Genomic DNA, 51,929 nt, shown 5'->3' with positions numbered 1-51,929 from the left:
GGTGTATCAACATTTTTTTTCATGAAAAAATATTCATAATATGTAGGCTTTGATTAAAAAAAAAAAATTTGAGCGCAACCAAGAACCCAGATTCTGGGTTTTTAAAAATCGGCTTCAATCCGGTTTACGTGGTTCAATTCGAAACACCAAGGATGACAAACAAATAAAAGCAAGCAACGATCAAAATGACACAACACATAATTTTTCAGCAATGTGCTTACGTTCACCAAGCAGCATAAGTTTTATTAATTCAGAAGAAATTACAATCACTCAATTTCAATTCATATTCTCGAGGACTTTTTTTCCCCTCATATGCACTCAAACTTTACCTCTTTTGTTCTCACTAAACACTGTTGAAAAATGTGTAAAATAAAGTCAAAATATGACATATAAATACAAACGGCTGGAAACCCTAATTTAGCAAAAATTTGGTCCTTCGTTCAAGTGAATATTAGGGTTTGTGTCTCGTTCAAGTCTACTCACGCGAGACTCGAGCAAACTCACGGGTTGAGTTTCGCTTGAGCCCACTGTTGAGCGCAACTCGAGTTCATTGTAGAGCGCACCTCGAGTGAAATCATGAATTAAGCTTCGCTCGTGTGCTAGGTCGAGCGACAATTTAGCGAACTTTCTATTTCTCGATTTCTTGCTTACTATCAACTCTCCTCATCCAACTCAACAATCTCCATCTTAGAGACTGATTCTCCACATGCCACCCATTGTTTCCAACCAAGCCCTACCACCCCTGCAGCTTACAGCTCTTGTCTTCAAGCCAGAAGATGCATTGAAGTCGAGTCTGACTTCAGTCTCCCACGTACATCGCCCTAGTCAGCACATCCACTGGGCGACTCACAACTCCCACTACACTAAGAGTATCCAGTCTCGAATCGATCCTGGCAACCTCAGCCAACTTCCCCAAGCTTACATGAGGAACAACAAGATTAACTCCATTTTGCTTCATCATCTGTTTCGCACGATCAAGCCTGCATTTTTGCACTCCTGTATTTCCCTACACATCACTGGACTCTGATGTTAAATGCAAAGAGTTAGATCTCTTACCATGCGCCAAGACCAACGCACACTTAGTGATCTTCCACGCTCATCCAAATAACACTACTGCATAACTGTTATCATCAAGTTGTCCCATAAAGATTAAGTTTTTCTTCATATCTAAAACTTGTCTGACTTGCTCTAAATTCCACACACCCTTGTTTGAAAGTGTGATGCGCACATTACCCACTCCTACTACATACAATGTCTCTCCATCAGCCGCATACATATTTTCAAAATCATCAGTAACATAATTTTGCATGATCTCTCGATATAAGGTGCTATAGAACGAAGTCTCTGAATCTAACACACAATCATCAATCAGACTGTGCACTACAAGAATTAAGATATCATGTATTTCTTCAGCCACAACATTCACAGCGTCATTCTCAGCACTTTCTTGATTTCTACAGTCTCTCTTGATGTGGCCAAGTTTGCCACAACTCCAGCACATGATCTGCTACCTAAATCTTGTCTTGCTTTTGCCATAACTCTTAGAGCTTAACTTGTCATGTATTCTGTCTCGATTGTCAACGTTCAGGGCCGACCCCGAACCTAAGAACTCACCAAAGCCTTTTCTACGTACCTTTTCAGCAAGGGTCATGTCACGCATGTCATCGTAATTCAGTCTCATCTTGTCGGCTGAACTACTCACTGTCATTCTTATGGCCTCTCAGCTATTTGGCAATACTGCCGACAAAATCAACGCTCTGATCTAATCATCAAATTAAATCTCTACAAAATATCATTGATTTGTGATCGTATTGAATTCATTCAAGTGTTGGGTCACAGACATATCTTCTGACATCTTTAGATTGAACAATTTCTTCATTAGATGCACTTTGTTATTTGTTGATGGTTTTTCATACATACTTAACAAAGCCGCCATGAGATCCATCATGGTTCTCTCCTTAATAACATTGTGCGCCACTGTTCTAGATAGGGTTAGCTGAACAACCCCCAAAATCTGTCGATCTAACAAATGTCATTCAGAATCGTCCATGCACTCCGGCTTCTTTCCCAACAGTAGAAGATAAAGCCTCTTCCCATAAAGATTGTTCTCGATCTGCATCCTCCAATACCCAAACTCAGTGCCATCGAACTTCCCAATCTCGAGTGCTTTTAATTTGTCTCTAGCCATCGTTGTCCTTCAGATCCGACTTTGGCTCTTAATACCAATTGTGTGCAAAACACACACCAACGATGACAAACTAATAAAAGCAAGTAACGATCAAAATCACACAACACACAATTTATGTGGTTCGGCAACATGCCTACGTCCACAGAGCTGTAGAAGTTTTATTAATTCAGATGATATTACAATCACTGAATCTCAACTCACATTCTCTAGGGCTTCTCTCTCTCTCTCAATATGCACTCACACTTTGCATCTTTTGTTCTCACTGAAAATTGCTGAAAAACGTGTACAATAAAGTCAAAATATGACATATAAATAGAAACAATGCTGGAAACTTTAATCTGGAAAAAACTGGGTCATTCGTTGCATCGAGCGCGCCTCGATCGAATAGCCAATCAACATTGGCTCAAACAATGTGTCGAGCGCAGCTCGAGTGAACACTAGGGTTTGTATCTCACTCGAGCTCACTGTCGAGTGCACCTCAAATGAATTTATGGGTTGAGCTTTGCTTGAGCAGTAGGTCGAGCGACAGTCGAGCGAACTCTCTGTTTCTCGATTTCTTGATCACTGACCAGTCTCCACATACAACCTAACAAATATTTGTGAAAATATGATACATTCATACTTATGCATATGACATGTATGATTTATACAACTTTGACTTTTGTTATCTTATCTTATTTGGTTAACATGCATTAATCCTGAGGTGGTACGAGGATGATGGGTAAGAGTCGACCAGTGGTTTCCATGACTGTCCCAATGGTTTCCTATGAGTTGGGTGGCGTTGGAGACGTAATGGGTCACTGGGTATCTCAGGTTCACGCATATGGGGCTCGTCCTTGTTTTTTATTATCCTTAGCAAGGCGGGGTGTACTGTTTTGGTGGTTCCAAAGGCTGGTGCTTGTGGTTACGAGTAGGAGTTGGGCAACATAACTTTTTGGCGTGGTTGTGGTTTTGCTGGGCAATGGCACCTTCATGAATTGAGGTGTCTTTCGATTAGAGAAAAGCAAAGGAGAGAGAGAGTGAGTGAGAGGGTGGACGTTAAAAGCTTGCCTGTGTGTTAGGTGTCAACAACGTTGCTCGCCCTATTCTCTAAGGAAAACTCTTGTTGAAGGCGACTTTGTGCACCGATGCGCACCAAAAGCTGACGTGGAAGCTGGGTTTAAATTGAAAATGAAACGATGCGTGTTGATGGAAGGCGGGCCATATAAAACCCAATTTTGTGGGACTATGGTGATTGGGAATAAGGGTGTGGTTACCAGATAAAGAAGAAGACATAAATTCAAGCACGAGAAGTGAGTGGGCGAGGGTCATTTTTCTGAGTTTTTTCCTTTCGACGAGAGAGATTGAGGTTTTTAAGTTATTGATAGTTCTATTATATCTGTATTAGGTACTGAAAAATGAGTGGATTGTGATTCCACTCCATGATTCTCCAATCCTAAATGAGACGAGAGACAGGGCATTTCTTTATATATAGAGTGAAAATGGGAAAAACTGTTATTCAAAAAATGTGGATACGTTGCTTTTTGGATTTAGTTGCCCACTAAATTTATTTATTGGTGGGTTTTGTGAGATTGTTAACTGGGATGATCGATAACATTCCTATAAATAAATCCATGGAAGAAGGGATCGCATCTGAGCACCATGGAAGAATGGGAGCTGTGGCTTCTTGGCTTTGGCGAGTGCAGAATAGAGATAAGTTACCTTTCAATTTTGAAGATAGAACAATGCAACCCATATCCACTTTAGTGTACCTACGAATGAGTAACAAGTGTGGGGGGAGGTGGTTGGGACTGTGAAATTCAGAATAGGGAATGGTTTGTGGACTAGGAGCAGGACTAGACAGTAATACTAAACAAAAAGCCACACCTCTCTGCTTTTTTGCTGAATGGTGAAGGGAACGAAAATCAAAAATTGTGAAAATGGGAAGCGGAGGGGAGACGAAGACGATCCAGTCTTCTTCTTTCGTTTTCATCTTTTGCTTTTTCTCTCTTTATTTTAATAAAAAAACTAAATATTTCCACATCATCTTTGGTACACGTTTGGTACAAAATTGCTTGTACCTAGTGTTTCTCATCTATCTCAATTATGCTGCATGACAGTCAATTACGCGTACTCGTTGTGCACTCCGTCATTTCAGTGGCAATACTCGGCAGTTATTTTATATTAAAAAAAAAAACGCAGCCAATCACATCAATTTGTACTAAAAGAATACACAAAAAAATATACAAAAATAACTGTATATATAATTAAATTATTTTTAATCTTTTTTGGCTTGGTGGTTTCCAGCAGTTTGTAGCGTTCCCTTTATCTTCGACCGACTCCGAATGGTTTAATAGTTACTGACGACCATGTGAGTTGTGTGCTGGAATTTTGGAAGGAAAGGGGAAGTGAAATAAACGTGAGAAAATGACTCGATTAAGATAAATCACATTGCTACGTAAAATCTCGAGAATAATCGAGATAATCCTTCTTTTTTTTTTTTAAGCCGAGATAATCCATTTATTTAGGGAGAAAAGGATCCGATAGAATTATCTTTAAAATTAAAGAGTTACAAATTACAATGGAGTTTCCCTAAAATTTCGAAATAATAATATAATAAAAATAAAAATAAAGTCTTATAGTGTTTTTATCGGCTTTCCATCACTCAGCGGGATGGAAGCGGCTGCTTAGATTTCGTCCAACCAACAAATGTCGTGAGCCAAACCAAAGAGTTTCATAAACAACAGCAAGTTCTCCTTTCAAAAGTTGGTATACCTCGCAATCCAATTAATGGTTTAACCGATCACCCTCTTGCAGGTGGGAAATGTTGGTAAGTTTCTGGAGATGCCGACTGTCCTGGAGGAGTTCTTGGCCTCGCATATTCAGCAAAAATTACCCATCCATCAAGAAACTGCAACACCAAGCACAGCAATAAAACATTGACTAAGTTTGTGCCAAGAAGAAATCTAGTCAAATTGCACCTACAATACAATGGCAAAAAACTGGTTTGGTCTGACATTGTAGACAAAATCAAGCATCCTCGTGTGTGTGTGTGTGTGTGTGTGTGTGTGTGTGAGAGAGAGAGAGAGAGAGAGAGTGAGAGAGAATCCAACTTTGGTCCAACGAAATTCCATGGCAAAACTTCCAAGCAACTCAATTCTGTGATGTAATCAGTACTACCAAAAGGAAAGCTCTCAATCTCAATTAGTTGGTATTGCTATAACAACTTTCAAGTCAACAGACATTTCTTGTTTAAAATCCTACGGGATAATTTTCTTCCTGACTTCTAAACATCAAAACTATCCGTTAATAGCAAAAACCTAAAGGGTAAAAACAGCATAAACAACGGTCAATATGCACAAATCAGATATGTTTTCCACCAATTGCTCAAAATGGTTCAGACACCGGTACCATCTTATCCTGTTTTTTTTTTTCTTCTCTTTTTTAAATCAAGAACAGAGTCGACAGAAATTTCAAGTTAGACAGACCTGTGCATCCATCCCTTTGATTCCTTTCTCTGCATCTTCTAAGGTGGCATAATTCACAAAACCAAAGCCCTTTGAGTATCCAGAATTACGGTCCGTCACCACTCTGGCTGGAACATAGGGAATAAAAACCAAGATACGAATAACCAAGAATTCTCTATGAACAGTCAAGATCAATGATCGCAAAATGGTCATGATCAACCCAATACATGATTGAGAATTTTTTTTTTTTTTATAAGAACCCAATGCATGATTGAGAAATAACATAATAAACCTAATGGTGACTTTTATATATGTGTGTGTGTGATATTTCGGATGGGTAAAGTTGCACATGCATTAAATTTTGAACCATATTACTTAAATATTAAACAGGCTAAGTGCCAATCCAAAGACCCCAGTAAATCCCATCCAAACTCTTTTACGTTAACTACTCCAATTCCTCCACATCGAGGGCCACTTATCTGTTAAGTAACATGAGACTCATTATTTTGTAAGTGGCAAGAGACTCAATTATACTGCCCATTTGTCCTTTCCCATTTCATTATAATGCCACCATATAATTGTGTACTCAAAAGTTCCCATAAGGCCACGATGATATGTGAAGATATTTGAGACAGAAAGGAATTGTTCTGATCATTCAATTATAAGATGCCCTTATTTAACTGAATTGGAATTTCCTGGTTTGGTTAAATCATCACTCCTCCCAGACAAACTCAAGGCCTAAATCATTATGATATTCTGTAAATGGCTCAATATTGACCAAAAAACAAGGGTGAAATAGAAATCACACCTCCAAAGCAACTGACAATTTTGATATCCAAAAACTAATCGAGTTTTAGTTGTTTAGTTTGGGGTTCACGTTAACAAAATGAAAATCTTACAAAGTGAGGAATGCACTGCTTCATATACAGCAAAAAGACAGGAAAAAAAAATAATGTGGCACCAGTAAGAAACATGATATTACCGTGAACAACTTCACCAAATTTAGCAAATTCTTCCTGAAGTTTCTCTGACGTGGTTCTTTTATTAAGCCCTGAAGCACAAATGTTGAATTATTCTATGAGGCCATAATCATGCATATAACCATAATTTCCTGCTAATACTAGTATCTGCCTGGACACCAACCACGGTTAAGAATGTAATTTGGTGCACCATCCTTATAAAAAAATTGAACATGAATGAGAAAACCTACCCCTAACCCCTAACCATCCATTAGCTTTAAGCGGAAGGTATAAGGAGTCTATGAATACTAAATTTAAAAGAAGATGGAGATTTCCTCTATTACAAGACCAACTAGCTATTAGAACCCGCTTATCTTTGATTTGGGAAAAAGCTCACCATTTTACAATAACATAAAAATCCCAATTTCCAGACCTATTCAATACAACAAATCCCTTTCTTTAGAAGGCGGAATATTGGAAATCACAACTGAAATAAAAGAATCACCAGGATGAACAGAGTATCCTCTCGGCATGCAAAAAACCTCATAGAGACAAAACCCTTACCAATCAAATCAACTCATGGTAGACAGGAACACCGCCAAATAGTAATTGTGCTGAAGAAAAAAATTACCGGAGACAAATAGGGTCATCGAAGGAGCAACGGCAGGTTTATCACTAACAGTGTTAGCAACAGAGGCTGAACCAGTAGCGGTGGCGGCTGCATAGGATTGAGAAGAGAATAACGAAGTTGATAGAAACCGCCTCATGAGTCCGGGCCTGAGCGCCATTTGTAGTCGGGTTGGTCCGATGTTGTAGTAGAGCAAACAACACAGCTGTCAGGTGTAGCAGACGAAAGGGGAATGAAGTTAATGAGCCAACCAAAAACCCTAAACCCTGCTGGGTCTATGACTCTATACTCTATATATGAATTATGAATTTATTTTTATAAAAATATAAACATCAGCCGCAGCACATCGTTTGCTGGTTAAAAAAAAAAAAAATCAGGTGGGTGTGCTGCGGATATAGAATGGTTCTTTATTTTTACTTCGGGTCCGGACTGTTGGTTTGGGAGTAATGCTACCTACGACGGCAGAAAGTGCTGGGCATCTTTCTTTTTCTTTTTTTAATAAAATTTATTATTAAAAAATAATTTTTTATATAAATTTTAATTCTTTTTTAAATAAATGTGTACAACTTAAGAAGCTTAAAAGTTATAAATATAATTTATCGTTATTTTGGTAGCATAAAAACTTAGAAAACACAATAATAAGTTAAAAATGATATCTATATAATTCTTTCAAAATTTTTTATATAGTTTTTATTTAAATAAGGAATATTTTGTAAAATAACTTATAAAGTAATGTCAATTTATAGAAAGACCAATAACATAAAAAGTAATAATATAAAAAATAATTTTATTGAAAAGACTTTATACCACACATTATCATAATTTGATTACAAAAATAAAGTTTTAGATCTAAAAATTACAAATGAATTTATGCCAAAAAAAACAAAAATTGTACAATCATTAGTTTTTCTATTATGATATGCCGTATGATTCTTTATTGCAACGATTAACTTATGATTACATTTAAAGTGTGTCGAATTAGCTACCCAAAATAACATTGACATGACCTGTTTGCAATTTTCTATTAATAGACTAGTAAAATAAATAATAATACAGATATAATCTTAAAAGTTATTAAAAGTTATAATACAGATATAATCTTAAAAGTTATTAAAAGTTATTATTTTACAAAAATATCAAATATTTAAAATAAAATTACTAAAATTTGTAGATAATGTTATATCTTTATCATTTTTACGTGATGGGAGGGAAAAAGGTAACAAAAATACCTTTTATATGAAGCATAGATGATGCATATTTATTTAATTTCATCTCGAAGATCTATGAATAAGAATCCCATTATCAAAATAAGTGTAAGGAGATTTTCTCTACTTCACAAAGTCTATTGGGTCTCGGCCCAATGCCCTGCCCAAGAGTTACCAAGACCGTACAGGGAGCAATGTGTCTACCATGAAAAAGAGTTGAGTAACCAATAGTACAAGGAAAAAGAGTCTAGTAACCAATAGTATAGGTTAGCCTGACATCACATGGCCGCATTCTGAACCTGGGAACTTGCATAGGACACATCAGAAAATGCGAAAGACCCTTGATCTATTGACATCAGAACATCTACAGCTCACAAGGGGTAAAAGCAAAGTCTGGAAACCATGCCGCATTAATGGCGCTGCTGCCAAGCTACATGCCACATTGATGGTGCCATTGCAGAGTCATGCCGCATTAAAGAACTCTGACAATAGAAACAATAGGAGGGGCACGAACTCTGTGGAGACAGACACAATCTGCACCTCCCCAACCCACGGTATAAATAACAAGCTTTAAGTACGAGAAACTCTCTCTAATACCTAGACTATTTTATTTATTTACAAACTTCCAAGAATATTTACTAACTTTGACATCGGAGACTCCCTGGCCTCAAGGCTGCCCTCACCTAGCTGTCTTTCTTCATATCTTTGCAGACCCATTTCAGAATACCTGAGATGTCGCAACCTGACCCAAATGTGTGCGAAACACGACGTTAACAATAGCGCCGTCTGTGAGATCTTTATTAGGTCTTACGTATACTTCGTGCACCTGAGGCAACTCGTTCCATACAACTCGGAAGCTCACCAATATTACCAGTGGCATGGAAGCTAACCAGCAAAGGAACTAAGTTCTTAGGAGTGAAAAGGGCACAATGGAAGAAAGCTATGAACACACCTGCAAAGAGATGCCTACGAATGGCAGGGTAAGCAAGGCATATCCTGCGGAGGATGCCTGCACCTTGTCGCCAACTCCAAACTACACGAAAATCATAAGCGAAGTTTGAGATGAGCAGGGGCTCAGGAAAGTGAAACCAATGGTAAAGGGAGTTTCCCCAGTCGGTGTTTTCATTGTGACCCGATAGGCCCACAAGATGGCAGGGAGTTCTTCTGCCCACAGCCGCTTCTTGAGCATTTCCATTAGTGTTTTGTTAGTCACCTCAACTTGCCCGTTAGACTGGGAGTGTCCCAAGGATGAGTACTGAAACTCAACCCCCAATTCCCGGCACCAATTGTTGTAGTGATCAAATTCAAATTGCCTCCAATTATTCAATATGATGGTACGCAGGATGCCAAACCTGCAAACTACCATCCTCCATAGAAACCGCATGATGTTGTTCGTTGTGATCGTTGCTAAGGCCTCGGCTTCAACCCACTTGGTAAAGTAGTCCACAGCTACCACCACAAACTTAACTCCTCCTTTGCCCAAGGGAAGTGGGCCTACCAAGTCGATTCTCTATTGGGCGAAACGTCAAGGCGACGTGATCCACGTTAATTCCCCCGTTGGGCAATGGGGCATCCTGGTATATTCTTGGCACTTCCGACACTTTCGTGCATAGTACTTGGCGTCCGTAGGGCCTGAGGCCAGTAATAACCCACTTTCATTACCTTTTCGGCCAGCTCCTGTCCTCCTGAGTGATTCCCACAAATCTCTTCGTGTATTTCTATCAACATGTATTATGCTTCTTCCGAGGAGATGCACCTCAAAAGAGGCGCCGAGTGACCCCTCCGATACAAAACTCCCTCGATTAGAGTGTAGCGCGCTACTTTATTTATGATCTTGCTAGCCTCCTATCTGTCCTTTGGTACCTCATTGGTTTCCAAATATCTAATTATGTCCTCCGCCCGGTCTGGGGCTCCGGGCAGTATTTCCATTACCTCGATCCCCACAGCAGGTACTTCCACAGTTCGGATCACTGTTTGCTCTGGCAAGTCCTGTCCAAACGCCACACATGCCAACTTGTCCACTTTCTGATTTTCTGCTCTTGGCACTTGCTGAATTTGAAAATACTTGAAATGGGTGAGCACGACCTCTACTAGCGCTAAATATTTTTTCAAATTTTTGCTTTTAACGACAAACTCTCCTCGCACTTGATTTACCATTACTTGAGAATTGGCTCGTACTTCAATCTCGGTGGCACCTAGAAACGTGGCTACCATTAGCTCTGAAAGTAGCGCTTCATACTCCACATCGTTGTTTGTGGTTTTGAACGCCAATTTGATGGCGTAGTTGTACTCCTCTCCCTCGGATGTGACGATTTGCACTATCACTCCCCCTCCAGGCTGGCAAGATGAGCCATCAACGAAAACTTGCCAGGATTTCACAGAAGGTGCATCATTGTTCTCTGCCGAGAAACCAGTAAACTCAGTAACAAAGTTGCTAGCACTTGCTCTTTGATGGTGTTCCACGGTGCATAGTCGATGTCAAACTCACTCAACTCTACTGCCCAATACATGAGCCGGCCTAAGGCGTCCGGACGTTATAACACCTTTTTTAGGGGGATTTCTATGAGGACTCTTACTGGGTGAGCTTGAAAGTATGGGCGTAGCTTGCGTGTTGTTACTACCAGCGCAAAGGCTAGTTGCTCTATACGGGGGTACCTATCTTCGACCCTGCGATATGCCCGACTGGTGTAGTAGACCAGCCTTTGGACCCCATCCTCCTCGTGCAATAACGCCGATGAGGCAATTTGAAGGGAGACCGCCAAGTATAGGGTCCTTGTTTCTCCACACCGGGGTTGGCTGAGGAGTAGTGTGCTCGTGAGATACTTCTTGAGGGTTTCGAAGGCCTGGTCGCACTCGTCATCCCATGCATGTGCTTTCTGCAAGACTTTTAAGAAAATTAGACACTTGTCGGTGGATCTTGATATAAACTTGTTGAGAGCGGCCACTCACCCAGCCAGCCTTTGTACCTCGTTTATGTTTTGGGGTGGGGCCATGCTGAGGATGACCTCCACCTTCTCGGGGTTGGCTTCGATTCTGCGTTTGGACACCATGAATTCTAAGAACTTTCCTGATCCGACACCAAAAACTCATTTTGGTGGGTTCAGCTTCATTTGATACTGTCGTAGTATCGTGAAAGCTTCCCTTAAGTCGTTCAAGTGCTATGCTATGGTCCCGCTTAACCAGCAGGTCATTCACGTAGACATCCATGTTTCTTCCTATTTGGTTTTTGAATATACGATTAACCAATTGCTAGTAGGTGGCGCCCGTGTTCCTAAACTAGAAAGGCATCGTATTGTAACAATATAAGCCTCATTCAGTGATAAACGAAGTCTTCTGTTCGTCTTCAGGGTTCATACGAATTTGGTTATACCCAGAGTAGGCATTCATAAAACTGAGCATACGGTGACCCGTCGTGGAGTCGACAATCAGGTCAATGCGAGAAATGGGAAGCTGTCATTCGGGTGGGCTTTGTTGAGGTCGGTGAAGTCAATACACATTCTCCACTTGCTGCTCGGCTTCTTTACGAGCACTAGGGGTGTGCAAAATTCTGAGAATTCCGACTCCGTCCGACCTCCGCTCCGACGCCGACTCCGACGGAGTTGGAGTTGTCGGAATTCGGAGTCGGAATTCAGAACTACTCCAACTAGTGATTCGGAAGCGGAGTCGGAGTCGGAGCTCCAGGTAGCTCCGACTCCGACTCCGAAATTTTTTTTTAAACCCAGCGGTAAAACGACGTCGTTTTACAGCTGGGTTTAAAAAAAAAATATTGAACGACACCGTTCCACTTAATATGGAACGGCGTCATTTTATATGGCTTCCTAAGGAAGCCTTCTCCCCTTCTTCTTCCTTCTCCAGTTCTTCTTCTTCTTCCTTCTCCCTTCTCTCTCGCGTCTCCCGTCCCAAACTCCCAGTGACTGAACCATCCATTCTCTCTCGCGTATTCCGTCCTAGTGCCAGCGTGCCGCCGTTCGTCGTTGCTCCTCCGTGCCGCCGTTCCTCGTTGCTCCTCTACTCATCTTCCACCTACGGTGAGCCCTAAATTTATGAGCCCTAAATTTAATTCAAGCACGTCTCTTATGAATTGGAGCCTGCAGTTGTGATTCTTGTGAATTGGTTGTATTGAATATTCAATATAGTCCCAACACGGCGCTCAAAACCCTGAATTTTACATTGTATTGCAGACTTGCGCTCGAGCGAGGTGTCGAGCGCAAGTCGAGCGCACGTTGTATTGAACATTGGCTCGAGCGCCATGTCGAGCGCGCGTCGAGCGAACCTCTCTGGATGGGTTTTGCTCGAGCGTTACGTCGAGCGCACGTCGAGCGAACCTCTCTGGATGGATTCTGCTCGAGCGCCATGTCGAGCGCACGTCGAGCGAACCTCTCTGGAGTCTGGAATCCAGACTCTGGATGGATTCTGCTCGAGCGCCATGTCGAGCGCACGTCGAGCGAACCTCTCTGGATGGGTTTTGCTCGAGTGTCAAGTCGAGCGCACGTCGAGCGAACCTCTCTGGATGGATTCTGCTCAAGCGCTATGTCGAGCGCACGTCGAGCGAACCTCTCTGGATGGATTCTGCTCGAGCGCCATGTCGAGCGCATTTCGAGCGAACCTCTTTGGATGGGTTCCGCTCGAGCGCACGTCGAGCGCATGTCGAGCGAACCTCTCTGGATGGTTTCCGCTCGAGCGCACGTCGAGCGCACGTCGAACGAATATCTCTGGATGGGTTCCGCTGAGTCGAGCGCAAGTCAACCGAACCTCGATGTAATAATACATCGATACAATAATATATTATGATACAATAATACATGTCCTATTGTATAATACAATAGCCTAGTTTATTTTTAAACTAATTTTTTGCTTCTAATTTAATTTTTTCAGCTTCATTGATTGTGATATGGATCCTAGACATAGTGGAGATGATCGTCCACAAAGGAATGTGGCGGATGCCAATGCTACAACTCCTACACCGGTGGGTACTTCCACCCCTAGAGCCACATCTAGGGCAGCTACATCTAGAGCAGCTACATCTAGAGCAGCTACATCTTGTGCGAGTAGTCGACTCCCACTCCCAGTTGATATAGAGGATGAGGATATGTTCAACGAAGAGGAGGAGATGCCCATTGAGCAAGATCAACCACCACGACCTTCTAAAAAGAGGTCGTGGACATGGGAGCATTTCACCAAAATTCCTGGTGAAATTGCGAACCCAGTAGCAAGATGCCATTACTGTGGATCACTTTGTAGATGCCATTCGAAGAAGCAAGGTACCAGTGTGTTAATAGCACATCTAAATGGTTGTCAATGATATAAGATAGCGAAGGGATTGCAAGCCACTGATCAGACCAACCTCAGTTACCAAACTTCGACAGCCACTGATGGTACACAGACTAAGAAATTGGTCATCCCTCAATACAGTGAGAAGATGTTGAGGGACATGCTTGCAGAGATGATAATTACTGATGAGATGCCATTTACCACAGTCGAGAAAAGAGGCTTTCGAAAGTTTCTAAATTTTGTTGAGCCACGATTTCCCATTCCATCACGGTATACAGTGATGCGAGATTGTATGAAGAGGCATGCGAAGGACAAGGAGGAGATGAGGAAGATGTTTATTACCACTGGCCAGAGAGTGTCTTTTACGACTGACACATGGACTTCCATACAGAACGTCTGCTACATGTGTATCACAGCACACTACATTGACAGTAAGTGGATTTTGCATAAAAAAATATTGGTTTTAAAGAAATTGTGGATCATAAAGGTGCATCCATTGGGGAGAAGATGGATGATTGTTTAAAGGACTGGGGAATTCGAAAAGTGCTGTGTATTACAGTTGACAATGCCAGTGCGAATGAAACAGCAATTGATTGGTTTAAGCGGAACACGACGGTGAGAGATGATGTCATTCGGGCCCACGAGTTTATTCACGTTCGATGTTGTGCTCATATCATTAACCTCATAGTTGTTGAGGGATTAAAAGAGGTTCATGATTCCATAACCCGAGTCCGCAACATTGTACGATATGTGAGGGGTTCCCCTCAAAGGCTTGCCAAGTTTAAGGCAATAGCAGAAGATCTGAAGATTGAATGTTCTAGTATGTTGTGCTTGGACGTTTCGACTCGATGGAATTCTACATACATGATGTTGGATGTGGCACAGAAGTACCAAAAAGCATTCGAGAGGATGGAGGTCGAGGATGGGGGTCTGAGGTATGCTTTGTTGGAGCCAGCAGGACAGGGGCTTGGTGCGCCGGACGCACATGATTAGACCAGTGTGAGTTATTTTGTTGAATTTTTAAGAACTTTTTATGAGATAACCATGCGGCTATCTGGATCCAAATATACGACTGCGAACTCATTTTTCAACGAGCTCTCGGAGCTTCACTTCCAGTTGGAAAATAGTTGTACTGACTCTGCTGGATTGTTATCTGCTATGGCTATGAGGATGAAGATCAAATATGATAAATATTGGGGGAATATTGAGAAGATAAATAGATTGCTATTTGTGGCTGTGATCCTTGATCCCCGAGTTAAGTTTGCCGTTCTAGAATTTTGGATAAATTCCGTCCTCGGGGCAGTGAAGGCTGCAGAGTTTATTAAATTGCTAAAAAGTGATGTTGATGACTTATATCATCACTACAGTACTAGTGCTCAGCCTTCATCCGCAGTTGGTAGCTCCTCACATTCGAGGCCGACAGGATTGACAGTTTCCTCAGGTGATACTGACCCATCTGTAGGGGTTAGAGGCAATCGTATTATACAGCAGTATCATCAACTCATGTCAACAAGGAATATTATACATTGTATATCTGAGGTTGAACGATATTTTATGGAAGCTGTCGAGGCACCTAGTGATGTATTTCAGTTATTAACTTGGTGGAAAGTTAATTCCACCAAGTATCCAGTCCTTTCCCGTGTGGCCCGAGATGTGCTAGCCATTCCTGTCACTACAGTTGCCTCAGAGTCGGCATTTAGCACTGGAGGTCGCGTGTTGGATGCTTATCGGAGTTCATTGTCACCGTCAACCATGGAGGCCCTCGTTTGCACACAGAATTGGATAAGTGAAACGCCTATTGGACTAGATACCGTTGGCGTTGATGCCGAGAGCTATAGGCTTGAATCGGGTAAGTTTATATGCTTTTAAATGATGATTTAATTATTTTTAATGTTTCTAACTTCTAATTTTTATGATTTTATAGATCTAATTGTGAACCCTAACATAATTACCGATGATTGAGAGTCTGGAACGGACGCTACTTGAGAGTTGGGATGGAGTTGGGAGAGCCTCCTTTCTTGGTAAGAATAAAATTATTCTTTTACCGTATTCAATTTTTTATTATCAATTTTTTTTCATCTATTGATTGCTACTTTCTATCTTCATTTCAGGCATGACCAATGGAACAAAAAGTATTTGACTGAAATCCGTGTTTAATCGAATTGTAGTTATATTTTAAATTATAGTCATATTGTTATTACGTTATAAATGAGACTGTTATAACTTATGGCTACATCATACATGTTATTTACTTTTTAAACTATTTATATAGTTATATTTATGTAGTTATATCCCGAGCAAAGACGTGAGATAAGTACTCTTTATTCTATAATTTCTATTAGTACTTATTCATCCTCTCTCAAACGTTTAGAATTTATTATCCAACTGAAATTAATCGAATTATAGAAATTCGTACCATCATTCTTTTTTATAAAATTTTAAATTTATGTAATTTTCAACTCATGAGTCATGAGCACTTTTAATGCTAAATTTCAGGCGGACATAAAACAATTAAAGATATAATCAAAATTCAGTAACAAAATCAGAACGAATATTTAAATTATTGAGAACTCTTGAATAAACCAAATATTTGTAGATCGTTTCACTTTTTAAAAAAATATATATGTTGCTCACTATCTGAAACGAAATTGAACAATAAAATTTAAATAATAATAAAAAAAAGAACAAAATTTTGTTTGGAGTTCGGAAATTTTATTCGGAGTCGGAGCTCCGATCGGAGTTCGGGGCTCCGACCTCCGTTCGGAGTTCCGATCGGAGTTCGGGGCTCCGACCTCCGATCGGAGTTCGGAGCTCCGACCTCCGATCGGAATCGGACTCCGACTACGTTCGGAGTCGGAGTCGGAGGGAAAATTCGACTCCGACTTTTGTCGGAGTCGGAGGTCGGAAATGCCAACTCCGACTCCGTCGGAGTTGGAGCCCACCCCTAACGAGCACTACGTTGGACAACCACTTCGGGTTATGGCCTTCTCGGATGAATCTCGAGCTCAACAGACAGTCCACTTCCTAGGCTATGGTGATGTTCTTTTTTGCACTGATGCTTCGACGCTTTTACGTCACTCCTTTGGCCTTTGGATCTATACTAAGGTTGTACTATATGACTTTGAGCGCTATTCAAGGTATATCTCGCGGCTCTAGGCAAATACGTCTTGGTGCTCGGCAAGAAGTTGCAGTATGGCACTATGGGTTTCATATGTCATTTTGCTGCTAATCCTTGCCTAGACTTCTAGTCAATCTGGGTTGAGAAGGATGAACTCCAATGGCGGGCGGGAGCGGGTCCAAACTACTCAAACAACCAACCTCCCCACAAAGAATGATTGGTGTGCAGGTGGCTCAACCTCTTCGTCTGGGAGAGTGGGACCAGCCTCCTCGGCAGCTCGAATAATTTACTCCAACCCCCATCATGACAAAGGAGCGGATCAACCTACCTCCCCACAAAGAATAATTAGGGTTATAAGACTATCGATTTGGTCTGGTCTAGATGGTTCGGGTCGATAGTCTTATAACCCTAATTATAATTCTGATTTATAATTATGGTTTTGATATATGAACTATCATTTTTTTTACCCTACATTCCAAATTATTAAAAAAATTAATTTACACTTTAAATTACATGTATCTTTAATTTATATCATTGAATAAGACATGCCCTGTAAAATGAAAAGTATTTTTATTCCGCCTCATCTTTTAAATCCATTGATAGGATATTGCATTTTGATACTCATCACTACAAGAAATCATGTGTTTTTTTAGCGATTTTAAGATTGCAGTAAAAAAAAATTACCACAAATAGTCCTTATTTGCAATGATTTTTGGGTCGTCGCTGAAATCCAACGCAATGTATAGGAAATGTTGATGCTGAATTTACTGTTCACTTATTTACAGTGACTTTTCTACTTTTTTCAGCAATTTTTTATCGTCACAAATGAAATTTATGATCATCATTTCAGATTTTCAACCTTCGATCATATTGATCATATTTCAATAAAAAGTTATTAAAAAATTTTAAAATATAAGTAATATGAAAAATATTAATTATATTTTAAAAAAACTTATTTACCTACGTGTTAATTATTAATATTTTAAAAATTATAAAACTTTCAATTTAAAACTTGAGTTTAAAAAAGAAAATAACAAAATAATCTTTTATAAATTTTTTATAAATTAAAAATTATAAAAGTTTCAATTTAAAACTTGAGTTTAAAAAAGAAAATAACAAAATAATCTTTTACAAATTTTTTATAAATAAAATTATAAATAGTACTATTTAAATAATATTACACTCTAAAATTATTAAATAAATAATCTATTCCAAATTTCTAATAATTGAACTCGAGATCAAAACCAAATCGATCTACTAAGATGAATCGAACCGAGTGTGGGCCGAATCGAGCACCCATAGCGATCCCAAAGACATTTCGGTCTGGTGTAAGGCTGCGTGTGAATGTTGAATTGAATTGAATTGAGTTGAGTTGAGTTGAGATAAAAGTTAAAAATTTAATAAAATATTATTAAAATATTTAATTTTAATATCATTATTATTTTATAATTAAAAAAATTAAATTATTTATTTTATTTTGTGTTAAAATTTAAAAAAATTGTAACGATTAAATAAGATAAATTAAGATAAGTTGAGATGAATTTGAAATCTAAATTTCCCTTAAATTATAGATAAAATAAGAGAAATTGAGATGATTTATAAATAATAATTAGATTTAAGAATTAAAATATGTAAATAATAATTCAATCCAAACCATTTCTTATCTGACGGCCCGTATTCCCGCTCTTCCTTGAAGAAGTCGAGAAACACGAAACAAGCCATCCTCAAAAGTGCTTATAACAGTAGCGCCACATCAGCGACTGGAGAGAAAACACAATCCTCCCAAAACACTCTCTGACAACAATCATCCGTTGATTGAAACGTTATCGACGACTCAAACTCATCAACAGTGGATGACGCGGATCGACTTTATGAACCGTTCATAACTTCCCAAATCCAACAGTTGAAAACGCATCCCACTGCTCATACAGAAAACACAAATCTCACCCGCCACCGGTGTTCCCTATATATATCCAATCCTCCTCTGTCAACCGCATACAGCGAAATTTCACCGAAGCAAAAGAAAAAGTATTCCCAATTCAAAACCCTAGATCTGTCTGAGTGTGGAAATGTCGGGTCGTGGAAAGGGAGGCAAGGGTCTGGGTAAGGGAGGAGCCAAGAGGCACAGGAAGGTTCTCCGCGATAACATCCAGGGCATCACCAAGCCTGCTATTCGCCGTCTGGCTCGGAGAGGCGGCGTCAAGAGGATCAGCGGCCTCATCTACGAGGAGACGCGTGGTGTACTGAAGATATTTCTCGAGAACGTTATCCGCGACGCGGTGACATATACGGAGCATGCTCGTAGGAAGACGGTGACCGCCATGGATGTGGTTTATGCGCTCAAGAGGCAAGGGAGGACCTTGTATGGTTTCGGTGGTTGATTTGGTTTGCTATTATGCTCTTGTAGAGCTGTAAATCAGTTAATTGCCATTGCTGTAGTCGTAGTTTCTGGTCTAGAGTTCTTGGTTATGTAGGTTGGATTGCTTCTAGCGAAAACTTCTTAGCCCTTGGTTCAACTTATGCTGAATTTCTCTCGAACTATTATTTGAACTTTCTATGTTACGTCCTATGATTTCCAGGTAATTTCCCAGATAGCACAAGGTTTTTGTGTAGCTTGAGTTCTTTTTACTGTTAATGTTATCCTTAATTGTTCTTGGAACGAGTAATTTGTTTTCGTTTAATTTTTTGTGGGGCCTGGGTATGGGCGGATTAGAAGCGTTTGGGAAAAGCTGGTCCAGATTTTAGCTGTTCAATTTCAGATCTATGGAGATAGTTCTTACTTCGTTACCATTTGTGCAATTTGGTAGCTTTTTAAGGAAGGAAAAATGATTGTCTCGAGGTTTCGATGACAATAAGGCATCGGGCAAATTCAGCCAAGCTAATTCAACAAGTTGGATTAGCCGGTTGGTACTCTTTTATAAATTTCTTTTTAAGCTTTTCAAAGCAAATTTCAAACTTTATATAATTGAGATGGCTCGACAATTCAGCAAATTTCAAATTTCATAGCCTCGGGTCGTGGTCCCTTCTGTAATGGTGGTGTGCAGCTAAGTCGGTGTGAAAATACTCCATTCCCAGTTGTGCTCGTCATGGGCGGTTCGAGCATTCAGATGTTTGGATTCAAAGTGATCTTATTTTTACGGCGTAATGGTGCACGTATAATTTATTTTTATGTTTAAAGAAATGAAAGATATTTATTTAAATAATGTTCGAGGGTTATACGTTTGTATTTACCTTTTAACTTTTATTCTAATTATATAAAATGTTATAAAAATTGTATGTTTTTATGTTTTCCGTCTACTTATATTTCAGTAAATGTAATAGGTTCTGTTTCAAGTTTTCAACACTAACAGCTTTGTCCCGAGCGAGGGTAAAGAATACGGTTCCTTGGGTCGGAAGGTATTCGGTATTTGTGTATGGAATTGAAAAAAGAATTATAGAATAAATGATATTGAAAAAATAAATACGGAATATTAAATAGTAATAAAATGTATTTTGAAATATGTAAATGTTACGTAATTATAATTGTAGAGTGGATAAATATTATGTAATTATTTTAAAAGAAAATGAGGTTTATTATTAAAAATTATATTATTTTTTTATATAAATTTTAGTTTTTAATTATTTTTTTTAAAATAATTACGTAATGGTTGTAAATATTTTTTTTTATGTAAATTATGTTATGTGAGGTAATGAGCAAGGCATTGGGCTTCCGCGTAGGGCCACTGCCATTCTCTCCTGTCAGGAATGGGGGAGAGATCGAAATCGTAATCGAAGTCGAAGTGATGTCGCAAAATAAAAAAATTAATGAACAATAACAGAAAGCAACAAAACAAAGTAAGCAACACAAAAATCATCAAAAAGGGAGAGGAACAAGCAGACGCATCTTAAGGGGATGTTTGGAAAGTCTTTCGTATCATTTTATTTATTTATTTATTTTTTTAAACAATACTAAAATATAAATATTTTTAAATTAATAATTAATTTTGTTTTAAATTTTTAAATAAAATGTAAAAAATAATTGAATCTTTTAAAATATTAAAAAATTATATTTTAATAATATTTTAATTTTATAATATTTTTTATTTAATTTTTTCTTTTTTTTAATATTAAATAACATTAAAATTTAAATTATTTTACTATTATTTATAAATTTTTTTATCTCATCTTATTCTTCATGTATCCTGTCAAGGACATATCTCAATCACACTTTCGGGCATTCAGGGGATGAGAAGTTTATATATATATAAAAATATATAAACATAAATATATATTTATATTTTATAAATTGTATATATATGTATTGATAAATTTAAAAATTAATACATTACAATTTATATAAAATATGTATTAGTAAATTTAAAAATTATATAATTTTTAAATTAAATTTGTACTTAAAAATAATTTTTAAATCAAATAAAATTTATTATTTTTTTTATTAAGTAAATGGAGGGTGGAGGTTTTTAATTGAACCTCAATTCTTGTTGTATCAAGTATTTAAAGCCAAATATTTTCATAATTTGGATTTTCTGCATTCAAGTTTAACTTGTAAACCATATGTTTAGAGAAGTATTTTTGTAGCTAAGGAGTTTTTTTTTTTTCTTTTTCTTTTCTTGGTTGCATTTGGCAAATAGGGAAGGGTGATAATGTTCATATAATGCAAGATAAGTGGCTTCCATTTGATTGTCAGATCTAATCTATTTCTCATCATCATTTCATTCAACCTTCCTTTACTGTCGATTGCTTGCTATTATAGAATTTATCTTTGTGAAATCGAGAGTTGGTGTATTCCATTTTCCCCCCTTATGTGGCTTCTAATATATGTTCACTTCTTGTGCTGTCTAGATGGGAAGATGATAGAATTGTATAACAGGGTAACAAAAATGGTTATTACTCTGTTAAATGTGGTTACCGTACAACTTTGCAATTGTTACTTCGATCCGACGCAATTGAGGAAGATGTTTAGTGATCTTTATAGCTGTCTGGTATTTCAACATGTTTGGGCTATCCATTATCCATAGATTTTATCTTATTTGAGGCAAGTTGGAAGTTTTTCAGATTTGGTGTGGGTATTGCTGAAATTCAATTCCAAGTTAGTTCCTATTTTCCTTACCATTTTATTGGGTATTTGAAAATATAGGAACCTTAAGTTGTTTCAGAATTTTGATTACTTTCTTTTAGAGATGGTTGATAACCGTCTTGCGTATGTTGAGAGTTATCTTCACGTGAAGAGTCAACATGTGGTGGTGTATAAAGAACATTTGCTCTCATGGAAAGCCCCCTCCTCAAGGTATGGTGAAGCTTAATTTTATTTTTCTGAGCCGGCCGGTATTGGAGTCATTTTAAGAGACGCTCATGGGACTGTTATGATGTCTTCCAACTATAACGAACATGGTCTTTTTGAAGTTGATATTGAAGCTTTAGCAGTTTTGAGGGCTTTACAATTAATTTTGCATATGGGTGTGAGTAATCTGAATTTAGAAGGAGATTCTTTAACTATTGTTGAATCTATTCATTCAAAAAAACCTAATCTATCTAGACAGGGGTCTGTGATTGTAGAAATTCAAGATCTTCTTCTTCTATTTATAATGTCTGATCTACTCCATATTTTTCGTCAAGGAAATGAAACTGCTTACCTACTTTCAAGACATGCTAATTTTGCGGATGACGTTACAATGGTGACATCGTTGTCTAGAATTTATTCATTCTAGAATTTTTTTAATTGTAATTGATCGGTTATGGATTATGTAATTATCTTCATTACGAATGAATGACTACTGTTTCTTTAAGAAAAAAAATAGGTTATCTCCATTCCATTATAAATGACTAAGACTGTTCATCCGGGCTGAGTTTTTTCCCGACCTGGTCCGGAATTGGATAACTGGGTTCCAGCTCGGATTTAATCCTGGCTGGTACTCGGATGACTAAACCTGGATATAGCCGGGCCGGGTACTGGATTTAAAACTCGGAACTCGGGTTAAAAAAAAAATTCGTAGGATCAAAAGGGTCGAAACCCTTATGGACTTCATCTTCTGGCCGCAGCCTCTCTCTCTCTCTCTCTCTCTTCGAGTTTCTCACTTGTGGCTCTGTCATCTTCTTCTCTCTCTCTTTCTCTCTCATGCTGAAACCCTAGCTCCTGTCATTCTTCTTCTGTCGATCGAAGATTTGTTCCTCGTGGCCATCGTCTTCTACGTTTTCGCTCCGTCGTTGACTTCTACAACCCAATGTTACTTTTTCCCCATTTCAGATACTCTTTCTCTGTGTTGGTGCTATTATTTTGATTTTGGTTGTGAAATATTGTCTTTAGGTTAATTCTTCTTGACAAATTGAAGGTTCGTATTTCCTTCTTTGGGAAATATCCCCGAAACCCATGCTTTACACTTTCAAATCTGTGTTTTTTGGCAGTGTTTTAGATCTGTAAGCATGTGGGAATGGATTAGGGTTTGTTTTTAAACGTGGGGTTTTTTTTTTAATTTATTTGGGTCTGTTATATGCTGTTATTTTTGCTAGATCTGCTATTTTTTCTGGTCTTGGCTTGCTTTCTGCGACTGGGTTTTTGTTCTCTCAGTTGATTTTGGGTTTATTTTGATGTGAATGTTTGAATAAGTAATCTTTGTGTAGTTTTTTTAATGGGTTAGATCTGGATTTATGAGACCTAGAAAGGAGACGACTGAAAATATCCATAACCACAGAGTCTCCTAAATTCCTTATAAGATCTGGACTGGGTTTGTGAGATCTGGATCATGGGTATATAACTTCTATTTTGCTTTATGCTTTATGCTTGATACTCATTGCTTTATGCTCTAATAAGCTCAAAAATTTCCTTGGAACTCCATTGCTTTATGCCTTCTTTTACGATAATGTCATTTATGTGATGCATTGAGCCTCCCTGCTCACTAATATGCATTACTCATAAGCCATTATTATGCTGCCACATTTAGTAACTAATTAATTTTCTTCTTTGGTTCAATTTTGCATTGCCTCATCATAGCTCGGATTGTTGGGTGAGAATGATGTGGTCTGTATCCCACAAGTCTTGTAAAAGCAGTTAGGTGAGGTTGTCGGTGTCATGGGTCTGAATTGTGACATTTTTCCTTCTGTGAATTGTCACTATTTTTCAGCTAACATTAGCTTCTTTTTGTTCCAGTTAGTGGTAAATCTGATTCGATTTTCTTTACTTCAGTGTCATGGGTCTTACTTTCAATTGTTTTCTTTATATGATATGGAATGCAACAACACCTTAAACATGAAGGGGAAACTTTGTTTAATTGGCATAAACATGTCCAAGTGTGGTGACTTGGATTTCCTTTTTAAGTATGCTGTGAGAGATCAAATGTAAGACTGTTCATCCGGGCCAGGTTTTTTACCGGCCTGGTCTGAAACCCGGATACACAATTCTAAACGCTAATATTTTTCAGCTAGCAGCAGTTGATATTTGTTTGTCTTTTCTGAGTAGGGGACAAGTCATCCTGCAATAACCAATTCTAAAGATGTGTAGGGCGTAGAAGTTTTATAGAATCCTACTTATAAAGGTATTCCCAGAAATCTGTAGATGTTAATTTCTGTTAAATATGGTGATAATTAAAGTTATACAAAGTTGTTTAATTTTGTACTAATTTTGTGATTTTATAATTGCATTGCACATTTTAGTATTTTTATTTTTTCTCTATTAGCCCATTGTCTAGTAATTTTGTACTGACATTTTTTGCTTACAGAATGTGCAAGATCTCTGTGTCAGATCACTTGAAGTTGCTACTTGCTGGAATTATTTTGTAATTCATATCTTGTAGTTTTGTATTTTGCAATATAATGTAATGTGTAAATAACAAAATAGTGTAATATGTAATGGATTGCATGCATTTTAGTTTTTCATTTTTATATATTTTCATTATTATGGAAAATTTTAGTATTATGCCTTTTAATGATGACTCAAATTTTTTTTTTCATAAAATATATGCTTTTATAAAAAATTATAATTTTCAACACTTCTTTTAAATTTTTTTAATAAATATAGAAGAGTTATGGTTTTCAATATTTTAATTATAGGCTTTTATAAAAAAAAAATAAAGAAGCTTCTAAACGCTTTATATGGACTTAAAAAAAAAAAATCTGGGTACAACTTGAAACCTGAATTTCTGGGTTTAAAAAACTTGGATCCACCCGGGTTCCGGCCTGGATTTGAAACTTTGGTTCCGATTCGAGTATACCATGGTTCCCGGATCGGAACTTAGATGAACACCCCTATAAATGACACAAGAACTTCTAGATAATCAATTTTTTACGCTAAATTTTAGACATTATATCGCCCTATTTAAATTAGAATGTTATTTACAGGTAATTCTATTATAAATATCACGAATCAATTTTTGTACTTTCGAATGAAATTAACTTTACTACAATTTGTAACTGTGTCCAAGTGACATCTACTTTTATATTCTCAGATCACTGGTATTGGCCTAGTGGCTAGTCAAAATTTGGCTAGGTAGCTTAAAAGTGGGCTGCATCCAAACTTCCACTTTTGAGCTACAATAAGAAGGGAGATGAGGTGGGGATAATTCTATATCTTTTTCCAAATTTGACTAGTAACTGTTTATCTCCAAACTATTATTTTACTCTACAATTATTCCCAACAAACATCTTCCTTCCCTCGTTTTTCAGTTTTTCAGTTCTTCACTTTCTTTTTTTTTTCCTATGTGATTTCAGCTGTGCTTTTTCTTTTTCTTTTTCTTTTTTATCATGAATACGAAAGCTGGAGTCTTGAAACTTCTGTTGAAGTAGAAAAGTCCAGCTAAGGAAGACTTGTATGTTTGCAAATGCTCGTGGACATACTCATGAAAATTATAAATAAAGTTATGAGATATAATATAAATAATTTATTTTGTTAAAATTTATTTGCAAAATAAAAAAAAAGTTAAAAAAAATTATTAAAACATATAATATTATATTATTATTTTGACTTAGTCCAGTGTAGATTAACCTCTTCAAAAGTTTTGGCTTTAGCCAAAACCTCAAGTTTAATCAAAATTTAGATTTGACAAAATTTGGCAATGCTCTTAGAATCACTATAAAAATACAAAAAATTTTCTATCACAAACAATAAATTATTTATTGGATTGAGAAACACTATCAACCCATCTCATCTCATCATGGCAATTTTAACAAACTCCTACATAATATACAATAAAATATGAGTTGAGATAAGTTGTGGAAGAGATAAAATAAACACGGCCAAAGTAAGCCTACTAGACTCAGTTCAAGGGGAATGTCCCACTACAAGAAGATAAAGGAGGAGAGAGGAAGGGGAGACAAGGGAAATGAAGATGTCAGGATAAAGGGACATAAAGAAAAAAAAAATAGAAAGTGGAGAGAAGAAAGGATATCAAAGACGAAAAAGAAACGCGGCCAATCTTCACCTCTCCCTACATCACGCGAAAATTGGGGGCGTATAAAAAGATACGACTAGACGATTTAAAAGGAAATGAATAGACGATTTAGAGATGAAAGTTAAAAAGTTGAATAAAATATTGTAAGAATATTATTTTTTAATATTATTATTATTTTGAAATTTGAAAAAATTAAATTTATTATTATATTTTGTGTAGAAATTTGAAAAAATTGTAATGATGAGATAAGACGAGTTGAGATAAGACGAGTTGAGATAAAATGTGGAAGGGATAAAAGGGGTGGTCTCACCACTAGAAGACAAATGAAGATGGAGGAAGAGGAGATAAGGAGGGAACAAGCAACATAAGGGTGTCAGGAGAAGAAATGAGAAGAAAGGGAGACAAGGAAAATGAAGATGTCAGGAGAAATGGACAAAAAAGAAAAAAAAGGAGAAAATGGAGAGAAGGGAGGATGTCAGACATGCAAAGTAAAGACGAACAATCTTCACCACTCCCTATGGGCACACGAAAAGATGGGGAATATAAAAGCAAACGACTAGACGCTTTAAAAGGAAACGGCTATACAATTTAGAGATGAAAGTTAAAAGTTGAATAAAATATTATTAGAATATTATTTTGTATTATTATTATTGTTTTGGAATTTGAAAAAGTAGAATTGTTTATTATAGTTTGTGTAGAAATTTAAAAAAGTTGTAATGATGAGATAAGATGAGTTGAGATAAGTTGTGAAATGTATAAAATATAAACGGCCCAAAATAAGCCTTCTAGGTTGAGCCCAAGGGGATGTTGCACCACTGGAAGACAAAGCAAGAGAGAGAAATATGAGACAAGGAGGGAACAAACAACAGGAGGGTGTCAGGATAAGAAGAGAGAGGAATGAGAGATTAGGAGGGGACAAAGGAAAGCAAGATATGAGGACAAAGTGACGGGAAGGAAAAAAAGGAGAAAGTTGAGAGAAGAGAGAATGCCAAACACGTAAAGGAAATGCGATCAATCTTCATCACTTCCTAGGAGAACGTGAAAACATGGGGCATATAAAAAGAAATGAATAGACGAATTTGATATGAAAGTTAAAGGTTAAATAAAATATTGTTAGATATTATTTTTCAATATTATTATTGTTTTCTAATTCGAAAAAGTTAAATTGTTTATTATATTTTATGTAGAAATTTGAAAAAGTTGTAATGATAAGATAAAAGAAGTTGAGATAAGTTGTGTATAGGATAATGTATACACGGCCCAATGTAAGGCTACTATGCTCATCCCAAGGGGGAGGTCCTACAAATAGAAGACAAAGGAAGAGAGTGGAAGGGGAGACACTGAGAGAACAAGCAACAATAGGGTGTCAGGATAAGAAGGGAGATGAATGAGAGATAAGGAGTGGACAAATGAAAGTAAGATGTTAGGAGAAATGGACGAGAAGGAAAGAAAGGAGAAATTGAGGATGTCAGACAAGCAAAGAAAATGCGGACAATTTTCAGCACTCCTTAAGGGCACCCGAAAAGATGGGTTATATAAAAGTAAACGACTAGACGATTTAGAGATTAAAGTTAAAAGTTGAATGAAATATTATTTGAATATTATTGTTGTTTTGGAATTTGAAAAATTGAATTGTTTATTATATTTTGTGTAGAAATTTGAAAAAGTTGTAATGACGAGATCGATGAGTTGAGATAAGTTGTGGAAGAGATAAAACATACACGACTCAAAGTAAGCCTAGTAGGCCCAACCCAGGCAGGAGATCCCACCATTAGAAGACAAAGGAAGAGAGAGGAATAAGAGACAATGAGAGAACCAACAATATGATGGTGTCATGATAAGAAGAGAGAGGAAGGGGAGACAAGGAGGGGACAAGGGAAATGAAGATGTCCGGACAAATGGATGGGAAGGAAAAACTGAAGAAAGTTGAGAGAATAGAGGATGTCAGACATAGAAAATAAATGCAGATAATCTTCATCACTCTTTAGGGGCACATGAAAAAAAAGGGCATATAAAAGAAAAGGACTAAACCATTTAAAGATGAAAGTTAAAAGTTGAATAAAATATTGTTAGAATATTATTTTGTAATATTATTATTGTTTTGGAATTTGGAAAAGTTGAATTGTTTAATATATTTTGTGTTGAAATTTGAAAAAGTTGTAATGATGAGATAAGATGAGTTGAGATAAGTTGTGTTGATGCGGTAAAAATCGCTCAACAGGCCGGAAGGGGAGAAAGAGTCATTCCCGGCCTACTGGGGCGACTTGGACCTTGTTTGGTGCTGTTTGGAGCGCCCGGTAGTGTTTCGATGCGGTTGTACGGTGGAGGTACGTACGTCCATGGCGGTGAATGGAAAACATAAGTGTAGAGAAATAAAGAGATGAACACATAAATTTACGTGATTCGGCATAATGCCTACCTCCACGAGCATTTGGGGAGGAGAAATCCACTATATCATTCTTGTTTACAGTCTCTCATGGTCTCTCATATATTTCTGTAAAATGGTGATGTTGAATGTAAATTTACTGGAGAAAGGCATTCGCTAGAGCTCTATTTCTTCTCTGGTTGCGTGCGCCCCCCCTCCCTGACATCCCATGCGCCCTTGTACCCCATGACCCTTCTGACCCCCTTGGCGTGCTGTCCCCCGTGGCCCTTCTGACCCCCCTTGGCGTGCTGTCCCCCCTAACTCACCTGACTCCCATGACTCCCCTGACCGCCATGTCCCATTGTCTTTAATCTTGGTGGGCTAGGCCTAGTGGTTGGGCCTGTATGGGCTTATTTATTTTCCTCCCTCACAAAGTATGAAAGGAATAAAATATACATGGCCAAAAGTAAGCCTACTCGGCCTAGCCTAAGGGGAGGTCCCACCACTAGAAGATAAAGGAAGAGAGATGAAGAAGAGATAAGGAGGGAACAAGCAACATGGTGTCAGGATAAGAAGGGAGAGGAGGAGGAGACAAGGAGGGGACAAAGGAAAGGAAGATGATAGGAGAAAGGGACGAGAAGGAAAAAAAAGGAGAAAATGGAGATAAGAGGGGATGTCAGATACGTAAAGGAAAGACACACAGCTTTCACCACTCCCTAGGACCACCCGAAAAGAGTGGGCATATAAAAGCAAACGATTAGATAATTTAAAAGGAAACAGCTAGCCGATTTAGAAATGAAAGTTAAAAGTTGAATAAAATATTATGAAAATATTATTTTTTAATATTATTATTGTTTTGAAATTTGAAAAAATTGAATTGCTTATTATATTTTCTTTAGAAATTTGAAAATTTATAATGATGAGATAAGATAACTTGAAATAAGTTGTGAAAGTAATAAGATATAAATGGTCCAAAGTAAGCCTACTAGGCTCAGCACAAGGGGGAGGTTCCACCACTAGAAGATAAATCAAAAGAGAGAAATGGGAGACAATGAGGGAACAAACAACAATAGGGTCATGATAAGAAGGGAGATGAAGTGGAGACAAGGAGGGGACAAGGGAAAGGAAGTTGTCAGGGACGGGAAAGAAAAAAAAGAGAAAGTGGAGAGAATAAAGGATGTCAGACACACAAAGTGAAGGCGGAGAATCTTTATCACTCCTTAGGGGAACCCGAAAAAAGGTGGCATATAAAAGGAAACGACTAAACGATTTAGAGATGAAAGTAAAAAATTGAATAAAATATTATTTTGTAATATTATTATTGTTTTGAAATTTGAAAAAATTGAATTGTTTAATATATTTTGTGTAGAAATTTAGAAAAGTTGTAATAATGAGATAAAATGAGTTGACATAAGTTGTGGAAGGAATAAAATATACATGATCCAAAGTAAGCCTACTAGGCCAAGCCCAAGGGGGAAATCCCACCACTAGAAGACAATGGAAGAGAAAGGAAGAGGAGATAAAAAGAGAAAAAGTAACAGGAGAGTGTCAGGATAAGAACGGAGAGGAATGAGAGACAATGAAGGGACAAAGGGAAATGAAGATGTTAAGAGAAATGGACGAGATGGAAAAAAAAGAAGAAATTGGAGAGAAGAAAGGATGTCAGACATGCAAAGGGATGGCTGCCAATTTTCACTACTCCCTAAGAACACGCGAAAAGAACGGGCATATAAAAGAAAACAACTAGACGATTAACAAGGAAACAACTAGAAGATTTAGAGATAAAAGTTAAAAGTTAAATAAAACATTTCTATATTATTATTTTTTAATATTATTATTGTTTTGAAATTTAAAATAGTTGAATTTTTTATTATATTTTGTGTAGAAATTTGAAAAAATTGTAATGATGAGATAAGATGATTTGAGATAAGTTGTGGAATGAATAAAATACACACGGCGCAAAGCAAGCCCATTAGAAGACAAAGGAAGAGGGAGGAAAATGAGATAAGGATGGAACAAGTAAAATGAGGGTGTTAGGAGAAGAAATGGAGATAAGGAGGGGAGAAGGAAAAGGAAGATGTCGAGAGAAAGGGACGAGCAGGAAAAAAATGAGAAAGTTGAGAGAAATGAGGATGTCAGACAAGCAAAACAAAGGCGGATAATTTTCATTACTCCTTGAGGGCACAAGAAACGATGGGGCATAAAGAAGCAAATGACTAGACGTTTGAAAAGGAAACGGCTAAACGATTTGGAGATGAAAGTTAAAAGTTAAATAAAATATTATTAGAATACTATTTTGTAATATTATTATTGTTTTGAAATTTGAAAAAGTAGATTCGTTTATTATAGTTTTTGTAGAAACTTGAAAAAGTTGTAATGCTGAGATAAGATAAGTTGAGATAAGTTGTGGAAGAGATAAAATATAAACGGCCCAAAGTAAGCCTTCTAGGTTCAGCCCAAGGGAAGGTCCCACCACTGGAAGACAAAGCAAGAGAGAAATGGGAGACAAGGAAGGAACAACCAACAGGAGGGTGTCAGGATAAGAATGGAGTGAAGGGGGACAAGAGAGAGTAAGATGTGAGGAGAAAGGGACGGGAAGGAAAAAAGGAGAAAGTGGAGAGAAGAGAGAATGTCAAACACGTAAAGGAAAGGCGACCAATCTTTACCATTCCTTAGGGGCATGCGAAAACAGGGAGCATATAAAAGGAAAGGAATATACGATTTTGAAATGAAAGTTAAAGGTTGAATAAAATACTGTCAGATCTTATTTTTCCAAATTATTATTGTTTTAGAATTTGAAAAAATTGAATTGTTTATTATATTTTGTGTAGAAATTTGAAAAAGTTGTAATGCTGGGATAAAATGAGTTGAGATAAGTTATAGATAGAATAAATTAAACACGGCCCAAAGTAACTAGGCACAGCCCAAGGTGGAGGTCCCACCACTAGAAGACAAAGGAAGAGAGAGGAATGTGAGATAAGGAGGGAACAAGCAACATGTGGATGTCAGGATAAGAAGGGAGAGGAATGAGAGACAAAGAGAGAACAAGAGAAAGTAAGATGTTAGGAGAAATGGACGAGAAGGAAAAAAAGGAGAAAGTGGAGAGAAGAGAAGATGTCAAACATGCAAAAAAAAATGCGGACAATCTTCAGCACTCCCTAGAGGCACGAGAAAAGAGAGGGGATAAAAAAGAAATCGACTATACGATTTAGAGATGACATTTAAAAGTTGAATGAAATATTATGAGAATATTAGTTTTTAATATTATTATTATTTTGAAATTTGAAAAAACTGAATTGCTTATTATATTTTGTATAGAAATTTGAAAAAGTTGTAATAATGAGATAAGATGAGTTGAGATAAGTTGTGGAAGAGATAAAACTTACATGGCCCAAAGTAAGCCTAGTAGGCATAGCCCATTTGGGAGGTCCCACCATTAGAAGGCAAAGAAAGAGAGAGGAATGATAGACAATGAGGGGGATAAATAACATGAGGGTGTCATGATAAGAAGGGAGAGGAAGAGGAGATAAGGACGGGACAAGGGAAAGGAAGATGTTAGATACACAAAATAAAGGCGGACAATCTTCATCGCAACCTAGTGGCACGCAAAAAGAGGGGACATGTAAAAGGAAATGACTAAACGATTTAGAGATGAAAGTTAAAAGTTAAATAATGTATTATTATAATATTATTTTGTAATATTATTATTGTTTTGGAATTTGAAAAAATTGAATTATCTAATATATTTTATGTTGAAATTTAAAAAAGTTATAATGATGAGATAAGATAAGTTGACATAAGTTGTGGAAGAACTAAAATATACACGACCTAAATTAAGCCTACAAGGTCTAGCGCAAGGGGGTGGTCCCACCACTAGAAGACAAAGGAAGAGAGAGGGAGATGAGATAAGAATGGAACAAATAACAGGAGGGTGTCATGATAAGAAGGAAGAGGAAGGGGAGACAATAATGGGACAAAGGGAAAGAAAGATGTCATGAGAAAGAGACAAGAAATAAAAAAAAGAAGAAAGTGGAGAGAATAGAGGATGCTAGACACGCAGAGGAAAGGCGGCCAATTTTCACCAATCCCTTGGGGCACGCAAAAAGAAGGGGCATATAAAAGTAAACAACTAGACGATTTAAAAGGAAACGGCTAGGCGATTTAGAGATGAAAGTTAAAAATTGAATAAAATTTTGTTACAATATTATTTCTTAATATTACTATTGTGAATTTGAAAAAATTGAATTGTTTATTATATTTTGTTTAGAAATTTTAAATAGTTGTAACAATGAGATAAAATGAGTAAAGATAAGTTGTGAAAAAAATAAAATATACACGTCGCAAAATAAGCCTACTAGGCTCAGCCCAAGGTGAAGTCCCACTACTAGAAGATAAAAGAAGAGGGAGGAAGATGAGATATAGAGTGAACAAGTAAAATAAGGGTGTTAGGAGAATAAGGGAGAAGAAAGTGAGACAAGGATGAAAGAAGGAAAATGAAGATTTCAGGAGAAAAGGACGAGAAGAAAAAAATTAAGAAAGTGAAGAGAAGGAAGGATGTCAAATACGCAAAGTAAAGGCGGACAATTTTCACCATTCCCTAAGGGCACACGAAACGATGGGACATATAAAAGGAAACGATTAGACATTTGAAAAGGAAACGGCTAAACAATTTAGAGATGAATGTTAAAAGTTACATAAAATATTATTAGAATATTATTTTGTAATATTATTATTGTTTTGGAATTTGAAAACGTAGAATTGTTTATTATAGTTTTCGTAAAAATTTTAAAAAGTTGTAATGATTAGATAATATGAGTTTAGATAAGTTGTGGAAGGAATAAAATATAAACAGAAATTCTTTGGGTCCAGAATTCGGGACCCAAATAGTGTCCCGAATGGTTTTTTTTTAAAAGAAGTGTTTTTTAATGATGTTGTGATTTTTTTATTTTTTCTAAATGTTTATGATGATTAAAAAAATACATGAAAAAAAGGAAAAAAAAAAAAAAAAAAGAAAGATGAAATGCACTATTCAGTAGACTTATCCGGGCTACTTTGTCGTTAGCCGTAGCACTGTTCAAATATAAATGGTGCAAAATAAGCTTACTAGGCTCAGCCCAAGGGGGAGGACCCACCACTAGAAGACGAAGCAAGAGGGAGAAATGGGAGACAAGGAGGGAACAAACAACATGAGGGTGTTAGGATAAGAAATGAGAGGAATAAGGGACAAATGAAAGCAAGATGTGAGGAAAAGGGACGAGAAGGAAAAAAAATAAGAGAAAGTTGAGAGAAGAGAGAATGTCAAACACGTAAAGGAAAAGCTACCAATATTCACGACTCCCTAGGGTCATGCGAAAATATGGGGCATATAAAATGAAAGGAATAGACAATTTAGAAATGAAAGTTAAAAGTTGAATTGTTTATTATATTTTGTGTTCAAATTTGAAAAAGTTATAATGATGAGATAATATGGTTGAGATATGTTATAAATATGATAAAATATACACGTACCAAAGTGAGCCTTCTAGGCCTAAACCAATGGGAAGGTCCCTCCATTAGAAGACAAACGAAGAGAGAGGAAGGGGGACAATGAGAGAACTAGCAACAAGAGAGTGTCAGGATAAAAAAGGGAGATGAATGAGAGATAAAAATTGGAGAAAGGAAAATAAGATGTAGGTGAAAGGAATGAGAACGAAAAAAAGGAGAAAGTGGAGAGAAGATAGGATGTCAGACACGCAAAGAAAATGCGGACAATCTTCACCACTCCCTAGAGACACGTGAAAAGAGGTGGGATATAAAAGTAATCGACTAGACGATTTAAACGGAAACGACTAGACGATTTTGAGATGAAAGTTAAAAGTTGAATGTAATATTATTTGAATATTATTTTCTAATATTACTGTTGTTTTGAAATTTAAAAAAATTGAATTGTTTATTATATTTGTGTAGAAATTTGAAAAATTTATAATGATAAGATAAGATAGGTTGAGATAAGTTATGGAGGTATAAAATATACATGGCCCAAAGTAAGTCTTGTTGGCCCAGCCCAAGGGCGATGTCCCACCATTAGAAGAGAGAGGAAGGGGAGACAATGAGGGAACAAACAACTTGAGGATGTCATGATAAGAATAGAGATGAATGGGCGACAAGGAAGGGACAAGGGAAAAAAGATGTCAGGAGAAAGAGACGAGAAGGAAAAAAAGGAGAAAGTTGAGAGAAGAGAGGATGTCAGACACACAAAGTAGAGGCAGACAATCTTCATCACTCCCTAGGGACATGCGAAAAGAGGGGCATATAAACGGAAACGACTAAACGATTTAGAGATGAAAGTTAAAAGTTGAATAAACTATTGTTAAAATATTATTTTGCAATATTGTTATAAAAAACGCTAGCTGCAGTCTCCCCGTGCAGTCGTTGCGCAAACAGGGCTGAAGTGGCATAAAAACCAAAACGCACCGTATTGATATTAACGACGAGAACGCACCGTTTCGGATGGGATGAGATCTGTCCTACCTCCTTCGATTTCTCCCTCGACCTCCGAATCCCTCCCTCTCTCTATTCGTATTCTCTCTCCTCTGTGTGTTCTCCCTCGAAGACTCCTTCCCTCTCTTCCTTTCTCTCCCTCGAAGACAACCTCCCTTTGAATCCCTCCCTCTCTATGTTCTCCCTCGAAGACGACCTCCCTTCCATTTCCCTCCCTCTCTGCCTTTCTCTCCCTCGGAGACGACCTCCCTTTGAAATCCCTCCCTCTCTGTGTTCTCGTCGAAATGCCTTCCTCTCTGTGTTCTCCCTCGAAATCCCTCCCTTCCATTTCCCTCCCTCTCTGCCTTTCCCTTCATCTCAAAACCCTAACCCTAACCCTAACCAGAAAGCCCATTTCCCTTCATCCTAAAACCCTAACCTTAACTCTAACCCTAACCCAGCCCCTTTCCCTTCATCCGAAAACCCTAACCCTAACCCTAACTCAGCCCATTTGCCTTCATCCGAAAACCCTAACCCTAACCCCTTCATCCCAAAATCCTAATCCTAGAAGACGGTGATCAAGGAAGCAGCCAATTAGTCCCCTGTTCTGTCCTAGAAGACGGTAAAAAATGGATTGTTTGGTACCGTTGGTCGATTATTTTTTTACAACTTTGCCTGATGATGTAGAGTAGAGCTGTATTTGTGAAAAAAAAATGGATTCTTTGGTGCTGTTGGTTGGTTGATTATTTTGTTACAAGTTTGCCGTATGATGTAGAGTAGAGCTGTATTTGTGAAAAAAAAATGGATTCTTTGGTGCTGTTGGTTGGTTGATTATTTTGTTACAATTGCAAGCTCTAGAAGTGAAGCAAGCATGACATTATTGCACTCACTTCTTGGATGTGCCTTATCTGATATGTTACAAGTTTGTCTTAAGGTATACATTTTTTTCTTTCCTTTTCATTTATTCATGATAAGACTGATGGATAAATCAATTTGATTTGTCACAACATCCAAAAAGTATTTTGTTTCTATTTTAATATTTAGTTCTTCTAAGTTTTATTTGGTGTACCCCTATCAATTTCAACTGCCACGATGCTTAAAAACAGTGTACCCCTCTCAGTTTTACTACTGTCAAATGGATTAAATTGTGCTTTTGATATGTGTGCCTTTCCACTGTGATTCTAGTTCATGTTAGAATGTCGTCGTCATCATTGTCTACTTCATCCTTTGTCAAACGTACTTTGGCTCAACCATTGTGCTTTTGTGGGGTTGAAGCTACATTGAGATACTTAAATACGAAAAGAAATCCTGGACGCCCCTTCTTTGGGTGTCCAAAGTACAACACAGTGAGTAAATACATAACTTGTAATGTAACATTTTTTATGTAACATTCTTTGGGTGCCGTTCATCTAACCTTTTTTATGTGTGTGCAAAATATGAGGGATTACCAAACTGCAAGTATTTCAACTGGGCTATTACTTGTAATCAATACATAGAGCCGGATGTAGAAGAAAGACAAAATGGACTGTTTAGAAAGGAGAAAGAGCTCGAGAAGAGACTCAGCGATGTCGAAAAGATGGAGATTGAGCTCCGTAAGATAGCGGCTGAGATCGAGAAGAGAGAGTTGGTGCTTCTTGAGACAGAAGCTGTCGTAAGGCGTTCACGCACGCTATCTCGGATTTATTGGGGTTTTGTAATTCTCCTTTGTTGTTAATTAATGAAATGGTAGTGATATACGTTACATCTTAGTCTAAATTTGTAGTTGTAAATGTTATAAGTTATTTTTGTGTTAGATTTGTATAATTAAGTGTTATAAGTTATGTAGAGAACTGATTTGTACTTTAGTCTGAATGGGTAGTGGTTTATGTAAACAAAATAGACAGCATATGACTGTGTAAAATGTATGTAGAACCAACTTTGATGAGAACTGACCAAAGTTTTGTAGTTGATCTTTAATTGTTGCACAGGTTATTTGTTTGAGTTGACTACCAATGTAAATTCATGTAATTTTTCGGAACCAGTAAAAGTAGATTCATGTAAATTTGTGTTCACAGATCCACATTGTAATCTATTAAGATGAGCGGTTGAATGTGAACAAAGTTGAGGAAAGAATTGTAATTCACTGGAATTCCACTGAAAGCATTGTCAATACAGCTGAACAAATCTAACAAGTTGTCAATACATCTGAACCTCGAATGTTATCCTCCAAACACAAGTCTAAATGTCCAAGTAAAAATCAGCCAATCAGTATTTTGCGCAACTTTTTCGTGTGGGAATATTGGTTCACGTGCGGCATCACAACATAACCATAAAAAAAAGCATTCATACTCTTGTTGCACTGGGTTGTACTCATTCCAGCCCAAAAGTGCTCTCTTAGGTATACCGGTACCCAATGCTCACGCTCCACATATAAACTTTTCAACCACACATTCTCATGTAAGTCATATGTGTTAATAAACCCAGCCCAACATTTCTCAAACTCCTCAATTGTTTGTGTGTCGTACACACATTTCATCAGTTGAGTTTTCAGCCCACTTCTATAGGCAGCATATGACCCAAGTTTCTCAAGGACTTTTTTCAGTATATGCCACAGGCATAATCTATGTCTAGTTTCAGGAAAGACAATAGCAATTGCGTTTTTCATTGCTCTGTCTTGATCAGTAATAATAGCCTTTGGAGCTATACCCTCCATACATTGCAACCAGGTTTGAAATAGCCATGTAAAGGTCTCTGTGTCCTCACTGAAAATCAACCCAGCTCCCAAAAGAATTGACTGCCCGTGGTGGTTTACACCAATAAATGGTGCAAAGGGCATCCCATACCTATTCATCAGGTATGTGGTGTCAAATGTCACCATATCACCAAAATACTGGTAGGCTGCCCGACTACGTGGATCTGCCCAAAAAATATTTTTTAACCTCCACTCATCGTCTAAATCCATCAGCGCAAAAAACCCATTATTCTTGTACTACATCCTCATAAAATAATCTCAAAGTGCTCCAGCACCACCTGCACCAAGTCGTAGATGTCGCGCTTTGTCGATATAATTGTGACAATCATTTTCCAAAAATGGCAGGTTCTCGAAGCCACCTGCGCCAACGACTAGAGATCCATAACTCTTATTCAGTCGGATGCCAGCTAAGTCGTTTGTGTCTAGGACTCTTTTAACGGTCTCACTCACTTCTCTGTTACATCGAAAGAAGCGGGATTTCTGTGGGCTGAGGTCGTGATTATGTGTATTATGGACTGTTGTCAACCGCATCTTTCTCTCAACTCGTAAGGCATTAATACGTGCCTTACAGTCCATCTTTCCCGTCGGACGTGGGTTGGCGACATTGGAAGTCCTATTCTGGGCCTTCCCTCCCCGTGCACAACCAAGGGTGACATATTTGACACTTTGATCTTCGGATCTCTCACTCCTTTGTGTCATCACCCCAAACCTGTATTTTTTAGCATACTGCTTATAATAGCTCAATAAATCTTCAAACGAATTGAACTCCATCCCCGACTTTGGCTCCTTAATGTTATCATCAACAACCGACGATGGCACTACCTATGGTGTACCGGTAGTGCCATCGTTACTTTCCCGTTCATCTGTTCTATCCAAATGAATTTCTTCATCTTGTCTATCCAACTGAAGTTCTTCATCAACTCTAGCAGAAGTACATGGTGCTTCAGTTTCCAGACAATCCGGTCTATCTTCTTGACCAACTCTTGCGCTCGTTGTGGAGCTTGTAGAGATAAATGGCCTCGGAAGTCCCATCCCATATTGAAATGGGTAACCAACGTGCTGCTTGAAACACAAAAATGAAAACATTGAAACTGTTTAAAAAATAATTAACTAATAAGTAAAAGAGAAAAACGAAGTTGAAAAACCACCTGAATGTTGCTTGGATTTTCGTTACCATCTCGATATGGCAGGAAAGCTAGTGATCATGTTGGCACTGGTCCAAAGTAATCGTGCATGTAATTTGGATAGTTTAGTAGACCAGTTTCAGAGTTGTCCTAACAATAAAATAATAATAATAATAATTAGGATGCTAAACATTGAGTTGTAATAAATTTTTTAATTATGAAATAACATACTGAGTTTTGGAGATTTGAGTTAGATGGTGTTAGCGGAGATAGGTGTTCTTCCCCATTTTCCATGCCCTGTACAAGTTGTTCAATATCAAAGGTCAGTCTACATGATAAGTTTTCAGAAAAATTAATTCAATCAACCAAGAGTGAAGAGTAATACTGTACATACTTCTTCCAAGAAAAAAAAATTATCAAACATGCCTAAATACACATGCCAAACATGTACCAAATCCATCAATAGCGATGACTAAATCAAATATCTAGCATATATTTAACAACAACTAAACCACAATAATTAAACCACAATATTTAACCAGAAAATTATTATTTTCAGCAAATAAATTTCTAGCAATGTGTTTTTAGCCAAGAAATATTTCTACATATCTAACTCTATGCAATGCAAAAATCTTGTTAACAATAACTAAATCACAACATGTTGTGGAAGAAAAAAACAAACTAAATCACGATTGTTTAACCAGAAAATTAGTATTTTTATCCAAAAAATTTCTAGCAATGTATTTTCAGCCATGAAATTTCTACATATCTAACTATGCAATACTTTAGTTCTTGTTAACAATAACTAAACCAGTGGAAAAGGAAAAAAAACTAAATCACGATTCTTCATCAGTGACCAAAGTTGCAGATTGAAGCACAAATAAGCGTACGTATTGGTGGCGACGGGATGACCCACGAAGCTGACCCACGAGAAGTTGACCCACGGAATTGACCCACGAAGCTGATCCGAAATGTTGGCCCACAAAGCTGACCCGAGGTGCTCGCCCACGAAGCCGACCCAAACCAAGCCCACCAAGCTAACCCAAAGACGCTCGGGCTTGACCCACACCAACACCTTGCGCTGACCCACCCAACAAAGATGCCCACCCCAATCTTCTGGGTTCCACATGATGAAGAAGCCCGTGGGAGTTGGTTGGACCGACGAAGCTCTTGCGCACCTTCAGATTTCCCTTTGGTCTCGTCTCCCACGCAGAGTTGAAGCAGCTCGAAGCGGGAATGGTTTTCGATTTCAATCTGCCACTTTTCTTTCCGTATTCATTTTTGTTTCGTTTCGTTTTCATCTTTTTTTAATATCAGGTGACGTGGCATGACGCCACGTCAGCCGACTGCACAGCGTCTACCCGAGATGACTGTGTATAGAAGTATTGTATTGTTATTGTTTTGAAATTTGAAAATATTGAATTGTTTATTATGTTTTGTGTGGAAATTTGAAAAAATATTAATGATAAGATAAAATGAATTGAGATAGGTTGTAGAATGGATAAAATATATATGGCAGAAAGTAAGCCTACTAAGCTCTGCATAAGGGGAGGTCCCACCACAAGAGGATAGATGAAAAGAGAGGTCGATGAGATAAAAAAGGAACAAGCAACATGAGAGTGTCAGGATAAGAAGAGAGAGGAATGAGAGACGATGAGGGGACAAGAGAAATGATGATGTCCGGAGAAAGGGACGAGAAGGAAAAGAAAAAAGAAAGTGGAGAGAAGAGAGGATGTTGGACACGCAAGGGAAATGCGGCCAATTTTCACCACTCTCTAGGGGCACGCAAAAAGAGGGGACATATAGGAGCAAATGACTAGACGATTTAAAATGAAATGGCTAGACATTTTGAGATAAAATTTAAAAGTGAATAAAACAATGTTAGAATATTATTTTTTAACATTATTATTATTTTGAAATTTAAAAAAAAAATTGAATTATTTATTATATTTAAAAATTTGAAAAAATGTCGTAATGATGAGGTAATATGAGTTGGGGTAAGCCTACTAGGCTCAGCCTAAGGGAAGGTCTTACCAGTAGCAGATAAAAGAAGAGAGAGGAAGAGGAGATAAGGTGGGAACAAGCAACCACAGGGTGTCCGAATAAGAAATGAGAAAAAAAGGAGGCAATGAGGGGATAAGGAAAAAGAAGATGTTAGGAGAACGGGACGAGAAGGAAAAAAAGGAGAAAATGGAGATAATTGAGGATGTCAGACACGCAAAGTAAAGGCGGATAATTTTCACCACTCCCTAAGGGTACACGAAAAGATGGGACATATAAAAGCAAACAAATAGACGTTTTAAAAGGAAACGGCTAGACGATTTAGAGATGAAAGTTAAAAGTTAAATAAAATATTATTAGAGTATTCTTTTACAATATTATTATTATTTTGAAATTTGAAAAAATAGAACTGTGTAAATTTAAAAAAGTTGTAATGATGAGATAAGATGGATTGAGATAAGTTGTGGAATGGATAAAACATACATGGCCCAAAGTAAGCCTTGTAGGCCCAGACCTAGGGGAGGTCCAACCATTAGAAGACAGAGGAAGAGAGAGGAAGGGGGACAATGAGAGAACAAGCAACATGAGAGTGCCAGGATAAGAAATGAGAGGAATGTGAGACAAGGAATGGACAAGAGAAAGTATGATGCTGGGAGAAATGGATGAGAATGAAAAAAAGGAGAAAGTGGAGAGAAGAGAAGATGTTAGACACGTAAAGAAAATGCGGAAATCTTCACCACTCCCTAGAGGCAAGCGAAAAAAGGTGGATATAAAAGTAATCGACTAGACGATTTAAACGGAAACGATTAGACGATTTTGAATTGAAAGTTAAAAGTTGAAAGAAATATTATTTGAATATTATTTTTTAATATTATTGTTATTTTGGAATTTTAAAAACTTGAATTGTTAATTATATTTTGTGTAGAAATTTGAAAAAGTTGGAAGATTAGATAAGATGGGTTGAGATAAGTTGTGGTAGAGATAAAACCTGCACAGCCCAAAGTAAGCCTTGTTAGCCCAGCCTAAGGGAGATGTCCCATTGTTAGAAGACAAAGGAAGAGAGAGGAAGGGGAGACAATGAGAGAACAAACAGCAAGAGGATGTCATGATAAGATGGGAGAGGAATGAGAGACAAGGAAGGGACAAGGGAAAGAAGACGTCAGGAGAAAGAAACGAGAAGGGAAAAAAAAAGAGAAAGTTGAGAAAAGAGAGTATGTCAGACACACAAAGTAAAGGCGAACAATCTTCATCACTCCCTAAGGGCACGCTAAAAAAGGGGCATATAAATGGAAACGACAAAACGATTTAGAGATGAAAGTTAAAAGTTGAATAAACTATTGTTAAAATATTATTTTGTAATATTATTATTGTTTTGAAATTTGAAAATATTGAATTATTTATTATATTTTGTGTAGAAATTTGAAAAAAGTATTAATGATGAGATAAGATGAGTTGAGATAAGTTGTGGAAGGGATAAAATATACACGGCGCAAAGTAAGCCTACTAGGCTCTGCCCATGGGGAGGTCCTACCAGTAGAAGATAAAGGAAGAGAGAGGAAGAGGAGTTAAGAAGGGAAAAAGCAATCGGAGGGTGTCAGCATAAGAAATGAGAAGAAAGGGAGGCAAGGAGGGGATAAGGAAAATGAAGATGCTAGGAGAAAAGAACGAGAAGGAAAAAAAAGGAGAAAGTGGAGAGAATGGAGGATGTCAGACACACAAAGTAAATACGGACAATCTTCACCACTCCCTAAGGGTACACGTAAAGATGGGGCATATAATAGCAAACGAATAAACGTTTTAAAAGGAAATGGCTAGACAATTTAGAGATGAAAGTTAAAAGTTAAATAAAATATTATTAGAATATTATTTTACAATATTATTATTATTTTGAAATTTGAAAAAGTAGAATTGTTTATTATAGTTTGTGTAGAAATTTGAAAAACTTGTAATGATGAGATAAGATGAGTTTAGATAAGTTGTGGAATGGATAAAATATACACGACCCAAAGTAAGCCTTGTAGGCTTAGGGAGGTCCCACCATCAGGAGACAAAGGAAGAGAGAGGAAGTGGAGACAGTGAGGGAACAAACAACGTGAGGGTATCATGATAAGAAGGAAGAGGAATGAGAGACAAGGAGGGGACAATGGAAAGAAAGAAGTTAGGACAAAGGGACAGGAAGGAAAAAACGGAGAAAGTGGATAGAAGAGAGGATGTCAGACACACAAAGTAAAGGCGGATATTCTTCATCACTCCCTAGGGGCACGTGAAAAGAGGGGGCATATAAACGGAATTGACTAAACGATTTAGAGATGAAAGTTAAAAGTTGAATAAAATATTGTTAGAATATTATTTTCTAATATTATTGTTGTTTTAAAATTTAAAAAAGTTGAATTGTTTATCATATTTTATGTAGAAATTTGAAAAATTTGTAATGATAAGATAAGATGAATTAAGATAAGTTGTAGAATGGATATAATATACGCGGTCGAGAGTAAGCCTACTATGCCCAGCCTAACGTGAAGGTCAAACCAATAGAAGACAAATGAAGAGAGAGGAAGGAGAGAGAAGAAGGGAACAAGCAGCATGTGCGTATCATGATAAGAAAGGTGAGGATGGAGAGACAATGAGGGGGTAAGGAAAATGAAGATGTTAGGAGAAAGGGATGGGAAGGAAAAAGAGGAGAAAGTTGAGAGAATTGAGGATGTCAGACAGGAGAAAGAGATGGAAACGAGTAGACGATTTTGATATGAAAGTTAAAATTTGAATAAAATATTGTTATAAAATTATTTTGTAACATTATTCTTGTTTTAGAATTTGAGAAAGTTGAATTGTTTATTATATTTTATGTAGAAACTTGAAATAGTTGTAATAATGAGATAACATGAGTTGAGATAAGTTGTGAAAAAATAAAATATACACGGCGCAAAGTGAATCCACTAGGCTCAGCCCATGGGGAGGTCCCACTACAAGAAGACAAAAGAAGAGGGAGGAAGATGCGATATGGAGTGAATAAGTAAAATGAGGGTGTTAGGAGAAGAATAGAGAAGAAAGTGAGACAAGGATGACACAAGGAAAAGAAAGATGTCAGGAGAAAGGGATGAGAATAAAAAAAAATGAGAAAGTGGAGAGAATGAAGGATGTCAGACACGCAAAGTAAATGTGAACAATCTTCACCACTCCCTAAGGGTACACGAAATGATGGGGCATATAAAATCAAACGATTAGACATTTGAAAAGGAAACGGCTAAACGATTTATTTAGAGATAAAAGTTAAAAGTTAAATAAAATATTATTAGAATATTATTTTGTAATATTATTATTGTTTTGGAATTTGAAAAAGTAGAATTGTTTGTTATAGTTTTTGTAGAAATTTGAAAAAGTTGTAATGATGAGATAAGATGAGTTGAGATAAGTTGTAGAGGGGATAAAATATTAATGGCGTAAAGTAAGCTTACTAGGCTCAGTCCAAGGGGGAGGTTCCACCACTAGAAGACAAAGCAAGAGAGAGAAATGGGAGACAAGGAAGGAACAAACAATAAGAGGGTGTCAGGATAAGAAGAGGGAGAATGGGAGACAAGGAGGGGACAAGAGAAAGGAAGTTGTCTGGAAAAAGGGACGTAAAAGAAAAAATGGAGAAAGTGGAGAGAAAAGAGGATGTCAGACACATAATGTAAAGACGGACAATCTTCACCACTCCCTAGGGGAATGCAAAAAGAGGGGGCATTTAAAATGAAACGACTAGACGATTTAAGGATGATAGTTAAAAGTTGAATAAAATGTTTTTAGATATTATTTTTTAATATTATTATTATTTTAGAATTTGAAAAAGTTGAATTATTTATTATATTTTGTGTAAAAATTTAAAAAGTTGTAATGATGAGATAATATGAGTTAAGATAAATTTTAGAATGGATAAAATATACACGGCCTGAAATAAGCGTACCAGGCCCAACCCATGGGGAAGGTCCCACTACTAGAAGATAAATGAAGAGAGAGGAAGAGGAGACAATGAGGGAACAACCGAATAAGTGGGTGTAAGGATAAGAAGGGAGAGGAATGAGAGACAATGGGGAGATAAGGGAAATTAAGATTTTAGGAGAAACGGACGGGAAGGAAAAAAAAGGAAAAAGTGGAGAGAAGAGGGGATGTCAGACATGCAAAGTAAAGGCGGACAATCTTCACCATTTTCTAGGTGGACGCGAAAAGAGGGGCATATAAAAGGAAATAATAGAAGATTTAGAGATGAAAATTAAAAGTTGAAGAAAATATTGTTAGATATTATATTTTAATACTATTATTGTTTTGGAACTTAAAAAAATTGAATTGTTTGTTATATTTTGTGTAGAAATTTGGAAGAGTTGTAATGATAAGATAAGATGAGTTGAGATAAGTTTTGGAAGAGATAAATTATACACGACCCAAAGTAAGCCTATTAGGCCCAGCCCAAGGGGAGGTTTTACCACTAGAAGACAAATGAAGAGAGAAGAAGAAGAGACAAGGAGGGAAGAAGTAATATGAGGGTGTTAGGATAAGAAGGTAGATGAATGGTAGACAAGGAGGGGATAAGGGAAAGGAAGATGTCACGAGAAATGGATGAGGGGGAAATAAAGGAGAAATTGGAGAGAAGAGAGGAAATCATGCAAAGGAAAAGCTACAAATCTTCACTAGGGGTGGGCAGCGGGGCCCCGTACCCCGATATTGCGCCCCTTTCCGCCCCGCCCCACATGGAGAAGGCCTAGTGGGAGTTGGGGGGGTGATGACCTCAGCGGGGCCCCACCCCGCCCCCTTCTCCACTCCACATGTAAATTTTTTTTTTATATTTATATATATTAATAAATATATTGTATATAAATATATATAATTTCTTAAAGACTTGAAATTGTATTCAAGTCATTGGATAGCCTTGGCCTCTTAGGCCAACCGTAGTAAGTCTCACATTGTTTAAGGATGACTATTATATTGCTTTAACCTCCTATATAAAGGTTAGCCTAGGAGAACAAGACAACCCAAAATCTAACTCTAATGAGTTTATGTTTTTTTTGTATTTATAAATTTTAATTATTTTATAATTTGGGTCTAAATTTTTTTTTTTTAGACCCAATGTGTGCCTAAAAAAATTTTGACTGCATATTTTATATTTAAAGATTCTCAAGGTCCTTTTTGGATCAAATGACCCTTAAAAATCATGGGCTATTGGAAGAGATAAAATATGCACAGCCCAAAGTAAGCCTACTAGGCCCAGCCCAAGGGGGAGACCCCACCATTAGAAGACAAAGGAAGAGAGGAATGGGAGACAAGAGGAGAACAAGCAAGAGGAGGGTGTTAAGATAAGAATGGAGATGAATGAGAGACAATGAGGGGACAAGAGAAATGAAGATGTCAAGATAAATGGACGGGAAAGAATAAAAAGGAGAAAGTGGAAAGAAGAGATGAGGTCAGACATGCAAATGAAAGGCAATCAATTTTCACCACTCCCTAGGGGCATGTGAAAAGAGGAGGCATATAAAAGGAAACAACCTGACAATTTAGAGAGGACTTCTTCTTCTTCTTCAACCTCTGGAAAGGGTCTCCAGCGTGAAGATATTCTCCAGCAAATATATTCGAGATTTCCATTGTATAGTGAGAAAGGAGAATTTATGAGAGACTGTAAAATAAGCTTATTATAGTGGATATTCTCTCCCCACAAACCCTGTGGACGTAGGTAATATGCCAAATCACGTAAATCTCTGTGTCCATCTCTCTTTTTCATTCTCAGTATTTATTTTTATTCACTATTATGGACGCACGCACAATAGCACCAGAGCACATCGGGGGCTCCAGAGTACATCGATCGAGGTCTAGATCGGCATAGCTGGCTGAGAATGACTCTTTCTACCTTTTCAAACTGTTGTGCGATTTTTGGTATTAAGAAATTGAGATGAGTTTTATATGTAAACTGAGCATAACAAGAAAAGTGATGCACATGAGAAACTTATTATTAAAATGAAAATTAAAGAAATTAAATTTAAGAATTAAAGAGATGCATTTTTTTTTTTTTTACAAAAAACTAATACCGAATGTAGTAATTTGATTTCTACTAATCTGATGTCCGATTTGAACTTTCGATCCATGCTGAAATTTGGCTCGGATGCACACCTTTAACAATATACCTTTAACAATCCAAAGATACTTTGACCATAACTATATATGTTACTTGTTTTACACACATACACGTATATATATCAATGATGTCGAGACTTTACAAGCATCTGAGGAATCCTTATTAGTGCTAGCTAGGTAACCTCATCTCTGAGGTGAAGAATATGCTAAAGCAGTTCCAAGAACATCGGGTACAACATGTTTCCGCATGGGGAATCAAGTAACTCACTTCTTAGCTAGACATTATTGGAGAGTACAAGATGTGGAGAAGTGGATGCATTTTGTTACTTCTTTTGTTACTCAATACGTTTGGTTGGACAATTCTCATTTGTAATTTGAGTTTATCTATGAGTGAAGCTACTTTTATAAAAAGAAAAAAAAAGAAAAAAAAAGAATGATGTCATGATGGATTTCGATCCTATTTTCCAGTAATTTCAAATCAAAACATTAATAATGTTATTTTTTATTTTAAATCTTGTCATGTCCAACCTGCATACTTGATGATGAAGCGCATTTTAAGTAGTTTCATATGTTTTCCACTTAAATGGTAGCTATATAAAATGTAGGGATGACAAGATTTAGGATGAAAAACAATATTTTTATTAAAATACGAATATCTTCCGAATATGCAACTAAAAAGCCAGCTTGATATTGGTATGGCTTTGAGGAACAAAATGCCCTACATTTTTGTTGCATTGCAATCTGACAACGACAAAAAAAGGATCGATATTGTTGTACAAGTTTCCATATTTTTCTCTTTATATCAAATGGACAATTAGGGTAAAGCAAATCTGGGAGCCAACAAATATGTTCTTCGTTATTAAGAGGCAATTGTGATTATACCATCACTTATGGTAAGGATTTAAAGCAAATGCAAGGATTTCTTGATCCAATCTATCGAATGTATCTGCTTGGCTCCTAGCCAATACATGTGTAGGAAGGCCTTCCGATACATAAGCTAAAAGATTACGACTACAAGAGATGCCGAAAGCGACTCACTTCTATTCTGTTGGGACTGGATATAGATGGGGAATCTATATATCATTGTAGTTAAGAAATTTCACTAACTAACATACGATAGAATCTCACGAGGAAACAATCACTGAAACACAGTTGGATGATTCAATGAGTAGGGAGGTGTATGATGAACACTTGCAAAAGGAAACAAGAGCTCATGATGATCAACGTTCATCTAAAGGGCAATCCATGAATCACTTAAATTTTAGAATTGTTTATGTGAGATGGAGGAGTGCCCACATGGACAGAAATCTCCTCTCCTATGCCATAACGACATGTAATGCACGACCATAATGGTTAGGCGCTACATGCTTCAAATTGAAAGTGGTCGTGCCACTTTCATGAGGATTAAAGGTTGTTAAGGTCAGTCGTGAGTGGTGCATAGGGAGGGCTATATATAGCCATTCCTTAGTTGTTTCCCACACCATTCTTGACAGGCACATAATCTCTCTCTTTTTTTTATTCTCTTTTGAGTAAGCATTTAGGTTGTGGGGTTTCTTGAGTGTTACTTTAGTTTATTCTACGTAGTACACCTTACCACCAAGAGGAGACGCTTGAGACTTGCTAGATTATTTGGCTACGCTGGATAAACTCATGGAGCAATTTGAAAAGTTGTGCTTGAGGTATTCTACTATGCACTCTTACATTGGTATCAGAGCATCTTAAATAGTAGCTTCCGGTTTACCGGAAGTTTTTTTTTTCCATATATTTTTTAACTATGTCGAATGCCATTTTTGTTGTTGTTTGAGACCTGTCTGTGTTTATTGAGAAGTTAGCAGAGCCGCTGTAAGCACCAGTAGTGCTGCATGCACCATCAACGGGGTTACAATGCACCAGACGGTGTTGGGCACACCAAAGCCATTGCTGCCCACAACACTACCCACCGTGGTGATGCTGCGTACAGTGGTACAACATGCACTAGTGAGTGCACCTCCTGCCTGAAGAAGCATCGAGAGGCGGTGGTTCAGGCATTGCTGCATTTTTTTTTCTTTGCTATTGTTCATATGAACACTTCCCTTAACATGAGGAAGAAGATGACTCTAGTCATATGTGTTTAAAAAAGGGGCTTGGGAGTTATTTTAACCCAGCCCATCAGCTTTCCTTAAAAAAAAAAGGAAATGCTAGGTTGATTTCGTGGCCCAGTGTTTATTGGCCGAAAGTTTTTTAAAACAGAGAAAGTGGCACACCTAGCTTTCCAACCCAGAACCACCTCATAAAACCAAGGGTTTGGGCGCGCCACTAGGTTGTGACTTTCTCTTGGTCTAGGTGGGATTTTTAAATATATTTGTTATACATTTACTCATTTTAAAAGAAAGTCCATTGGCACGATTTATTTGTCTCGATACATGCAGTTTTTTTAATGTTATTGTATATTATTATATTTAATGTGATCTTTTGTTTAATATTTTATTTTAAATATGATTACATGTATGTGTGAAATGAACATGAGAATATATCCTTAATTTTTCAACTGTGTTTGTTAGGCTTGTATGTTTAGATATAGCTTTCATTTTTATAGTGGTAAAATAGAAAGTTTCCACTAAGTGTCAATGTGAATGAAATGATGAAAAGATTGTGGTGACCCCAGTAAGAACTGTAAATGCATTGTGTAGCCAAATGATTACAATGACCCCAGTAAGAAATATAAATGCATTGATGGACAAGAAAAATGGATGGTAATTATCTTAAAAGAACCATCATTGTAGACTAGCCCAACAAGTTGCCATAGTCTGAGTAGCCGATTTTGTAGACTGGCCCAACAAGTTATTGCAATCTGAGTAGTTGTCCTTGTAGACTGACCTAAAAGGTTACTACAGTTTTAATAGGATCTGTTTTTACTTGTGACTAGGAATAGATGACTACTTAAGATAGTAGAAGTATGGTTGAGAATAATGATGATTTGATCTCCCATATAGTTTTTTTAAATTTACGCGAAAACTAGGTTAAGAATTACTAATTAGACATTATGGCGCAAGAGATGATTATGAAGCCTGAACTTTTGATATTGTGACGTGTATGTATTATTTTTCTTCTAGCTTGGATGGACGTGATAGATTTATTTGGTGTATGGGTAATATACCATTTGCGCATTTTGCAGTGAAATGACATCCAACAATATAATTGTTGATTTGAACAAGGGGAGAAATTAGATGGGGATAACTATGACATTTAACATCACAAGATTTAATATATCTTAAATGAGCAGGAGGTCTTGGAGATCTTAACTCATTCCCTAACTAAACTCGAGAATGGGGGGACTCAGACCAACCTAAGAAAGATTATGAAGCTTATGATGGATGGTCTAAGAAGAACCGTTGTGCGCGCATCATCATGTTAAACAGCATGCACAATGATCTTATGTGTGAATTCGAAACCTATGACATTACCCAAAAGATGTGGCAAGTATTGAAAGTGAAGTTTGGGGGATCTTTAGCTACGAGTTTGCACGGATTGACTATGAGGTTTGACTCTTACAAGATGGGCTTTGACCACACGATTAAGCAACATCTTAGGACGATGTCAACTATGATATGCAAACTCAAAACGTCAGGAAACAACCTGACTGATGAGCAACAAGTTCAGGCGCTGATACACTTGCTACCAAATTCTTGGGAGACAATAAGCCATAATATGATGCACAATGAGAACATCAAGGATTTTGATGATGTGTCGCGTCACTTGAAACTTGAGGTTCAGCGCTAGAGGCTGCTAAGCCTAAACATTCAGCCTACATGGTTCAGTCTGGTTTGCGCAAGGCATCTAGGCCAAAGCACAAGAAGTCCAAGGTACTGGTAGCTACTGGACAAGTGAAGAAAGAGTCAGGATCGTCTTAGCACAGCAAGAGAGGCAAGCGTGGGAAGAACAAGTCCAAGTTATAGAGTGTTTCAACCGTGGAAAGAAAGACCACTTTGCTCGTGACTGTACTGAACCAAAGAAGGTACACTCCATCCATTCTTGCTTTATTGTAGTTAGCTATGTGATGGTTGCTCATTCCTATCTTGTGTGGACTGTTGATTCAGAAGCGAATGAGCACATAGCGTAAGATCGAATCGGATATATGGAGTATCGTTGGATTTCAACTGGGAGTCATGATATCATGATGGGGAATGAAGCTAGTGTGGAGGTTCAGGGACTTTGTACCTACAAGTTGGACTTGTGGAGCGGCCACACTTTATTTCTCTACGATGTGCTGCATGCTCTTAAGATCTGACGAAACTTACTTTCTGTAGTTACTTTATTAGGGTTTGGTTTTCGAACTTGGTTTTCAGATTGATTTGAAAACAATGGTGTTTCCTTATATTTGGGCAATGCTTTTTATGGTTGTGTTTTTTTATCAAATGGTTTTATGATAATGAATTTAGATTATTTAAGTATGAATGAGACTATTGTTTTTCTTTCTGCATCTGATAATTTAGATTCATATAAAAGGCATGCTAGGCTTGTCTATATAAGGCAAGAGAGAATGAGTAGCTTAGATAGAGAAGGCTTTATAGCATATCTCGCTAAGGTCACATTGCCCACATGTGAACATTGTTTGATGGGAAAAACTAAGAGGAAACCATTTGAAAAAGCCATTAGGGCATCTTTTCTATTGTAATTAGTCCACTCAAACATCTGTGGCCTAATGAGTGTTAGGACAAGACATAAGGGTGTCTACTTCATCACATTTATATATGATTTTTCACATTATGGTCATATCTAGTTTAGGCGATACCTTAGAATGGTTGAGAATCAGTTAGACAAAAGATTAAAAGGTTTGAGTACTGATCCCGAATGTGAATATTTGTATGAGCGATTAAAAGACTTTGTGATGAAAAAAGAATTAAGAGACAGTTGATGATGCCAAGTATGTCACAACAAAATGCCATGGCGGAAAGGATACATTGGATACTACTTGA

At 37.2% G+C, this 51,929-nt stretch overlaps 2 protein-coding genes and 1 long non-coding RNA gene across 3 annotated transcripts; 2 read left to right on the top strand and 1 right to left on the bottom strand.

Annotated features, from left to right (window-relative positions):
• Positions 1-4,706: 4,706 nt before the first annotated feature.
• Positions 4,707-7,534, bottom strand: LOC121266301 (organelle RRM domain-containing protein 2, mitochondrial-like). The gene is made up of 4 exons (XM_041170084.1): positions 7,225-7,534; positions 6,617-6,685; positions 5,656-5,762; positions 4,707-5,078 (listed from the first exon to the last, which is right to left on the bottom strand). The coding sequence occupies exons 1-4, from the start codon at positions 7,379-7,381 to the stop codon at positions 4,971-4,973; spliced, it is 441 nt and encodes a 146-aa protein (XP_041026018.1). The 5' UTR covers positions 7,382-7,534; the 3' UTR covers positions 4,707-4,970.
• Positions 7,535-18,745: 11,211 nt separating this feature from the next.
• Positions 18,746-19,398, top strand: LOC121266000 (histone H4). Its single transcript, XM_041169686.1, has one exon. The coding sequence runs from the start codon at positions 18,885-18,887 to the stop codon at positions 19,194-19,196; it is 312 nt and encodes a 103-aa protein (XP_041025620.1). The 5' UTR covers positions 18,746-18,884; the 3' UTR covers positions 19,197-19,398.
• Positions 19,399-22,791: 3,393 nt separating this feature from the next.
• LOC121266064 lies at positions 22,792-45,150 on the top strand. Its single transcript, XR_005940732.1, has 3 exons — positions 22,792-23,038; positions 30,892-30,898; positions 45,138-45,150. It is a non-coding gene; the product is annotated as an uncharacterized LOC121266064 (long non-coding RNA).
• Positions 45,151-51,929: the final 6,779 nt, after the last annotated feature.

The sequence above is a fragment of the Juglans microcarpa x Juglans regia genome, chromosome 5D (assembly GCF_004785595.1).
Source record: "Juglans microcarpa x Juglans regia isolate MS1-56 chromosome 5D, Jm3101_v1.0, whole genome shotgun sequence".
Lineage (NCBI taxonomy): Eukaryota > Viridiplantae > Streptophyta > Magnoliopsida > Fagales > Juglandaceae > Juglans > Juglans microcarpa x Juglans regia.
Note: the sequence above shows the minus strand (reverse complement) of the source record. Positions and strands in the feature narration are given on the sequence as shown.

Excerpts from the sequence above, each read along its gene's own strand:
- LOC121266301 (XM_041170084.1), bottom strand. The coding sequence starts at position 7,381 with ATGGCGCTCAGGCCCGGACTCATGAGGCGGTTTCTATCAACTTCGTTA. Across the intron at positions 6,686-7,224 it reads GATGACCCTATTTGTCTCCG|GGCTTAATAAAAGAACCACG; the intron begins GTAATTTTTTTC and ends TTTGTGCTTCAG. Across the intron at positions 5,079-5,655 it reads TCAAAGGGATGGATGCACAG|TTTCTTGATGGATGGGTAAT; the intron begins GTCTGTCTAACT and ends TTGGTGTTGCAG.
- LOC121266000 (XM_041169686.1), top strand. The coding sequence starts at position 18,885 with ATGTCGGGTCGTGGAAAGGGAGGCAAGGGTCTGGGTAAGGGAGGAGCC.